General features: G+C 30.1%; 3 protein-coding genes across 5 annotated transcripts; 2 read left to right on the top strand and 1 right to left on the bottom strand.

Annotated features, from left to right (window-relative positions):
* Positions 1-36014: 36014 nt before the first annotated feature.
* Positions 36015-37867, top strand: LOC654880 (uncharacterized protein). 2 transcript variants are annotated; one of them, XM_961293.4, is made up of 4 exons: positions 36015-36198; positions 36384-36473; positions 37018-37300; positions 37355-37867. In XM_961293.4, exons 1-4 carry the CDS (start codon positions 36133-36135, stop codon positions 37747-37749), a joined length of 834 nt encoding a protein of 277 aa, XP_966386.1. In that variant the 5' UTR covers positions 36015-36132; the 3' UTR covers positions 37750-37867. The 2 variants fall into 2 exon arrangements, with proteins under 2 accessions (XP_966386.1, XP_064214346.1); XM_064358276.1 differs by having other exon boundaries at positions 36038-36198; positions 36358-36473.
* On the bottom strand, positions 37737-41322 carry POLDIP2 (Polymerase (DNA-directed), delta interacting protein 2). Its single transcript, XM_961378.4, has 6 exons — positions 41089-41322; positions 40746-40998; positions 40516-40693; positions 39272-39435; positions 39016-39221; positions 37737-37999 (listed from the first exon to the last, which is right to left on the bottom strand). Exons 1-6 carry the CDS (start codon positions 41169-41171, stop codon positions 37885-37887), a joined length of 999 nt encoding a protein of 332 aa, XP_966471.1. The 5' UTR covers positions 41172-41322; the 3' UTR covers positions 37737-37884.
* A 199-nt stretch (positions 41323-41521) lies between these two features.
* On the top strand, positions 41522-50769 carry LOC655000 (uncharacterized protein). Of its 2 annotated transcripts, none has more exons than XM_961469.4 (2): positions 41522-41676; positions 45419-50769. In XM_961469.4, the coding sequence occupies exon 2, from the start codon at positions 45425-45427 to the stop codon at positions 46448-46450; it is 1026 nt and encodes a 341-aa protein (XP_966562.1). In that variant the 5' UTR covers positions 41522-41676; positions 45419-45424; the 3' UTR covers positions 46451-50769. The 2 variants fall into 2 exon arrangements, with proteins under 2 accessions (XP_966562.1, XP_064214345.1); XM_064358275.1 differs by lacking the exon at positions 41522-41676 and adding an exon at positions 45241-45353.
* The last annotated feature ends 21320 nt before the right edge of the window (positions 50770-72089 follow it).

The raw sequence follows: 72089 nt of genomic DNA, 5'->3' as shown, positions 1-72089 counted from the left end.
ATGTTATTATGTTCATAGTATACAAATAGGTCAGTCTGCTAAAAAATTTATTACTGTAGTTAAAAGTTTATAGGGACTAAACCAAAAGTAACGCCCAACGTCTATGTTTTTGTTTTAAACCATTTTTTGTTTTCATTTTTTCTTAAATGTTATTTTTTACACCATTGTAAAATATATAAAATGGAGTTCATTTTTAATTTTTTAACGACGGCTAACTGATATTTTTGTTTGTTTTTTATTACAAAATTAATTAAAATAATAATTATCGACAGTATACACAAAAGAACCGATTGTATATTTTTTTTGTCTTATTTTACAAGAAACAATTGCTTTTTTATATATTTTTAAATCAGAAAACTTAATATAAAACCTATACGCAATAGTATATGTTGTATAGTATATATTAGTATATATTACTGTATGAGTTTTATAAGACGTTCTATTGTGGCAAGAATGGTTTTGGAGCACGACGAAGAAGTGCTCCAATACAATGAGTGTCACTAAATGTTATTTTTTACACCATTGTAAAATATATAAAATGGAGTTCATTTTTAATTTTTTAATGACGGCTAACTAATATTTTTGTCTGTTTTTGATTACAAAATTAATTAAAATAATAATTATCGACAGTACACACAAAAGAACCGATCGTATATTTTTTTGCCTTATTTTACAAAAAATAATTGCTTTTTTATATATTTTTTAAATCATAAAACTTAATATAAAACTTATACGCAATAGTATATGTTGTATAGTATATATTAGTATATATTACTATATAAATTTTATAAGACGTTCTATTGTGGCACGTATGGTTTTGGAGCACGACGAAGAAGTGCTCCAATACAATGAGTGTCACTAAATGTTATTTTTTACACCATTGGAAAATATATAAAATGGAGTTCATTTTTAATTTTTTAATGATGCCTAACTGATATTTTTGTTTGTTTTTGATTAAAAAATTAATTAAAATAATAATATTCGACAGTACACACAAAAGAACCGATTGTATATTTTTTGCCTTATTTTACAAGAAACAATTGCTTTTTTATATATTTTTAAATCAGAAAACTTAATATAAAACCTATACGCAATAGTATGTATTGTATAGTATATATTAGTATATATGACTATATGAGTTTTATATGACGTACTATTGTGGAACGAATGGTTTTGGAGCACGACGAAGAAGTGCTCCAATAGAATGAATGCCACAATTACTTTATTAAATGTTATTTTTTACACCATTGTAAAATATATAAACTGGAGTTTATTTTTAATTTTTTAATGACGACTAACTAATATTTTTGTTTGTTTTTGATTACAAAATAAATTAAAATAATAATTATCGACAGTACACACAAAAGAACCGATTGTATATTTTTTGCCTTATTTTACAAAAAGCAATTGCTTTTTTTATATTTTTTAAATCAGAAAACTTAATAAAAAACCTATACGCATATAGAATCAATAGAATGAGTGCCACAATTAAGTTTTACAAACCGATTGTAATATACTATTTTTTCTTCTTTCTATTTTTGTTGTTTGTTTGTGTTTAGTTTAACTTATCAAAATCTGTTCAAACTATTTCCTCTTAATTTTGTTAATTATTCAGGATTCATCAATAAACGACTTGACGACTTGACAGATCACACACTAAACTACAGTGATGGAATAGAATAAACAGTTTGTAAAACCAAAGTAGAAAAAAATAAACCAAACACTATTACTTTTTATAAAAAAGCAAGAAGAGAAAGAGAAAGCTTTTGGTCTTAAAACTCAGAACTAAAAATCAGTTTTTTTTCAACTTATTATTGTATTGTACTGTATTTTTTTATACTTTTAATACTTTTGAATTTTTTATACTTATCAGTAATATAAAAAAGTGTACAATCAAAAAACGTAAACGTCATTAAAAAAAGAACTTTGTTAATGTACCAATAAATTAAATGTAGCATTTAATAGTATATTACATAACAAGTGTGGAAAGTGAGTAATATCGTGCGAGTGAGAATCTTGCCGCACGAGGCGCCAGCCGAGTGCGGAAAGCTCACGAGCAAACGATAGACACTTTCCAGCCTCGCTATTTGTACACTATTTTTCCTACGACTCTAAACAAAAGCCATTTATTGAAAAAAGATTTTTTACATGAATCCTTTTTTCACCACTCTATTTTTGTGTGAGAACGTCTTTGAACGTTTTTAAAAGTTTCAAAAAAAAGATAACACTGAATTAGTGAGTATTTGTGAAAATATTTCTTAACAGAGCAAAAAGTGTTTGTGTCTGAAAATCCGTTCTGTTCGCAACATGATATCGCGTCGTGGTGTCCACCAGGAGCCACCATTACCATCACGAAAGTCGAGAAAATGGAGAATTGAAGAAAATTAAGTGCCCCGGGAGGATAGTGTATGCATGCTCGGATATTACGTAATCACACCGCCGGAGTCAACAACAGTACGAAACCGGAAAACCGCCGCACCATGCAAAGATTTTAATATCCTGGATGACAGTCGCAACGAAAACACACAAAAACAAACAAACCTCCTACGGCAATCGTAATGGAAACGACAAACACTGAAACGTCGAAGCTTCAATCTCGGAAATTTATCACGGAATAAAAGCTCGCCCTTACTTTATTCATTACGAGACAATGCCCTATTCACAAACACAATAAATACAAAAAATTGTTGGCCGTAGAGTGGCTAATTCGTTTCAATCAACTTGGAGCACATCACCGGAGGAATGATGCTGCTGATCAAACCCACTACATCTCTCACCACTTCTGCAGCTTTTTGTTCCGAACAATGCCAGATAGCACTCGAGGCCTCGTTCTTTGTGCAGCTTTTCTGAAACGGATCCTTACGACAAATCGACGATGGCTTCCATTATCTATCATATGTTTAAGTTACTCTACCAAAAAACTTAGCATTGGGACCTGACCCCGTCTTTTCCAGGGACTGGAAGTCCATTATTAACCTTTAAATGTTTTTTTTAATTCTTTCTTTGAAACCCCAAAATTATTTTCAAGTAGTTATTCAGGGCGGTTTATAAAATCAGGTACAATACAAATTTGTTTTTTTTAATGAAACACCCTAAATTTTTTGCTGTTTTGGGTGTATCTTTTAACACAGTACTGATGTTTGGGCGATTTTGCTTTGTTTTTAAAATACTTCCTATCTTTTAAAATAACTTCCTATCTTGTTAATCGTGAACACTTTGTTAGATACAGGAACTGTTTATCTTCTAGCTTCGTACCAACTTCCGGAGTGCCGCAAGGCTCAAATTTAGGTCTTTTACTTTTTCTATTATTTATAATAGACGAGATTAATAATGACAATGTTTTATTCTTAGGAGACTTTAACACTCCTTTATTCAGTGGATTTTCAAAAAACAATTTTAGTATTTCTCTCAAACACTTCGCTTCTTTTCATAATTTTAATCAATTTAATAACATACGTAATAATAGGAATAATATATTGGATCTCATCTTTTCCAACATGGACTGTGCCGTTAGCAAGTCCTCTTTCTCGTTTGTTCCTGAAGATCCTTTCCATCCGAGTTTGGAGTTTACCCTCGATATTGTAGCAAAAACTCCTGATAAGTTCTATATGAATAGGGACCACGTCGCATTTAATTTTAAAAAAGCAAATTTTGATTGTCTATACACTACTTTACAGGTAGTTGATTGGTCCGAACTGGAGAAGTTTAGCGATGTGAATGAGGCATGTCGAGTTTTTTATGAAACCCTCTACAATTGTTTTGAGTTATCTGTTCCAAAACTATTTTGTCGTAAAAACTACCGCACATTTCCTACTTGGTTCAACACTGACATTATCAATTGTCTACGTCGTAAATCTAACATTTTAAAGAAATATCGTCGAACTAAAAATATGCATTTCTATGAGGAGTTTAAGAAACTTTGATCTCTTTCAAAATCCCTAATAACTACTGCCTATTCTCAATACATCGGCCACATGGAAAATACTATCTCCAAAGATCCAAAGAAATTCTGGTCTTTTGTTCAAGCTAAAAAGCGTAACTCTAGAATTCCGGGTGTGTTGTATCATAATGATAATGCAATATCAAATCCCAATGATATAGTAAATAGTTTCGCTAAATTCTTCAAAAGTGTTTTTTCTGACATGACATTGACTTCTGATAGTCCCCCGATGATGACAAATCTAAATAGTTTTATTACTGTAAACGAGATTAATGAGCATGAAATAATCCGGGTATTAAAGCGATCTAAAGACACACTTACTGCTGGTTGTGATGGTATCCCCAGCTTTTTATTAAGAGATTGTGCACATATTTTTTCTAAACCACTCGTATACATCTTTAATTTAATATTGCAAACTTCGACGTTTCCTAACATATGGAAAATAGCACACGTTTGTCCGGTCTTCAAAACGGGTGATGTAACACAAATTCAAAACTACAGGCCAATTTCAATATTGTGTAATTTCTCGAAAGTTTTTGAGTCAATTATTTACGACCGCATCTACTCTTCTGTAAAAAGATTTATATCACCTTCGCAGCATGGATTTGTTGAAAAAAGATCAACTGTTACAAATCTAGCCTGTTTTACTCAGTTCATATCTGACGCTTTGGACAGAAAAGGTCAGGTTGATGTCATTTATATGGACTTCAAAAAAGCATTTGATCAAATTGATCATCATCTGTTATTGTTAAAACTTGATCAGTATGGTTTCTCCGGTTCTTTGCTATCCCTAATAAAATCATATCTTGCTAATCGAGAGCAAAGGGTTAAATATCGTAACTACATTTCGGATAGTTACGTTGCAACTTCAGGTGTGCCGCAAGGTTCCAATCTTGGACCCTTATTATTTTTGCTTTTCATTAATGATATATGTGATTCTTTATCAACATGCGCTAAACTTCTCTTTGCCGATGATCTTAAAATTTACTCAGAAATAAAATCTATAGAGGACTGCCTCACTTTACAGAACAATATTAACGCAGTAGTGAAATGGTGTAATGAAAATCGCCTTTATCTAAACCCATCCAAATGTAACGTTATGTCTTACACTAAAAAGCGCGAATTCCTTGAATTTGTATATGATATTTCGTCCGTAACACTGCATCGTACCTTTATTATTAAAGATTTGGGAGTTATTTTCGATACTGAACTCGCTTTCAGTGAGCATATTAGGGATGTTGCGGCTAGAGCGATTAAGTCATATGGATTCATCTATAGAAATTGTCGAGATTTTAAGAACTTATCAGTTATGAAGACCCTATTCTTCTCGTTAGTTAGAAGCAAACTGGAATACGGCGCACTTATTTGGCACCCGATTTATAAAATCCATATAGATCAACTCGAAAACATACAGCGACGATTCCTAAAATTCCTAGTTTTTTTAATAGATGGAAATTATCCTATAAGGGGCTATGACCAGAACTTGCTTTTGAATAGATTCGGTCTCCAATCTTTACAGTTTCGCCGTATTTGTATTATAATTAAATTTCTGTATAATTTAATTAATAATAACATCGACTGTTCTTGGCTATTAAATATGTTAAATTTTGCTGTTCCACGTTTAAACTCCAGACAAGCCACGACATTTTATCCAATAGCGAGAAGGACCAATGTAGCTGATAAGTCTCCTATCGTATTAATGACTACCCTATTTAATAATGTATGTAAAGACTGTGACATTAACTGTGATTCTTGGCGGAAGATTGTATCGTCTTTATCGTTAGTGTAGTATTAGTGTAGTTCTAAGTTTTTGTGTATATTTACTGTAAATGGGTTTCCTGTTGTAAATAAAGGCTTATTATTATTATTATTATTATAAACGATATTACTGCAGCAGTAACTTGTAACAGTCTTCTATTTGCTGATGACCTTAAGCTTTATAATATCATAAAAACCGATAATGATTGTCAAGTCTTGCAGAATAACATCAACAATCTCCTCCAGTGGTGCGAAGCTAATAGGCTACCTAAATATATCTAAATGCTTTATTATGTCTTACACAAATAGGAAAATTCCGGTCATGTATAGTTATAATGTTAGTGGTCACATTTTACAAAGAACAGACACATTTAAAGATCTAGGAGTTACCTTTGATAACAAACTTTTATTTGTGAATCATATTACAAATATTATTAATAGCGCGTATAAAACTTTAGGATTTATTTATCGCAACTGTAGAGAGTTTACTAATTTAAGAGCCTTAAAAGTCTTATTTTTTGCCCTTGTACGCTCCAAGTTAGAATATTGTGCAATTATTTGGTCACCTACATATGCCACACACATAAATAGTGTTGAATCAGTCCAAAGAAAATTTTTGAAACTGCTATGGTATATTTCTTTTAAAAATTACCCCGATAGGGGATGTGACCAACTAGTGCTTTTAAGGACATTTAATATTAATTCTCTAGAAGTTAGGAGAATTATCTCAAGTATTGCATTTTTACATAAATTACTAAACAACAAGATTGACTGTATTGCTCTTGTTAATAAGATAATTTTTCTGGTTCCTAGAATTAACTCACGGCATCCCATGACTTTTTACAGTTGCAGTTGTAATACGAATGTTCTATTAAAATCACCTTTATATGTAATGTGTAGTAATTTTAACAAAATTAGCAGTAGTTGTGATATTCATTTTCATTCATTTAATTACATTAAAAATCATATAATTAGTTACTTTAGTGGCTAGGTAAAATTTAATTTTAGTTCTTGTTTCTTAATTTATTATTATAGTATTATTATTAGTTTGTTTTAGTTTATTTAAATTATTAGTTTTTGCTTGCAGCACGATCATTAAGTTTAAGTTTATTTTCTGTATTTGGGTGTTTTTTTTGACAAAAACACTCTTTTTCAAATCATCTGTTACATAAAAACTAAAAATTGTAGGAAAGTAGAACTTACATCACTTTAAAGAAAAAAGTTCAAACTTAAAGAATATAATTTTGTTAGCGACTGCAATCAAGAAGATGCATTTTTTTATTTTCGCTTCTATGGTAGCGTGTGCGTCATCTGACATTTCTGTCACTACGTTTACATAGCAGGGGCATAGCGGTGACAAACTATCAAATATTTTTTGAGGTTACAAAGTGTTTAAATTATGAGTTGTTACAAAAAATACAGATTCACAAAACAAGAACTAATAAACGCAGAATCAAAAACCTAACGAAACGCAAATCACAAAACACAATAAACGAACAGAAAATACTTGCGATTAACACCGATAACACTTTCGACAACCATGCGATGACGTCTATAATTTACTGTCAATGTCAGTTTGACAAATTCGTGACACTTGACGGTGTTGTCGAAGTGCACATGTAAATTAATGTTCAAGGATACCACCCTTAGATAGCCCTTAGCTGTTTAAATTTGCATTGTTTTTGATAATTTTTTATAGCTTTGTGTTGGTAATGAAAAAATGAAATTGATGACGCACACGCAAATCGAGCTGACCGCCACTATAAATAGTTATTTTTATATTAAGTGCGCAAAGCAAAGGCTTAAGAGTTTATTGAGCTTGAAAATTTTGTGTTTTTTATCGAGACCTTATTGACTGAACCGAAAATAACCCACAAAATTCATATTTTTGTTATGGGTTACTTTTAAAAAAATCCTCAAACAGGTCGACTTAATTTTTTTAAACGCTACATTCTGATCCCATTGGTACATTAACGGCGTTATTTTTTAAAATGAGAACCGATAGTGTTCTTGTTTACGGTTTTTGATTGTACACTCTTTATATTCCTGGTAAGTATAAGAAAATTAAGTAAAAGATATACCTATTAAAAAATAAAATAAAATAATAAAAAAAATAAAATAATTAAAAAAAATGATTATTTTAGATCAAGAGCTTATTTTTCTCTTCTTGCTTTTTTATAAGAAATAATACTGTTTTGTAATTTTTTTGTGAATAGTCTTTATACAGCGTGTTCGGTAATTGGACTGCCATCACTTAAGAAGTGGTAAAGGTAACCACCAGGATCCAAAAGTTAGTATTAAATTTTTTCCATCTTGCTTCTTGTTCGAACAATAGTCTTTCAAATTTACCCAATCAGACTTGAGGCAAGGATTGTTTTCTAATTTAAAAAATATATAAAAAACAATTGCTACTTGTAAAATGAGACAAGAAAAAATATAAGACCCGTTTTTTTGTGTGTACTGTCGATAATTATTACTTTAATTAATTTTGTAATCAAAAACAAACAAAAATATCGGTTAGCCGTCATTAACAAATAAAAAATCACGTCATTTCTCAGAACACCATGATATATATTTTACTATGGTGTAAAAAATAACATTTAAGAAAAATCGACCTGTTCAAGAATTTTTTTTAAACTTTTAATTACAGTAAAAAATACTTTTAGCAGACCCTATGGTATACTATAAACATAATAAAAAAATCAAATAAAGTAAATAGAGCAGGTATCTTTACAATTGTCTAAAATTTTTGTTTTCTATAAAAATAAAAAATAAGAATTAATTTAATTAAAGCAAAATGTCACAAAGTAGGTAATGCCGCAATTAAAATCGAAATAAAAAAAAATTAGAAGCGCTAGAGAAGTTCTCATATTTCTGGAATGTTTTAGGAAACAGTTTGGGTTTTCAGTGACACGATGATTTACATTTTTTTTTTTTGATTAATTTAAGCTAAGAACATTTAATTACAACTAAATCATCATTTTGATAAAACATGCAATGAGTTCCTATGCAATTAGTTTAATAGTAATAGAATGATTATAATTCCAGTGGGTTATCAGGAAAGAATGAATAGAAATAATTTAAATAAGTTTTTAGAAAATGTTGCATTATTTTCCACTTTTTTAATTTTTGTTTAAACAAAGTAAGTGCCATACAATATTTTATGTATGTATATTACTTTTATTTATTTGGATTTTGATTAAGAAAGTCACTGTTCTCTGACACTTCACTAGTCAATTAATTTGCAAAAAAATTATAAAAAATGTCAATATTTGAGTTTAAAAATTAAAATCTGAATTAATCCGATAACGTAATTTTATACAAACTTAATAAAAGCTCTCCTAAATTATAAGCTATAAAAATAATCAACATAAAAAATAAAGTTGGCTCACAAGCACTTACCTATAGAAAGACAAATTAAGGTATGAACAAAATTGTAAGATATGAATAATATGATTAAAAAAAGCAAAAAAAATAGTGTTTATGTTAGAACACACTATAGTCTGGAAACTATTTTGGCAAAATTACAAACAAAAATTATTGAATCCGCAATTTCCAAAATTTTTCCAAAATTTTTTCATGGCCTACTACAAAGACAAAGCAAAATGTTACGTTTCTTTTAGAAATTTAAACATAATGTATTACACAAATAGACACATCAAATTAAAAAAGAATAAACTTTTCAAAAATATCACAGCCGCTTATGATTCCTATTTAAAAAAAAACTCAACTTTATATTATTACAGCTAAAAGAATGATTAGGGAAAACCGCTGATAACATTATTAAATTCTGTGTAAAAAAGTGCCTCTATAATGTCTTTGTTTCAAATGTGTATCATTAATAACAAGGAAGATATGATTTTTTTAAAATCTCGCTAAAATGTCAACTTTTGTTTATAACAAAATTATTTTCTCAAAAAACGGTCTCGAAAGTGTGTCACTCATTTTTCTCTAAATCTCTTAGTTTCGGAGATCCCCTATACGGACAACACCCTGTACAAGTTTAAAATAAAAGCAAAAAATACTCTATATACTTGATTGACAATAATTTTAGGTAATACAGGAAGTTAGTATTTACGATTAAAGTAAAGAAAAAAAATGTTTTCACATTTAAGGGTCAGTAACGAAAAAATGGGAGAAAATAATGCTGAGTCTGGTCCCAGTTAATCCTAGGTGCAATCAATTACGCCCCAATGTATAGCAGGATACGGCACTAATCCGGGATACTTCATTACGACAAGAGGGAGCCGATTCGGCTCAATTTCCTTAAAGCCCTCGAGATTTCGCTTAAGGGGTTGCTTTCACTTCCATTCCATTTGTTACAGCGTTTTTGCCTAGTCCGGCCCTGCAGAAAGGCGTATCTATTCCCCCGTTCCGAACACACAGATGTATAACATGGCAGGGGATAAACGTAAGTAAAAAGGGTGCCAAAGCACCGCATTCATGGCCAACTCCGATGGGAGTTGCCAGTTGTAATGCTAATTAAAATGTTCATTATTGTCGGGGGTAAAGTGCTCCGTTTGATGATTGTTCTCTCGCTCTCTTTCTCTGTGTGATTTTTTTATGAAGCTGGGGCGCAAGAGAGACGGATTTGTTTTCACAACGTGCAAATGCAACGCTTTTTTGTTCGTACCGTAGCGGAAGAAGAGAAAACATGTATGGGTGCTCGAGGCCAAATATAGTATACGAACTTTTCGCCCGATTATTATTATCGCAAATCGGAATTAATTAGTTCGGTTAAGTGGCTTGTTGGGGCTGGTTTCCGTCTCTTTGTGTTTTTTCGCCAACAATTAAGTGGGAAACAAACCGGGGGCTGGGATACGACGGTAGTTGACTTGGAGAAACAATGCAGAGTTATTGGCAAAGCCAATTAATAGCACAGAACAGGTATTGAGGGATAAAGCCAAATTCAATTCAACCAAGCAACATCACATTTCGACCAAATCTGTTCCGTGTAAAAGTTGGGAAAGTTTATCGAAATGTTCCTAATAATAGTAATAATTCACTCCTAAAAACTACAACATGGTCCCTTTAGACCCTTTTGAAATTATTCAAAAACATTGTGAATTCTAAGAACTTTTGGAGAATACTATTCTAAATATTTTGTTAATTATTATAAAGACACAGTGGGAAAATGTCCATTTTCAAAATTAGTCTACTTTATTTTAGAAGTTTTGTAAAGAAACAATGTTAAAAAATAATGTAAAAAAATGTAAATGAAACTGTAGAAGAATTTTGAAAAAACGCAAACTGGAACCTAAAAAATAATTCATAGAATGTGAAAAAATGTTAAAAAAATTTAAATATTCTTAAGTAGAGTCGAGAAATCATTGAAAAGAATTGTCTACAGAAGAATTATTATAAAAGAATCTAGTAATAGATTTACAAAGTAATCTAAAAAAGTACAGAAACAATGCTATACCTAACTATAGAAAATAATTTGGAAAAATAGTAAACGAAACTATAAAAAAAATTTTTGTTGGTAACATTTTAAGTCTTCTTTTTAACATCTGAATCCTGAATTATAAACACTATTTTAATACACGTTTCCGGTAGCAACGTGTTTTCACCATTTTAAAATACGCTTCTTACAGCAACGTGTTTTAAATTAATGTTTTTACTATTTTAAAATACGTTCCCAATAGCAACGTGTTTTAAATTAAAATGTTCATATAAAACAAATTGAATAACACTTATGCGAAAAGGGGTGTCTATGAATGCAACTCGCGTATGCTCGTTGCATAACGACAGTCCTCAAACTTTAAGCTTGTGTTTTCGCACTCGTAGAATAAAAAAAACTGAAGAATGTTGAAAAAAATGTAGAACTGCTAGTAAATTATTTTTTCTTGATATAGAAATAATTGTAAAGAAGTTGGTACCTTGATGAAGTTATAAAAAATCTAGAGGTAAATTTATAAAATAATAAAATTATATATTGATAAGTTAGAATTTTTTTGTTAGTAACATTTTAATCCTTCTTTTTAATATCAAAATCCTGGATTATAAACACTATTTTAAAACACGTTTCCCCGTAGCAACGTGTTTTCACTATTTGAAAACACGCTTCCCATAGCAACGTGTTTTAAATTAAAATGTTCCAACAAAAAAAATTTGAATAACACTCATACGAAAATGCTTAAAGTTCTCGGGTGTCTAGGTATGCAACTCGCATACGCTCGCTGCATAACGACAGCCCTCGAATTTTAAGATTGTGTTTTCGTTCTCGTATTATTAATAACTATTTGAATGCAGTTTACAAAATAATCCCAAAACAATCTAAAATCTAAAATGATTTATAAAAAGTCAAGATTTTAGCCTTATACAGACGGCTTTAGAAAGGAATCAGAAGAATCTAAGAAAAATCTAGAATACAGAAACAATGCAAAAAATAATCTGAAACAATTCTAAACAAAACTGTTTGCTTTTTCACACGCTTGTTTCTAACATCGATTTTTCTTTCAACCTGAAAAATTTTAATGTTTTTGCCAAGCTTTTTTGACAATAAAATGCATCAGACCTATTTTTTGTTTTAAGACAGAAGATTCGTAATTTCGTGCCTTTAAAATACGAAGATTTGGATTTGAAAAAAATTACGTAAATAATTAAAATAAAGCCGATGGTAAGATTTATCCCTATTACAAAAAATTATCAAAGATGTGTTCAAGGGTTTCTCCTGTCAAAGCAGGTTGTTAATATAAAGACTTAAATAAAATTTTGAACAGAAACAAGGTTTTTTTTGTAGAAAATTTTTAGTTGAAGAATAATAAACGAAACTATAAAAAAAATTAAAAAAATTAGAAAAAATGTGGAAGTGTAAATAAATTACCTTTTGTCGATCTAGAAAGTAAATTTAAAAAAAGACCTTGATAAGAAGTTATGAAAAAATCTGGATGTGAATTTATGAAATAATAAAATTATATAAATAAAATTATATACAAAAACAAAGCTAAAAAATAATCTAGAAGAATTCTAAACAAAATTATATTTTTTTATTTTGAATACAGTTTACAAAAAAATCTATACGAAAAAATAATCTACAAAAAGTCAAAATTTCAGCCCTACAGACGGCTTTAAAAAAGAATCAGTACAGAAAAAATGCCAAAAATAATCTGAAACAATTCTGTTTGCATTTTCACATGCTTATGCTTCTAAGATCAATTTTTATTTCAACGTGAAAAATTTTGATGTTTTGGCAACACTGAATAAATTATTTCGTCAGAGAGAAGATCCGTAATTTCTTGCCTTTAAAATAATTTCTGAAAAAAATTTGGATTTGAAAAAAATTACGCAAATAACTACAATAAATCCGTTTGAAAGAATTATCTCTATTACAAAAAATTACCAAAGGTTTGTTCAAAGAATTCTCCTGTCAAAGTAAAGACTAAAATAAAATTTTGAACAGAAACAATATTCATTTTGTATAAAAAATCTTTATTTGTTTATGAGTTTCTAACCGATTATTTCTCTTAAGGTTTTCATCGCAGCAAAGTTTAAAAAAATTGACTGACTTCAAATAAACGAATTTATAATTTTTCAAGCAATTTCTATTAAAACGTAAAATAAGTTGTCCATGCCTTCAAATAAGTTAATAATTTGTCGTCGAATCTATTGAAGAAATAAAGATTATAAAAGCCGTGCACTTTCATAGCGTTCATTGTGATGCAAATGGCGTATTATTGACAAAAAATATTGTAAACATAACATAAATTACAGAGTAATTTCCATTTTTTTAGATTATGACAAAAAAAGATTTCTTCTCAATGCTTTTTTTTGGAATAGCTTATTTGCTAGTAATTAATTAATTACATACTAAAATATAAAGACTATTCCTTTCTGCTGACACTGTTTTAAATCTATCTTCTTAAGTCTTCAGCAAAAGAAAAACTTCCGTACTTTTTTAGTTATTTTAACAATTATTATGTATTTATTTTTTACTTATTTCTTGGTCAAAGTCAGGCAGCAAAAAGCTAACGTTAGATAAAAACACGAACAATTTTTTTTTGTTCAAAACAAAACTGAGAAAAAATTTTCTTCTTAAAAATAATAAATCTGATTTTTCTTGCCATTCAAAAAAATCAAGTTAGCTTTGTATACCCAAAACAAATAGGGGTAGAATTTGATAAACATCTGGGAAGATAGAATTTAAATACTTTTAAGCATATACCAAATTTTAATAAGTTTTCATAGAATTTTTATAATGTTTAACTGTACCGATACTTTTTAGCAACCCTGTATATTTATAAATTATTAATATTTCAGTTTAAAAAACCAAGTTATTTTCTAAAATTTGAAAAAATTGTGTGCATACAACTAGAACCATCTAGTCTTCAGAAGTATGTAAGTTAAAAATAATTACCTTTTTTGACTTTTGTAAAATTTGTTTTTTAACTTTGAATTATAGGGAATGGAATTATTTCCATTTCTATTTGACATGACGTTATATTCAATATTCTAGTGATAATAAAGAGTATATTCTAGCTATTCTAATTCTATTCTATCAAACACCCGGAGCCAATTACAATGTAACAAAACGCTTGGTCGATTCCGCTCCAGCACACCACAATCACAAAAAATCTTATCGATAGAACAATGGCCAAGAGTTCCGATAATAAAAATATGACATGGGGTGAACTGACGTATCCGGTCTTGTGTGAAATAAGCCATTCAGTAGCCCATCGATTGAAAAACCTAACGCTTGAGCTGTCAGAATGTCAGAAAAATATAATTCAAGACATCATGTGGAATTATTATTAATAATAATAAATACAGTAAGCTTGAAACAAGACTTGAGGCACAATCATCACGTATTAAGTTTCACCGGAAACCGCACAAAGATGGCGGCGTGCTTTGAAGGCGGCCATTTTCAGGTTAATTCGGCTTTTATTAAAGCGCGGTATGCTCTGTGACATTTATACCGCGGATTGCTTTTGTCGTTGCTGTGAATAACGGCCAATTCAGCAGTTTCCTCTAATTAAGCGACCGGATTATTTGCGATAGGCATCACACGGGCACTTACCTACCGGTACAGGACGAAAACGCCGGGCTTGCTGATTTAAATCACGGAAAAAGCACATTTTTTGTGCAAAACATTTTTTTTTCTATTTTGCACAACATTTACCAACACGAAGTAGAAGAAAAAAATAAAAAAAATCTGGACACCAGACTTAACTATTGCAGCAAAATTGATTCACAACTTTATAAAAAAAACTTAAATAAAAGTGATTTATCATTTTTTGTCTTGTAGAAAAATAATAGCCTTGACATAACACTTATTAAAAATAATAAGTTTTTTAATATAATTATTAACATTAAGAGATTTCTATAGAAGTTGTACCAAGAAGAGAATACTTTTCATTATTGTAAAAGGGGTTGACTTCAAGTTTGGTCACAATAAAAAAAATTTTAAAAAAAAGCTTATAAAAGATGCCCTAAAAAATAAAAAATAATGTTCTTCTATCATACGAGAATATTTTTGCTTAGAAATTAGGATTTTAAAATTTATAGAAGCTTTGGGAACAATGTTCAATTAAAGAAAGTAATTCTGTAATACCGTATTGTTATAACTTATGACTGTTCTAAAAACTTTTATAAATTTTAAAATCTTAATTTGTAAAGAAAAATATTTTCCTCTGATAGAAAAACATTATTTTTTACTTTTTGGTGCATCTTTTTTCTAAAAAAAACATTTTTTCTTTTTTTTATTTACTGTTTTTTTGTCTTTACTTATTCTAACCGTTTTTTTTCTCTGTGATTTATTTTCACCGTATTATTGTAACGTCATTATTAGCGACATGTGTTTGTAACAAAACGTAATGAAAATGATTAGGTATTAATATCTTTCCCATTGACCAACATATCTTTAATGTTGGTATAAATTACGGTATGTGCACATCGAAAACCTATTTGTAAACATAACCTAAAACTTCAGAACCCCATTTAACCCCTTTAGGGGGTACTTTACCACACAGAATTGCATTGTCACGCAGATTAAGTAAGTATGCAAAATTTCAATTCATTGGGACAATGGGAACTCTTTCAAATTTGGCTCCAAAAATATGAAACAGACAGACAGACCACAAAGCAAGTTTAATAAAAAAAATATGAAAGGTTAATACACGTTAAAATAAGGAGTAATTTGAAGAAGTCCGGACTTGTAAAAAATTTTTAAGTCGACGTTTAGAGTTTATTTGTGCTTAAAGGGCGGTTTTTCTTGCAAGGTTCATCAGATTCTAAATTAAAATTTAATAACGAACAACTTTTGTATATCCATGTATGTCTCTTAGAAAAAATGTTTTGAGTCATGTCATGAATAAGAGTTAAGACTCAAAACGTCAATTTAAAATTTAAAAAATTACTAGTCCGGACTTCTTCAATTCACTCCCTATTTTAAACTCCACAATGGAGTGTTATACTAAAAAATGAAAATTTTTATACGGATAGCCAACAACAAAATAGGCGACGCATATTTTTTTATTTTAACCAAAGCTCAACCGTTTTGGAGAAAAATAATTGAAAAAGTGAAAATTCCTGGCCTGACGTCAGTAATGTTCCTTTTTGAATCAGCCAGTCACAGAACTTGTGATAGAAAACAGGGCCAACAAAGATAGCTTGAAAAACGTACGTTTTTTTCTTAATTTCTGCCTCTGTTGTTTTACATACGACTTCAGATGTGCTGCAAGAGCAGTCATTTTACCAAAACACAAACTCCTGCAAAATATTAGCACACAACATAGTCACAATCGACAACGCACGGTTTTGACATTTGTATTTGACGTTTACCAACCCAAACGTAGGTCGTAGCGTTAATTGTATACTGACGAATCATCAGTCGAGACATTGCTTACGTCACAGCGCAAATTTTCTATTCGGAAGTAAAATTACCGTTGGGGGCGCCACTGAGCTAGGTCGAAAACAGTAACCATAAATGGCGGGAAAATGTTTATTCTGATATTTTGAGCGTTGTACGAATTTTGGGGCTTCACAATTATTGCATTGCCTATGCGGAATGACTATTGTATCTTTGGTAGAAGAAACGAATGTTGACAAATTAGAGATGACAAGGAAAACACGAATAACGAATGACTGTTTGGTTCACTTTCTTTATTGGAAAATTATTACAAAGACATTGAAAAGCCTACCTTTTGGCATAATTTACGTTTAAATGTATCAGCAGTTGTTAATCTTTATAGTAGTTTTGTAGATTTACCGCAGCATTTCATGATTATTTCAGTGGAAAATTCTAACCTAAAATTCATAACACTTCACTAATTTATTGGTTTCTTGAGCCAAACTTTGTGTTCGCTGTGATCCATTACTTATAATCTTTAATTAGACAACTGTTTGATAACACTTTGTAATCAAAATTTAAATATTTTTCACTTTTTATCCACTTTCAAGTTCCAACAATAAACACTTTATACCACGAAAAACTACAGAACCAAAGTCAACGCTAGTATTTACCACCACGTACTTTTAAAGTAATTCTTTCTATTGTAAGTAATTAACACTATACACGCAAAATTGTTGAACAATTCATTAAATGTCAGTTAAATGTGGCATTACGAAAATTTCTTTACTGTTTTCGACATAGTTCAAAAGTCTTCACCAGAGGGCGTCTAGTTAATTTTATTTCCGAATTATTACTAAAAAAGTACAGATTTAAAAAAACTCAGACCGATATTACTAGACATCATATTGTGTATACTTTCAGAATCTGCAATTTCCAAAAACTTTTACTTTCGAGTATAACACTCCATTATCACGGACGAATAATTAATCAACATTAAATTTATACTGAAACCGAAATCTATCTGCTAAAACAGCTCCAAATTTTTATTATATTGAACACATACTTTTACAATAATAACGAACTGATAATCTGGCGCATCCACCAAAATTTATCAACTATTTTACAAGTGCATGTTTTGTAATTTAATGTAATGTAAGTTAATTTTTATTTATATTACATTCAAGTAATTCACTAAGCAGTAATTACTAATGAGTCGATCGCTTTAGACAAATCTGGGAAGCATCTTATTGGAATATTTTTCTTTTTAAGTTATATGTTGTTAAAGTTAAATAATGCTATTTCTGTTAATTCATTTTTACAATAACCACACTGGCAGATAAAATATATCATATTTAATAAAAAATCAAGTAAATTATAAATTATAAGTCATCGCTTTCTCAACTATTCTGGAAAACATTGGAAGAGCAGCAAACTTATGGGGTAAAAATTTTCAAGAAAATATGTATTTTTTACACAATTTCTTAATTGATGTTATTTTTAAATTTTAAATATTTAATTCGTGGTAAAGTTTGTCTACTTATCCACTTCAACAAAACTGAAACTATTTTTAAAAATACTAATTATTCAATTTTCAAAATTGTGATTTTTGTATCCAGAAAGCTTAAGAATTGGTAACATAGTAAAAAAACGTTACAACTGTAACTACTTCACAGCAATTAAAATAAAGATACGGCAAAAACACACAAGTACCTACTGACAATGTTGCCAATGTTACCAACCTGTTTTGTATTGTCAAATTTATTTAAAATAGCAAAAATAGCAATGGATTTTTTTTATTAAATTTTTTTGAGGTTTCTTAAAAAGTTTCCTATATAACGTACATCAGAGAGCTTATGCGTTATTTTGTAAACAGCCTGTAGATATGTTATGACTTGTAAATAAATAGAACTATAGACTAGAAATTTGAATACATACAGGGTGACCCAGGGGTGCGTAATCGGTCTATAAGTTTTTTATTATTTGAAATATTGCTATGCCGTTTTTACTGTCTGATAGATAGACTTAAAGACCACAAACTAAACATATTTTTATTGTGCACAGAGTGTTGTATACAGGGTGGTTAACCAAAGTTACATTTTTTAAATAGAACATCTTATATATATATCTTTGCACAATTGGATTCTACGCACAAAAATAATGTAACTTTATATAAGCTATTCTGAGTCTCTCTCTTTTGGCTTCAGGATTATTCAACTTTTTATTAGAAAAAAGGAATACAATTTTTAAAAAATCACTGGCAAGTCTCTTGTGAATACTTTCAGAAAAATTTGCAACAGAAAACTCAGAACATTCTGTAGAGTATCATATAGTTTTAACAATAGTCGACTTTTACTTGAAACACTTAGGTAATGTACACGTTGTGCCAAAACGCAAAAAGTTGAATAACTAATTTTTTTTAAAATAAAACACCATGTATTTCTTTACACGAATCGATAGCATTTTTCATAAACTTTCGAATGATATGCGGTTTGTTTAGCAAATTTGAAATATTTCTTAGTATTCAAAAGTTTTTTTTTCTTTTTTTTATTTATTTTATTATTAATTTTTGATGAGCAAAATTTATTTATCTATCAAGTAATAATTGGATTACTAATGTAATTAGTCACATTAGTACATATCAAAAATAAATTACCATTTGACTTATCAGATTCTAGGTAACCAATTTTCTTGTAATAAAATATTTTTTTTTAATTTCAAAAAAATATTTTAAATTTGCTATTCAAATCTCATAGCGTTAGAAAGCTTATCAAAAATGCTATCGATACATAAAAAATACAGTGAGGGCCATTTGAAAAAATGAGTTATTCAACGTTTTGCGTTTTGGCACACTCTGTATATTATCTACGTGCTTTAACTAAAAGTCGTCTATTTGCTAAAACTACAAGGTATTCTAAGTTTTTTGTTGCAAGTTTGCCGGAAAATATTTACAGGCGACTTTGCAGTAATTTTTCAAAATTTGGTGGTTTTTACGAACAGTGGAATAAGTCCAAAACGAAAAAAGATAGACCCATTTATAATCTGACAAGTACGGTTCAATAAGTTTTGCTTTTATTTATTTTATCCAACAAATCATTGAAAAGGACAAACACTATCTATCTCAGCTGCTTAAATTGTAATTTCTCTGATCCATCATTAAAATTCGAATTAAAATCAGAGAAATTAAAACACAATCGAGTGAGTTTTCAGGACGCGTGTGTGCTTTTCAGCACACATTTTCCCTGAAAGGTTTCTGAATTGAATTTGAACAAGGCAAAGGGAGAGGAGATTGCCTTCGGAAAATGTGTTTCCTGCAGGGAACTGAACGGTAATGGATCAGCGATGCACTGAAAATTACATTCCTTTTCAGGACCGAAATAGTTTTGCACCATCAAAATCCCATTTTTTCATCAACAATAGCGAATAAAACTGAAAGGCAACCCAATTCCCATTTATTTATAATTACTTTGCATTTATTGCATGAAACGCTGCTAAATCCGCAGCCTCCCCTGTTTTGTATTGCACCGTTCGTTAATTTTCATTATTTAAATGACGCATTAGTCATTCGTTTCGTTTTTAATCGTTTTTCCATCCCGATGCGCCCGTTTAATCCGATGCGCAGCCCATAATAAATCAATTTATCGGAAAAAGTTTGTATGGAAATTGCACATTTCCTCTTTCTTTTTGTACTTGGTATGGATATGGAGAATCGCCCTCAAGGTGGTGTTTTCGGCGAGATTAAGCCTCGACGTTTAATAATCGAAATTCCTTGTCCAATTAAGCTCAACATGTCGACTCCTTCCGTTAATTAAACGCCGGCTTTTATCGGGGTTGCGATACGAGGGTGAGTTATCGGCAATTCGTGTGAGGGGCACATGATATGGATGACATCCAGGCACAAAGCGGGCGCCCTAACAAAGGACGATCGCGATGGCGTCCAATATGGCGGCTGCTGCGGACAGCTAGGGCGTCACGGAGCGACGCGACAGGGACGGACTTTATAACATTAAGCAAAATTATCCCACAGAAAATAATGGCTTTTATTTTATTTTTTTGCACTTTTAGACCTAGGTTATAATTGATAACTTATTAAAACTCAATATAATTTTTTATTTTTTTAAATTTCAAAATTGTTTTGTATCCGACATGTTTCTGACACATCCTAAAAACCTTCCTAATTTAAAATAAGATGTTTTTTCAATTCTTTAATTGGTAGATACCTTTATAGACGAAACTGAAAAATGTTAGTTTTGAGTTTTGACCTAGTTAACAAACTCAAAGACGTGTTTATAAAAACTGAAAAAAGAGGAATAACTTTTTTTCGACCAAATTTTTAATTTTGCCATTCTACCAGCTAAACTTTTTTTTGTTTATTTTTATCAGTTTCCATTTATTTTGTTTTTTAGGTATATTTTGAAAAGTTCTTGCAAAATAAATCAATATTGACCTTAAAAGGAAAAGACAACAGCAATTTCGGTAATTTTTCATCAAATATTAGCTAAATTTTTCGTTTTTAACTCAAAAATATGTACAAAATTTCTTTTTGTCTGAATTGGTAAAATTTCGAACTTTCTTTTCGGAAAAGGAAAAATTATTATTAATTTTACTAAATTAGGAATTAGGAATTAGGAAACAGGGAATATAACTTCAAACACATATTCACTTATACAGAGTGACCCAAAAGTGTGTAATCGGTCAATAACTTTTTTGGTAATTGAAATATTGCTGTACTGTTTTTACAGTCTGTGACAAAACCAAAAAAGTTGAATAACAATAACTCATTTTTTTCCAAATGGAACACCCTGTATTATTTTTAAGTATCGATAGCATTTTTGATCAGCTTTTTAACGGTATAGAGTTTGCACAGCAAATTTGAAGTATTTTTCGAAATATTTCAAAAAAATGATCTTACTACAAGAAAATTGGTTACCTAGAATCTGATAAGTCAAATGATAATTTATTTTTTGATACGTACTAATGTGATTACTTACATTAGTAATCTAATTATTACTTAATACATAAATAAATTTTGCTCATCAAGAAGTAATAATAAAATAAATAAAAAAGAAAAAAATGTTTTGAACACTAAGAAACTACAAACCGCATATCATTCGAAAGCTTATAAAACCTTAGCGTGTAAAAAATACATGGTGTTCCATTTGAAAAAAATAAGTTAGTCAACTTTTTGCGATTTTGCACACCCTGTACATTATCTGCGTGTTTCAAGTAAAAGTCGACAATTGCTAAAACTACAGGTTATTCAAAGTTTTTTGGTTGCAAATTTTTCGGAAAATATTCACAGGCGACTTCGCAGATTTTTGAAAAATTGTTTTTTTTTATAACAAAAAATTGAATAATTTCGAAACGAAAAGAGATAGACTTATAATAGTTTATATAAAGTAACATTATTTTTTGCATAAAAACCAATTACGCGAAAATATATAGAGTTCCGTTTAAAAAGATGTAACTGGTTCACCATCCTGTGTACAACACCCCGTGTACAATAAAAATATTTTTAGTTTGTAGACTTTAAGTCTATTTATCGGACAGTAAAAACGGCATAACAATATTTCGAATAATAAAAATTGACTAACATGTAAATTAAAAAGTAACATACTTTTAAACTAAACTTTATAGTTTTACGGTTTATTTATAAAAAGAAACTTTGTAAAATTGTAACAAACCAAATAAAACTTTAGTATTATCTTGCAAAAGTTTAACCATAGAGTGTTATCGAAATTCAATGTGACAGGAGCTGGCCGCGCCTTTTTCAATCTGGGTGACTGTACTATTATTCAAGTACCGAAAATCTTTCCATAAGCTCATTGTATTTTGTTACCGGTTTCATATTTCATATTCATTTCCTAAATTTTTCAGTTTTTGTGGTTTTATTAGTCTTGTTATTTCAGTTTTCCAGTTTACTAATCTTTTTACTACATCTTTTGTTTTAATTTGTCACTTTTTCGGTCTTGTAGTGCAGGTACTGATTTTTTATTTATAATGTAATGTTTCAAATTATTTAATGGTTTTTTCAATTTTTCAGTAGCTTAGTTAGAATTTCAATTTCTCTAATTTTTAGTTTTTTTGTTTTAGCTTTTTAGTTTCTCATCTTTAACATTGCCTTGTTAAAATCTTTAATTTTTCTACTTTGCTTTTGGAAATACTCTAACTGTACAGGGTTGCTCAAAAAAATGTTGCCAAAATTTGGGATTTCATAGAGATAGAAAATTGTAACACCTTCTAATTTACATAAAAGATTTTTATATTTAATTAATTTACCTCAAAAATAAGATAAAAATATTAAATTTACAACTGTGGTGGCAGCATGTCTTTCCGTTCAGCAAGATCGGCAAAGACAACCAGGGATTCGAAATTATATTTAATTTGGAAAAATTGCAGAATGCCGTTTTGAATCATTGTTGTAAATGTATTGTTTATATCTTTTTTATTATGTTTTGAAGGCAAATTAATTAAATATTAAAATCTTTTATGTAAATTAGAAGGTGATTTGGACAAAGATGATTCCAGAAGCAAAAATTTTCGACTAGGAGTTTATAACATCTGTTTGAAGCACACTGTATGTATTAAATATTTTTTTTAATTCTAAAGATTCACGGCCAAACTTATTTTACTACTAAAGTATTGGAAACTTAATTTATACTTAAACCGTTGAAGATAGAAATATAGCGTAGCGGACTTTTTTTCTTACACTTTTTTTGTATCTTTAACCGTATTTGCAGCGTTCGCAAAAATATAAGATGTAACGCAAATTGATAATTCTAAGCGATAATTTTTTACGCACCGCTGCATTTTTATCAAAACGCTGAAAATACAGTGAGAGATACAAAAAAAGTGTAAGAAACAAAGTTGTAGAGAATTAAATTTCCTATAAAAAAGTCCTCGACACCATATTTCTACTTCTGCAGTTTAGGTATAATTAACATTACCTTACTTAACCTCTGGTAAAATAAATGAAATCCGTCGCTTAAGCGTCTTTGAACGTCTTTAGGGCCTAAACCGTTGATGATAAAATTTTAGTCTTATAAACTTTTTTAAAGCAAATTTAATTCTCTACAAATTCCTTTCTAACATTTTTCTTGCATCTTTAGCCGTATTCGCACCATCTTGAAAAATACGAGACGAAGCGCAAATTTTAAATAATTAATTTTTTTCCATATTTCTTATAAAAATTTGGGTCGTTAGTTTTTTTCAGTCTGTTAAGAGTGCAAAAGCTTAACATTTCTGCATTTTTGTCAAATAATTGGTGAATTGATTAGGTTTAAATTAATTTAAACCAGTTTGGTGCCGAGACGACATAACGCTCGAAGCGCCCTCATTTTTTACACTGCCGTACTTCAGAAACTCCTGCGGTCTTGTATCTTGTTTCGTCTCCTAAGTTATAGTCCACCATAGTTTTTTACAAACGTATTTCGTTTTGTTTGTTTCTGTGATGAAATTTATTGCAATAAAAAGTATATTTTTATTTTTCCAGCAGTAGAAATTAATAAAAAATGTTCCTAAATCACCAAATTTTAAAACGTAACGTCTATTTTTTACAACAATTTTTTTACCAGAAAATAGTGAAAAATTAAATGTTAGAATTTTTTTTTAAATATCTGTATGAAAAAAAAAACCCTTGACCAATTGGATGTCAATTTTAAAGGATTTATGACCAACTAAAAATGTAATAAATTAAATAAATTAAATTATATCAATTTATTTATTTACAAATATTATTTAATAAAATTTATACAATAGTTGATTGTAGTTCAAAAAAATTCAAATGAAATTCTTTCAAGTTCCAGAATAATTCTAAACTAATTATCGTGCATTCGACTTAAAATTTTCATAATTTCAAAATAATTCCTGTTTTTCAATTAGACGTTGTTTTAACTAAAACATTCCACCTCGAAACTAATTCTCCTCAATCCCTTAATCCGCCCAAATCACCTTAATTAAAACTAAACAAACAAATATACTAGGAAACAATTGTCAATTTCCGTAATTCCGGCTCGATTAAGGTCAGTTTTCCTCGAAGCATCCCCCTTACGAAGCACTCGATCCATTCCATCCCCTTGATGCGCAAATTTTCCCCCCGAATGTACATAATGGAGGAGGGTGAGTGTACAAGCCGGCGTATGTACACTGCGGGGTGGGAAGTCTGACACGGCCAGCTTCGATCCTTGCCGTGGGTGCCGCACGTTACCATGACTACAGGCCGGAGTATTCGCACCCCTAAACTCCGGTCGGGGTTTTTTAATTTTGATTTTTCTTGCGTAAGCGTACATTTCAAATTACGCCCGGATAACGATAAGCTTGAATTATAAATAAAATAATGACAGATGATGGGGTGGAGTGGAGGATGATTTTTTTACCTATATACACATTTTTAATTGGAGGACTGTTTGCAACAGGAACAAGTTTCGGAAAGAATGTGGTAACTTTAATTGAATTTGTTCAAGAAAACACATATTTCAATTAAGATCAAATAACTAAATGGGTTTCAGAATGAAACGGGTTTTGATTTTTTTGGGCGTTTTTTTCGTAATTTTAATCAACAACACAAGACACAGTCATAAAAATTCTTCTCGCATATTAAAAAGAACTGTCAAAATTTAGTTAGTTAAACAAAATTTTTGGCGTTTTTTTCCAAGGCACTCTTTGCAAAAACGCTTTTTGTTAATTTTTTTTTTTAATTAAAAAAATAATAAAATTTTAAATAGCATGTAAGATTTAATCATATCCTGTGACACATCGGTGTAAGCAGAAACAAAAAACTTTTCAAAATTTAAGTATCAAATATGGCGTCTATAAGAAAAACCATGGTTGGGTATTGCAACAGAAAAACTCAGAATATCCTATAGTTTCATAATAGTCGACTTTTACTTAGAACATGCAGATAATGTACAGGGTGTGCCAAAACGCAAAAAGTTGAATAACTCATTTTTTCAAATGAAACACTATGTATTTCTTTAGACGTATTGATAGCATTTTTTATAAGCTTTCTAATGATATGCGGTTTGTATAGCAAATTTGAAATATTTCTTAAAATGTTTAATTTTTTTTTAATAAATTACCATTTGACTTATCAGATTCTGGGATAACAAATTTTCTTGTAATAAAAACATTTTTTTGAAAAATTTCAAAAAATATTTTTAATTTTTTATGCAAACCCCATACCGTTAAAAAGTTTATCAAAAATGCTATCAATACATAAAAACATAAAAATTTGTTATTCAACTTTTTGCGTTTTGGCACACTCTGTATATTACCTGCGTGTTTCAAATAAAACTCGTCTATTAGCTAAATTTACAAGATATTGCAATATTTTTTCTTACAAATTTACGAGAAATATTCATAGGCGACTTTGTAGTGAGTTTTTAAAAATTTGTCTTTTTTATAACGAAAAGTTGAATAATTCTAAAACGAAAAGAGTTAGACTCATAATAGTTTATATAAAGTTGCATTATTTTTTTACGTAAATTCCAATTATGCAAAAATATATAGAATGTTCCATTTAAAAAAAAATATAACTTTGGTCCACCACCCTGTATACAACACCTTGTGCTTAATAAAAATATTTTTATTTTGTAGATTTTAAGTTGATCTATTGGATAATAAAAACAGCATAGCAATATTTCAATTACTAAAAAAGTTATAGACCGATTACACACCCCTGGGTCACCCTGTATATTTTAGACTTTGTTCAACTTTCTTATTATAAACTAAAATCTTTATTTTACTTATTTTTTTGATTAATTTTTTATAGTTTTTTATACATACACTATCGGACAAAAGTAAGGCAACATTTTGAAAAATATAGAAATTAATGTCTACCTGATGTAAATAAATTATGATCGGGCAAACTATGGTATTATTAAAAGAATCAAAGGAAGCTACTGTCATTAATGTCAAGTAATTATTTATTAAGGTTGAAAAAAACCGCTTTGTTGACTTGTAGTGTAAAAAAGGATTACTTTAAGACGACAAAAGTAAGGCAACATTTAGATTTTTTTCAAAAAATGTTGTTATAATGAAAAATTTGTTAGGCCAATATTAACAGTTCGTCTTGCGCAACAAGAGCCATGCCAACGGGTACACCAATTGGTAAAGAGTTGAAAGAAAGAGTGATAGATGCTTTCTTAAACAATGAAAAACAAGCGGATATTGCAAGAAGATTTCAACTGCCTAGATACAGCGTGTCTAAAATAATTATTCGCTACAACGAAAGAGGACATTTAAACAATAATCCAAAATCGGGAAGACCACGAAAAACCACTATAAACATGGACAGACGCATTAAAAGAATTTCGGAAAACGATCCATGGAAATCTGCATCTAAAATTATAGCGGAAATACCGGAAGTAGGAGTTAGTACACGAACAATTCAAAGAAGACTGGTTGCAGCAAAGCTTTTTAGTAGACGTCCTGCTAAAAAACCTTTGATTTCCGAAAGAAATAGACACGCCAGACTTCAATTTGCAAGAGAACATTTGAATTGGACAAAGCAAGATTGGAGGAAAGTTCTGTTTAGTGACGAAACTTGATACAAATTATTTAATTCGGATGGAATGAAACGTGTGAGACGGCCAATCAATACACGATTCAACCCCAAGTATGTTACACCCACTGTTAAACATGGTCATGGTAGCGTTTTTCTGTGGGGGTGTTTTTCGTGGAATGGTGTGGGTCCGTTCAGCCTTATTGAGGGTAATATGAATCGGTTCATCTATAGGGACATACTCCAAGATGTAATGCTGCCGTATGTAGAATGGGAAATGCCTCTTCGTTTTATCTTTCAGCAAGATAACGACCCCAAACACACTTCTGCATTGGTCAGTGAGTGGTTCCAAAATAATAATATTCATGTTTTGCAATGGCCTGCCCAATCACCAGACCTCAACCCAATTGAGAACTTATGGGAAGAGGTAGAGCGACGAATTCGGATAGAAAAATTTCCCAACAAGCAATCTTTGATAGATAAAATCAAGGAAGTGTGGTCAAATCTGGATGAAAATGTTATTCAAAAATATTTCTTCAATGCCCAGACGGTGCCAAAAAATTATACTTAATAACGGCTATGCCATAAATTATTGAATTTTTCGTTCAATTTATTTAAACTTTAGTGTTGGGTAGTGTTATGTAAATGTTGAATCAAATAAAATTTGAGTTGAAAATATTTTCTGACAATGTTGCCTTACTTTTGTCGCATTAATATCGGGCTTTTTTATATTTCAAGCTAGTAGTATCTCATAATAATTACCCATAGGCTATCCATTTTCAACACGAATAAGAATATCTTTGAACGTTTATTATAAAATTAAATTGAAGGTAAATACCAACTCTTAAAATTTAAAATACCAATATTTGTATATTTTTCAACATGTTGCCTTACTTTTGTCCGATAGTGTATATTTGTATATTCTGTTCATTTTTTACTAAAAATTGTTTTAAAAGTTAGAGAATTAAAAAAAAATCAAAAATCAAAAAATTAAACAAAAAATTATTAAAATCTAGATGTCAATAAAATACTGACGTTAAAAACATTGCAAGTAAACTCTTTACTTAAAATAAATAATCCAATTAGTATTTATACAGAGTGTTTTTGTTAGGCTTATATTACAAAGTTTTTAACATATAGAAGTTAAACTTAGTAATTTAAATGTAATATAACTCTAGCTATATTAAATATAGCTGGAGCTGTAAAATTTTGTATATGATCTAAACTGACCGTTCTGACTTTAACTAAATAACTTTGCAATTTTAAATGGTAACCACTTATTTTTATTGCATTTTAAAACTCATCAAAATGTATCTGTTGTTAGTACCTATTTTTTACAGTTTTTGAGACATGGAATTTTTTTTATGCAAATTTTCATTTGCACAAGTTCTTTCAAAATATCACAGCTCTGAACTCTTTACTATAATTGAATAATTCTTCTTGTATTCGATGACCAAAAGTTTAAAAGAATATCATTCAAAAAACATCTATTGACAATTGTTGACTATTTTCCAAGGCCTACTTGATTAGCGTTGAAAATTACAAAATAAAATTCGTTTTTTGTGATTATTTCAAAAACTGTATAAGATAACATACTGATACAAGTCTATAGATATCAACTTTCAATTTCCCATAAAAAAATAGAGTCGTTCCATTAAAAAAACTAGGTTATAAACGTTTTTTGATTAAAAATATTTTTTTTAAATTGGCGCCAGTTAAAATCAAAACGATCGATTTGGATAGTATTACAAAATTTTAAAGCTCTAGCTATTTCAGAAGTTAAAAAGTGTCTAATGTAGACCATAAAAAAATCACTCTGTATATGTGGCGAGTAGTAAAAGATAAAAAATCAAATGATAATTTTAAAGAATAATTATTACTTTATAAAATTTGTACCTAGCACATTATTATTATGAGTCGGTACTAATTTAATAAAAAAACATATGTAAGATTATAAACATTTAAATAAAAGTTTATTTTTTATTTTATTGGATTTAGAATTAATATCTGCTATAGTATAAGCTTCGTCAAAGGTTAGTTTTTTTGATCCAAATATTAAAAAAAGACAATAAAAAAATTTTTGAAAAAAATTAAACTATTAGCTGTTTCAAAATTATGTAATGTAACATTTTCTCTCAAAATTAGCTGATATCAATTATTCATGTTCCTCAAAAGATTAATAGTTAATGTAATTTGTAGTTTCAAATCTTATTAAAAAATGCGACGTTGGCGTTTTTATAGTTATGAAACAGCTTTTACATTATTTAGTGTTGCCGGCTTAATTTCAGTTCCAGACCACTTTGATTCCGAGTACTAATAAACCATAATAGAATAGTTTGAAAGTCCAATTTGTGCAGTTTTTAATCACAGTTTCTACGAATGTAGGTAGTAGAGCCATAATAAAGTAAATAAAATTTCTGAAGTGTCTGTCTCCTTCTTGGCTTTATTACGTAAGTTTTGAGCTCTTTTCAGGTCGTAGGCGGGCGCCCCCTTCCACCAACCACCCTTTCGGAAGCCGCGTTCTGTTTATCAAGAAGTTTAATCCTTGCAGAATTTTTTAATCACAGCTCGAAGGATCGTTAGGAAGCAATTGAATGTTATTCGGGGATCGAAGCAGGCGACACGGGGTCGGAGGGATGACGACGCGAAGGGTGCCGACGTCACCTAGCAACGTCGACGCCCTCCGGAGGGCTCCAAAACGTTGCTAAGCAACGGTCAGGTGTCGCAAGGTCCAATCAACACGCCGCATCTCAAGATCGATGTTTACCCAGCGTCCGAACAGGAACCGGGAGCGGCGTCGCGACGCCGCCGACGGCAACACGTCACCAAACAATTGCACTCATTGACAATTTGTTTTTTTAGTGAAAATTGATATTTTTTTGTTAAAATTGCTCAAAATTTCGTAAAATTTTTAATTCTAAAATTCTACGTACGATACCATGCGATCGAAAATGTACTGAATTATAGCAAGCCTGTAATTTGTAAACACCATTTCGGAATAATTTGGATTAAGCAAGGAATCGGTTTTTAAAAACCCTGACTTATAAATATTTGATATGTGGTTAAAATTCCACAAGCATTGCTCTATTTCAGTTTATTTTTGGTCTCATGTTATAAATTTTAAATTCATAGTGTGTGTTTTACTTTTGTAACAAACGATGTGAATTTTCAATAATTGATAAGATAATACAATATGTGATCAAGACATTGTTTTCCAAATTAAATATTTCAGATTCAACTTATTTGTATTTTATAAAACCCTTCCTGTTGATTCTTTGTCATTCCTTTATTTCCTAAGCTTACAGCATGTCGCTAAAATTAATAGTACCTATGTTTTATTTATTGATTATTTAATTTAAAAAATTATTCTACTCACCAATAACATCAAAAAAAAATTTTTTTACTATTGGACTGTTTACATATTGAAATGTATAGTCGAACAAAGTGAAAATGACGCCTTAAGCCAGTTTATAGAAAGTGAAATTAAAATTTCATTCATTTTTAAACCAATTGGAATTAAGTACCCATTTATTTTGCACTGTCAAATGTCAAGTTAAAAAAAAAAATTTTTTTGGATGAAAAATTTAACAATAACGAAAAGTCAGTAATTTTATCTTTAATCAATGTTTGAAAATTATAATTTCCACAAAATACTTAATTGACAAATCTAACACGAACTGATTCAAATCTAATTTGTTTCGATGACAAACCTAAAAAAACGTTTGAGTTGTTACTACATAAGCTCAAGTAAATCGGAACTATTAAATAATAATTATTTCTGAATAATTCCATTCTAAAAAAATTAGAAAGTAAAAATAGGTAAGTTTTTAATTTTTATAAATCATCTAAAATATTATTGTTTTACCTGTGATAAAACCAAGTTTAAAATAAAGAAAGCTTATTGTACAAAAATTATGACACTTAATTTAATTTTGAAAAACAGTTTAGCATAAAAAATACATTAATAATAGTAATATTAATAATTTGTCGGTTGTCAACTTCATTTTATTAATGCATAATTGTCTTTAAGAAATGGTTTTTGGAAAATTGTTTGCTGTTTAAGAAACTAAACAATTTCAATTAATTTAAAAGTATTACAATTAGCAAAAAATAAATCTTGTAACAGAACTAAAAAAAATTAAATATTATCGAAGATTTTTTTTCTGATTTAATTGAATAAACAATGTTGGTTCGTTTTTAATGTCAATTACAAAACTAAGTGGCAACTTAAAGGCACTTTCAAATTATTTTATTATAATTTTTTTTTTGACAGAAAATTAAAATATGGTTTATTTTATGTTGGTAGCCCTTTTTCAAAATTTTCTGTGATAAAAAATAAGAGAGATAATCGCTTAGAAAGAAAGAAATTGTGACGTCACAACTACCTCTCATCACAAAATCCTCTTGTCATTGAACTCTTTCAATCACAAAATAATGACAGATATTTGAACCTTTACTACAAATCTTCCATAAAATCAACAATTTTGTCTTGAACTTCCCGAAAACATATGAGGAACTTTGTTAAGTTTTAACTCTGTCAGTGTCACTTAAAAATCAAAAACAATTTGATCATAAAATTTGACCAAATCTCGAGAGGCGGTTATGACGTCATAATTCTAACTTTAAATCGAAATAACTCGACTTAGAAAGCAGATACAAAAAAGTTGTTTTCACTTCTGTAATAAGCCAATTAAGACAAAATTGTTTTTAAGTTTCCAATGCCTTTAATTTAAATTAGTTTAATTCTCTATTAAATTTTTATTTCGCTTTCTGTAAACCGGCTCGATTTTTTGCTATATAAATAAGTTAAGCACAGTTTTGTAAACCATCAGTGGAAATATAAAAAAAATTTTAGGCAATTATTATTAAATAAAAAATACTTCATTGCTTAAATTTTTCGTACTTAATATTTTATTGGACTGCTTACTGTACAAACAGTAAAAATTTTTATTTCAAACAAACAATTTTAATAATTAAGAACTCAAATTTCAAAAATTGAAATTTTAACTTTTGTCTTTGAAATGAAACAAAAAATTTTGCTAGTTTGTGCTACTCATAAAATTCTAACTTCAAAAGTCGAAATTCTTGTTATAAATGTGGTAATTTTTGACTTGTTGATAAAACAATGACTTATTATGTTTTGAATTTATTATTTAAAGAATAGTCTGTATTAAAAAAAATAAACATTTGCCACAATGTTAAAAATTTGCAAAAATTTTGATACTAGAATTCGAAATTCGGATTCTCTTATTAAACATTTTAACTTTTTAAACATTTTTTGCATGTATCTAAAATTTCTTTCATTTCATCATGAAGTATTTATAATTATTAACAAGTAAATATGACGCATTTTGAATATATCTTTTGTAGAATGTTTTTTTGTTCTTTGTTGAAATCGTTACACAAATGAATGGAGTAAAAAAATAGTCTTTCGTAAAAGGTAAATTGCATATTGTTATAAACAGAACATACAAATGAACACGTGAAATTATAACTAAAAATTATTAATATTTTAACTGAAATTAAATCTCCCAACAGCCAACATCTGATTAATGAAAATGCCACAAACTTATGATATGAGTTATGATTATGACAAGTAGTGTCAGCGCATTTCAGAGTATGCATAGACCAACTAATGTTTAACTTACTTAGAATTAGAAATTTTCTGATATTCTGTAATAACGTAATCACAACTTATAAATTTGGTGAAACTAGTAACAACTGCTGTTTTAAGATGGAATCCAGCGACTCTCAACTGCAAATATACGAGATTCTGCTCTAAGATATGAACCAAAAACGCAAATTTAAGATGTTTAACAAATACATTTGTAGTACAAATATGGACAAGTTCGTTGAAACACTCCTCTAAAAATTTGGTACTAAGATCGAGTTAGTGGTTGTAGGAGTACTACAACTAACTATTTAACTATTTAACTATATAACTATTTAACTAAAACAGGAGCCGGTTACATTACTGGTTGGTAGTTATACTGATTGTACTGATTGCGTTATTTTTTTTTAATTTAAAATTACGAAATAAAAATAAGTATTGAAAAACCCTACTTTACGTATAATAATGGGTTAAAATTAATTAATTACAAGACAAAGCAAAGAAAAGAAAAACTATTTTATAGTATTTCCCCAAAAGATTTGTTGGAAAGCTGGAGAAAAAATATAAAAAACGATAAGGAAGAGTTAAAAGAATGAATAAAAAAGCAATATAAAACAGTGACTAAATAACGAAGAGAAGTATGTTAAAAAAATTAAAAAAGTCTAGAAAGGTATTCAGAAATTAAAACACAAAGCAAAAAAATGTTTAATAGCATTTGCCTTAAAATTGGAGAACACACATAAAAAATATAAGAAAGAAAAAATTAAAAATAAAAAAGCGACATAAAACCCTGATTTAATAACGAAAAGAAGTTTAATAAGAAAAAGTTAAAAAAGTCTAAAAAGAAGTAAAATATTAAAACAGAAAGCAAGAAAAAGAAAATAATATGTTATGATACGAGTTTTATAAGACGCATTTTGTTGCACGCACGAATTTAGAGCACGACGAGCGCAGCGAGGAGTGCCATAACAGAGTAAGTGCGAGAAAATGTCTTATAAACGAGATATCATACAGTATTTTTCCTACTTCGCACTTTTTGTACCATAAAAATTAATTTCGAAATTTAGGGAATTTTGTGGCAGTTGACAACATTTGCGCGCAGACAGTGAAATGAAATTATTAATTTGGACCGTCATTAGTTTATTCGTATTCTAAAAGTGTCCACGATGTTTCGCAATGTATCCCTTAACACATACGAGCTTTTGTGGCAAATACGCGGCAAATTTGTGGCAAATAATTGGCCGAAGGGTAATGAGATCTCAAATTACTTACTTGCACTGGCTTTTGAAGTTATGTTTGTACTTACATTTCTCGAAAAGTGTCCGAAAGGGCCACATATCAGGGCTGGTACAAAAGTTTTTAAAGATTCGTATTTGATTAATTTGATTAAATTATGCACTTGAAACAGGTGCCGATTGACACTGACAGTTCTCTCAGTTCACTGTCAAAAAACTAGCTGTCAACATTATCCAAATAAATTACCCTGGTTTTTAGTATAATTATTATAGCACTCCGTTGGATGACCTTAGTACAAAACCGAAGTCGAAAAATAACTATTTATGTATCTTTGTAATTTTTGGTTGTATTTAACCACCCACCCTTTGACCCTTTTTGAGGCATATTTTATTACATTATCATCTGCAAATTACCCCGCAATCCCATTCCCTTCTTTAATAACCTCAAGCGGCATCGACCGTTGCCATTAATTTGCCAAATTAGATTGTGAAACAAACAGAAAATAAAAGGACAAGAAAATAATTTCATTGCTTAATAACAAGCGGAGCATTAAAAACACAAAGAAAATTTACAGTCACAATCGGCCAAATCAAGCCCTGACCAAAACGCCAAAACAACAAATCAAAAACAGCAACAAACGACTGGAAAATGCGACTAATGACAAATTATCTCTTTTACACGCGTTTTACCACTGTTGAGTTCAAAACTGGACACGTGACGCCATCTCGGCATGCACAACTCAAACTTAAAATAATGTATGCGCCAGAAATTATATTAATTAATAGTCATTTATGCAATATAATATAACATAACAATTTTGATTTCTTTTTAAATAACAAATTTACCATAGTAATAGTCTTCGACTATTCTTAAGTTTTTTACAAAAAGTTTTTATCCAATTTGCTTTTACAATAACTTTTTATAGTTATTTATTTAATGAATTTGCGTGTAAATCGAACTTTTTATTTCACGAGTGGAAAAGAGTGGTTTATCAATTTATCATCCAAGGTGAAATAAATGAATCGATTTACCAGAAAACGAGTTGAATACAACATTTTATTCTTCATATTTCACTCAACAAAGCTTAAAATTGCTTTGAATCTGTTAAAAATCATCTGAAGTTTGCCAAACAGTTGTGAAAACTGTCTCACACAGAAGAGAAACGGATATTTTGGCAGTGTATCGAAAAATAAAATGTTTTAATTTGACGTCCGATGAGCTTTCCACCAATATTTTGCATTTTTTAATTTTCTTTTTGTTTGATTTTAATTCAATTTTTTTAAATTGTTACTCTGATTTTTTTTTATTTTAAATTTTGTAGCGCCATCTGGGCATAATATGTCTAGGCATAAAAACTAAAAAATTGTCAGTACCATCTATACGTAATACAATGAAACAGTAAAACTACAATGACCTGTAAATTTTTGGTTAAATTTGCAATTCTGTGAATTTAGCCTTTTTCTTAAAAACATCAACAAGTTCTTACGTATTATCACAGAAGCACAAACAAGTATTTTGAGTTTGAAATGTTCAAATTTTCAGTAAAAATTACATACAATATTGTTTTAAATGTATTAATTTGCGCTTTTATTTATTAAAATTTGTTATTTACCGTACTTTATTGGTTGTTTATCTGAAATTATATTTTGCGAGTTTTTGTTTACACACTTCCTGTTATCGAATCAAGTTGAGAATTTTCGAACACACTTAATGTTCATTAGATAATTTTTGTTCGATAATTCACAAATGAAACCAACTTTATTCGACAGAGCACGAAAAATGCTTCGGGACTGTAGAGTTTTTAAAAGGGCGAAACTATTCATTTATCTCCATCCAAAACAAAGATATTTATGATTTTCTAAACCGCATTCTGTTCGATTTTAATTCTGTTTTTTGAATTGTATTTTATTGTAAAAATTGTAACTTTGTTAACCTGGTAATTATTAAAAAATTATTACGCTCATTACTATGACATTATTATCTAAATAGCGAATTTTATTCAATTTTTGAAATTGTTTTTATCATTTTATTTTTTAATGAGCAGCGCTATCTAGGTGTCAAGTGCGTAAGGACAGTTTTATAGAAATCTTTCAGAAAAAAGCGGTAGTATTATCTATAAGTGATAATCCAAAGTAGTCGATTACAGTAACCTGTAAACTTTCTATTTAGTGCGACTAACTTCGCTCATAAGAACTGTCAACTTCAGGGTGTAACGTCGCCATTTTGAATAAGTTTTTATCGTGTTTGTTGCATTATTTACATCAAAAAACTGATTAAATCGTTACAAAACCATCAACAGCATGAACTCTCTCCTCAGTTACGGAAGTGACGACGATTGCGACGACTCTTCGGACGAAAAGCCAACGGTAATTGTTACTTTTTGGGTGACACCCATTTTGTTCGAATAATTACGCAAAAATCTGTAAAAATTGAGGCAAATTCCATTAAAATGCGCAGTAGTAATGGAATCTGCACATGATACGTGACGTTTATTACATTTATTAACGAATTATTTGCCAAACTAGTCGATCATCAACGACCTTATTAACAGGACTGCCGTGGGAGCTCCAAGGACAAACAGGGCCCTTCTGGCCGCCAAACCGACACCAACTACGAAGAAGTCCAAATGGATCTGAGCGAGGTAAAGTACCCTTCAGGAACTGAATTTTTCCCGTTTCAAAAACATTTCAATTCAAACTGAGTGATTGCCAACTGCCTTGTTTATTTATGCGAAATAAACAACAAAAGGCCCAATCAAGGCGCCTTTGGTTGCTTATTTAACAAATGAAGTGGTTGACAGTTGACTTGATTCGGTCAAAAGTCGTTTCTTTTCTTTTTGTTTTTTCATTTAACTTTATAAGTAACCAAATACAATTTGAGTAAACGTATGATATTAACTCACTCTGTTAATATATTGTAAAGACGTAAGTGGTATCGAGAGCATTTCAACGTCGAGACCGTACTGAAACCACGCCAACTTCACGTGGGGTGAGTATCCAGGGGTTGGCACCCCTGACTTACATTCAACGCAGGTAACTGTATAACTTAAGTACTAGTCATTTTTTAATCAAAAAACGGACGGTTTTCGTGAGCATGTCACTAGAACCGGTCTTTGAAATGGTTAAGGTGTCAAACTTAATCAAACGGATGAGAAATACGCAAGGTAAGACCGAAATTTTTGACAGGAATCGAACGACTCCAAACCAGAAACAAAAGAACGGAGATCACGTGACCGCTACACTCGCAAAGACCGTCGCAGTCGCGACAGAGACAGTAAATACAGTAGGCGGGATCGCGACAGAGACAGAGACAGGGAACGCGAGCGAGAGAAAGAGAGAAAATCGCGCCGCTCGTTGAGCAGAGAGAGACGGAGAAGCCGGTCTCCGAGACGCGAGCGGTCGCGGTCACGCGACCGCCCCCGGAAGTACACGAAGCGGTACGAGCGCAAGAACCAATCAGACAAGGCGGGTAAGTCACATGACTCAATTCTATTCCAGGTGTTTCATTGATTGGTGGTTACAGAGGTGCTGAAGTTGGACGAAGATAAACGGAATAATCCGAGTGATGGCGATCGTTTTTTCATGCCGGGAATCACCGGTCGCTTTCGCGACCAAATCGAACGCAGGAAACAGCTGTGGCAGAAGAAAGATACAAATCCTACAGACAATAAAAACGGACAGAGTAAAAAAGTCTGGGAGACAACGACTTTTGCTCAAGACACTGACGGTAAAGTCGCTAGTAAATTTAAAAGGTTGATGGGGATCAAAGGTGCGACGGATGGCGCCGGTTCCACAACCGATGTTCTGAAGAAACAGGAAGAAATGTTCAGTTCGATGGAACAACAATACGAAGTTGCGCGAACAGCAACACACACAATGCGAGGAGTGGGCCTAGGGTTTGGCAGTTTTCAGCGATAATTCTCATTTATTTACAATGTGATTTAGTTTTATAAATTGTATTGTTTTCGCAGATGTAGTAGGCCACAAAACATCATGTTATTCACTTTATAATAAACACTCATTTTCGTTTACGAAATCATTTTATATTTGACACTATAGAGCTCCAGGGGGCGCTGCTGGTGTTATGTCCGGCTTGCTCTCGAGCGAAAATGGCGGGATTCGACAATCGAAAGTGTACCCATCCTCACGCTCCATCCTGAAAGTCCCCCTAAAAAACATTCTATAAGAAAAATACAATTTAATGTTACTTGAATTTTGTTAACTTTCATACAATGCTTGAGCTGATGATGGCATGTTTTATGCCGAAGCGTCCACAAATGTACAAACTGTTTTTAGTAAAGACGCCAGAATTACATTGAATATCAACATATTAGTTGTTACAAAACTATAAACACACCAACGTAGCATTTTCTTTCAAAACTATGTTATAAATTATTTATGTACTTCAAAAAAATAATAGCTAATGTAATGTATGTAACCTTTCAATGAGAGATCTAAAATAACTATTTTATAGTAAAAAGCAAGCTTATTCAAATATGTTTATTTTCAACAGTAATACTTCTATCATCGTATCTATTGATCAGTTTTTAAATAGTACAATGCGTTGCTGATGATTTTAAAATACAAAAAGACAGAATTAGACAAATTAGCACAACAAAAGCAATTAATCGGACAGAATAAAGTAAATGCTTCTACTCTTAATAGTCAAATATAGACAGAGATTGTATTTTACTAAAAAAAAAGAGATATAAAATATAAAAGAGTTTAGTTCTGTAAAAGCTCTTGCTGCAATATTACCACATGTCTATCTTTTCGAATATTAGGCTTAAGAAATAGCTGGTAAATACCATAGCGTGTTAAGTAGCATTTTTTTCTTATCGATTTTTTTTTTTAATATATTACCACTTAGTATTTTTAATAGTTTACTTATGAAATTACTCTCATATTTATCTGTCACTTATTAGTATCCAATATGTATTAGAAATTTTTTTATGAAACCTTATGCAACAAAAACGTTGTGTATTGATTTATATGCATTAACGATATTATAATATACGTTAAAAAGATAGCGCCTACTAGTTTTTTTTTAGTAAGAGATATTGTAGTGCGGAAGGGAGTCAGTTTTTATTTGGTTACAGATTTAGAAGTTTTAGGACAAAGTTGTGTAATTTTGAATATAAAATATACTTCTTATATAAAAAAAATTGAAAACTATGAACTTACCACATGTGGCCGCTAGGCGCTTGGAGACTGACGTGACTACTGTATTGAAAGGCTGGTAATGTCCTAGTAAGCGCTGGTTCCTGGCCTACTACACCACGCCCACGTACTGTTTCCAAAGTACCAGACAAGGAAAAAATACGCCAGTGACGTTCACGCAACTGGACACTGAGAGAACCTAAATTTTCTAATCTTATACAATACCTCCACTAAAAAACAATAACTATGACGACAAAATAGATATGATTAGGGGTTTTACCCAATAGACTGAGGTGGAGTGGGATTCCCTAAAACCCATATAAAATGGAATCACAGTCACTCTAATATTTTCAGTTGTTTCTTTATGGACATCGGACAGTTCTAGCCAAGGGTGGTTCTTGTTTTGCCAGGCTCGGAGAGTCTCCTGAGCCACAAACGGCGGATCTGGAATTATATAAACCTGTAAGTGTATTGTTGGTTGCCTACGACTGGGCATGTTTTGACCAAATTTTGGACATATAAAGGTTCAGAGATGAAAAAATACAGGCCGATAGGGCATTAAATTCTCAATAGTAAGTCATAAACATGATGCAAAATTTGATCGTAAACTGTATTTAAAAAAATTCAAACTTTTCCCAATTTGCACTCTGTCCCATATTTTTCAAAACGCTGGGAATACGGTTACAGATGCAAGAAAAATGTTAGGAAGAAACTTGTAGAGAATTAAATTTCCTACAAAAAAGTCCGAGAGACCATATCCCTATCTTCAACCATTCAGGCCCCAAAGTCGTTCAAAGACGCTCAAGCGGCCGATTTGCTTCATTTTGCCGGTGGTCAAGTAACGGAGATTTAATTTATACCTAAACCGTTGAAGATAAAAATATGGTGTCCCGGACTTTTTTATAGAAAATTTAATTCTCTACAACTTTGTTCCTTACACTTTTTTTGTATTTCCAACCGTATTCGCAGCGTTCGCTGGTTACTTGGTCGCCGGTAAAATGAAACAAATCTGTCGCTATTAACGTCTTTGGACCCTAAACCGTTGACGATAAAGATATGGTCTCGCGGACTTATTTAAAGAGAATTTAATTCTCTACAAATTTCTTCCTAACATTTTTCTTGTATCTTTAAACGTATTCGCAGCGTCTTGAAAAATACGGGACGAAGGGCAAATTTTAAGTTTTTTTTTTCTCAAATTTCTTATGAAAATTTTAGCTGTCAGTTGTCATTTTTTTCCAAGTAATTAGTGTCTTTTGTAAGATTTAAAATATTTAAAACGCCCTGACGCTGAGACGGTATAACGCTCGAAGCGCCCTCATATTTACTCTGCTGTACTAATTTTTTGGGTGCGATTTTGTAACTCGTTTCGTCTCCTAAGTTATAGTCCTCCGTAGACCAAATTAAATGAAAACAAAGAAGAGGAAAGTATAAAACAAATTTTTACAGAATAATTACGAAAATAATCTGCTAAAATCGTTAAAAAATAATTGCATTGTGCATTTATCGCAAGTCCACTAAGGTCACCTTTATCGGGATCATAAGCCAGGAATTTATCAAACAGCTCATGATGCAGCGGCGATTTTTCCGCACTAGTGTATGGAATAATATCTTCATGCGCCACGTAATCCAGTCCAGGGATGGCATACAAGCTCCTGGACGAGTCCTGATTACCTAAGAAGGTCACAGCTTCGGTTTGAGCTCTCTGCAAGCAACCCCTTAGCCCCTTGCCAAACAAACCACAATTATTTCATTACAATATAAGGACAGTCTCTCTGATCGATCAAAACTTGATAAAAGGTGTGCGTGCGCCCCCGCACCTCCTTGCCAACCCCCGGGTTGGGCTCCACGTCCCCCGACCGGTGCTGGGGCAAATCGCGGTCGTACACACGGGCCAGCCACGGGAACAGCACCACCCCACGGTACCCAAACACCCGGTGGAGGATCAACTGGCCCGTCTCGTACTTCCCGGTGATTTTTGGGGCGTCCAAACGCCCGACCTCCGCCAACCTGCAACAAAACCAAACGCCACATAACCTCACTTTCCACACTCGCCTTTTTTGCGAGTATTTCACCGAATTTCTTCAACTCGACACCCACCTGGCATACGAGCGGTTGTGGACGGTCAAACACACCGGAATTTTCACCAAATTAGTGTTCAAAACGGCCCGCAACACTTCCATTTTTCATATTTTGCGCACTTTGGTCATTTATTTAAACATGGCTGTTGGGGCCCCCTGATACAAAACCACAACGCACCGGTAAATTCAACGCAAATTTTGTTCGCCACAACCAAAAATAAAAATAATATTTTGGTCAGTTTTGCAAAGACCGCATTTTTACGTAATCGAAAGAGAGGGCGCTCCGGTCGCGCCGATTTTTCCAATTTGTTAATCAAAAATTGTAGATTTGGATGCGTACGATTGGCGTTTTGGTTGTTTTTCGTTAATTTTTGCTATAAAAATCATTGGGGGAGTTTTTAGTTCGTTATTTGTTGTTGGGTGCGTATAGATCCGGCTTGTGTGACTTGTCACTTGTCAGTGTCACTTTGACAAGTCCAATTGTCAAAGTTGTTTTTGCTGCATTTTTGGTGCAGTGCCCGAAAACCGGGTTAAAAATGCTTCAATAATCAAAAGCGAACACCTCCCACGTAACAATGCATAAATAACACCTCACAAGACTGATTAAGTAAGTACTGTACATTGGCACCCGGAGCCCCCTTAATGCGGCTTATTCTATCAAACTGTTTCATTATTATCTAACCGATAATACGTACTCTTATATTTTTTATGATTTTAAGTAATCTGACTATACACTCAATATTTTTTTATTTTAAACTGGTCATTTATTTTATAAATCTAGAAAACAATGTTTTATAAATTTATTGTTTTACAACTGTGTATTTGAATTTTGCCTGTGATACATAATTTTGTCAATCACGTAAAATATAACATTACTTTCTTAAGTTAATGTTTTTTAAGGGCAAGCTTTTTCAGTCAATAAAAATGTTGCATTACAGATTAGAGACAATCGATTTTTATTAAAGGTCCAGGTGTATTTTTAGATTGTAAGCTCACTTTCTTCTATAACATTGATTATTTAGTTATTAAAATAAAGAGTCGAAAATTCTTAGGATGTATTAAAAGACTTTGATTCTGACTTTCAAAATATCAGATCTAGTATATTAGTTTTGTACTATACTACAGGGTGAGTCACTAGAGGGATATATCTGATTTTTTTAATATGCAACCAATAATACCGATTGCAGCTGACCAAATCGGTAATCGTTAAAAAATTTCAAAAGGAATCAACAATTACACTGTTTTTGGTATTATCAAGTTTGTTTTGATATGTTGTTAAATTTTATTGTGGACTACTATTAATAAAAAAATAAAAAAACAATATTGATTTAATTAATGTTCCAACATATACTAGATTTTTATGTCTCCTTTATTTTTTAAGATATCTAATAAAAAATCACCCTAATTTTATTTAAGTAGTTTTTTTTAAAACGTACCTTTTTTACACTTTTTTCTATAATCTTACGTCGTCACTGACTTTTTTCGAAGGCATTTTTCTGTATTGTGTACTTTTCAGGTTTTCTCCATTATTACTCTTCGTAAATTGTCTATAATGTGATTTGAAACTACTAAAAACTTCTTAAAACTCATTAACCAAAAACATTTAAGAACTTACGAATTAAAACAACTATGACGAAAACTAAAAATTGGATCAGTTGATTAAAAAAAAATTGCAAGCCGTCTATTTACTAGGTATTTTGTTAATCAAAATAAAGATTTATTGCCCATTTAACACATACATAAATATGCCACTGCATGTTATGGATTTTACTCCTTAAATTTTTGAGAGAGATTACAGCACAAATTCTGACCAATTCTGAGCTCACTGTGCTATAAAAAAATACAGCAGAAAGATTCAAAAAGCAAAAAAAACATCCCTTAAAATAAATGGATTGCAAAATTTGTTTATTATGTTATTGTATTATTTATTTACTTGCTCTTATTCATTTTTATTGACTGTTTGTTTTTGTGTCCTGCGTGTTACCTAACTATGTGCGTAATTTGTTTTGTTTTTAATTTTTGGAAGATCGGATATAAGCATTTTTTGTTAGTAAGTACATGTAATTATTGTTATAACTAAAAATAATACCATATTATTATTATTATGTTTTATTTTTTCAGTAACCTGTTATAAAATAAAAGTAATTAATTACAAGAAAATCCTGTAATTTTTGGTATTATATTACCCAACTTTGTCAAATCACTGGTCGGTATTTGAGTGTGTGAGTAGTAAAATAGGACGTCGGTACCTAAAGGTTAAATAATTTTTTTTATTAGTAATCTATTTTGCTTATTTAAAGCACGCAACTTTCAAAACGCGCGTTTTTTAAAGTGTCCAAGGCGACATCAATAACCCAAGAAACGTGAAGATAAATGGCAATGTTTTAATAATTTTTTGTTATAATGACAATCAATTTTATGACAACGAAAGGTATACTGATCTGACATTACATTATTATTATGTTAGTATTATTAATCAAAGTGTGCCAATAAAAAAATAACGTGAAGTATTCGTGGATAACTGGTCTTTAAAATACTTGCTTTATTTCGAGCACTCCGACTACGCCGTTTTGCTCAAAAAAGCGCGCGTGTTTTAAACACCACAATATCCATTTATACTTTAATACAGGGTGTATCAGAAATACGTGTCTTAATTTTAACAGGTAACAGAGCTTAATAAATAAAACATCTTTACTATTTGTAAAAAATTCGCAAATTTACTTAAAATTTGGAATAAGATAATATACTGAAACGTGTACCCGCCTATGGGTACAAAAATAATAGAGCCGAACTATTTTAGTTGTGATAGAAACGGTCAATTTAAACAATTTAAAACATTAATGAAAATTGTTGCTGTAAATACAAACTAATTATTAAACACTGACCGGCTCGTTTGCACAAAAGAAAGGAGGAAAACAGTGAAAATTATAAATAAGAATTTTGCAAAATGTTATATAGAAAAGTTGTTGTATTTTATGAGTTTTATTACGTTTTAAAATTAACACACATATTTCTGATACACCCTGTATATTATTTTGTCACACGTAGGATAGGTGGGGATTTTTGGTATTTTATTTGTAATAGTAATAGTGTACCTAAGATCTTTACCAATTTTCAGATCTATGCGAATTATTGCAACTTTAGCACTATACAGTGTGTCCGTTTTTCGAGCTCCACTATGGGGATCGCAGTTATTATAAGAGATACAACATTGGTTAAATTAAGGCAAAGTTGGGCATTTTTATGCTGAACAATTATCTGAAAGAAAATTTGATGTGTTATTTTTACTTTTTGAATTATCGGAAAAAACGGTAATATTCGTTTTTATTTTTTCAAGCCAAAACCAAAAGAACTTGACACTTTTAACTAGGACGTTCTTCAGGCACTTTTTTATAAGAAATCTAAATTTGTCATCGTGTTTTCCAAGGTGTTCTTGATGTCGGAGTTACAACATATTACTTTGGTTTTTCTTATGGAAGCCATATTCACTTTTTGTATTTTTGAAAAGTGTTTTCATTTCTGATTACAACTATGCATTACATGATATAATCGAATCTTACATGCTGATCATAACAGAGAAAAAAGCATTTTTACAAAGAGTGCTTTGGAAAAACGCCAACAATTTTGTTCTTAACAAACTAGATTTTAGAGGTTTAATTGAATTTTGTTTCTGGGAGGTCCACGTTTCCGCCAAGCTTACTTACTTAAAAACTAAACGACATGATAAACTATAATTTGATTCTTCACAAAACAAAGCAAGACAGTAGTTATGAAAATTGTCATATTTAATAGAATTCGCAAAATTTAGTTTGTTAAACAACATTTTTGACGTTTTTTACTATTTGCAAAAAAACGCTTTTTTCTTAATTTTAATCAGCATGTAAGTTTCGATCATATCATGTGATACATCATTGTAATTACTAATCAGGAAAAAAGACTTGCAAATGTCAAATATGGCTTCCATAGCAAAAACCAAAGTTGAGTGTAACTCTGATATCAAGAATGCCTTGGAAAAGGCAATGACAGAATTATTATTATTATTATTATTATCATTATTATTTCTTGTAAAAAATGGCTGAAGAGTGTAAATACTTAAAAACCTCAAGTTTTTTTAGTTTTCGCTTAAAAAATAAAAACAAAAATGACAAAAATTTTTTTAGTTTTTCTCCATAATTCAAAAACTAAAAATAACACATTCAGATAATTGTTCAGCATAAAAATGCGCAATTTTGCCTAAATTTGTCCCGTGGTGGAGCTCAAAAAACGGCCAGCCTGTATATTATTGTCTGTTTTGACCGTACCATTAATTGTAATATTATTAAAATATTGTAAAATTATTATAATTCCAGTCCAAAATGCCGGAAAACCTCGAACTCCAACAACTGGTCGACGACGAGACCGAGCCCGGCGTCAAGATCCACCCTCGCAGCAAGCTGTGCAAGTGCCCCTATTTGGGCCTGATTTTGGCCACTTTAAGCTCTCTGTTCTTCTCACTTTGCTCTGTGATTGTGAAATGGATGACGGACGTGGACCCCATGGCCCTCGCCGCCTATCGCTACCTCGGGGTGCTGCTCCCCGCCATCCCCATAGTGATCTACCGGCAGGAGCCCCTTTTCCCGCAAGGCAAGCGCATAATGCTCCTGTTGCGGTCTTTCACAGGCACCGCCGCCCTGATGCTGAGCTTCTACGCCTTCAGGCACATGCCGTTGGCCGACGCCTCCGTGATCGTCTTCTCCGTGCCTGTCTTCACCGGGATCTTCGCCCGCATGTTCCTCAAGGAACCGTGCGGCCTCTTTAGCGTGTTCTCCGTTGTTTTGACTCTGATCGGTGTGGTGCTGATTACGCGACCGCCAAGTTTGTTCGGTGATACGGTGAATTCGCTGGGGGAGTCGGGGCAAAAGACCGAGATCTGGGGGGCTGTGGCCGCCTTTTCGGCTACGCTGTTCGGGGCCAACGCCTACGTGCTGCTGCGGGCGCTCAAAGGCATCCACTTCTCGGTGATTATGACGAATTTTGGCTCGTTTGCGCTTTGTCAATGTCTCTTGGTGACGTTTCTGATTGGGGCCCTGTGTGTGCCCCCATGCGGTCTCGACCGGTATTTGATCGTAGCCTTGGCGTTTTTCAGCTTTTTGGGGCAGATTTTGCTCACGCTAGCGCTCCAGTTGGAGCAGGCGGGGCCTGTGGCTATTGCGCGAAGTAGTGATATTGTGTTTGCGTTTATTTGGCAAGTTTTATTTTTCAATGAGATACCGAATCGGTTCTCGATAGGCGGCGCTGTTCTGGTGATGAGTTCGGTCGTTTTGACCGGAATGCGAAAGTGGATACTTGCCTTGCCGCCGGAGGCGAATCTCAGAAGGAATCTTTCGTTTCTAGTCAAGTAGTTTTCGCGCCAAAAATTTTTTTTGTGATATTTTTAACAGTATTATTTTCGATATGAGACGGCACGGTTTTCTCTCAATGAATTCATATTGCCTTCTATCAACTCGAAATGGAAAAAGTGTGCCGTTTGTTTATTTATTTCTCGATCATTCTGTATATATTAGCACAAGCTTTCGCCAAAAGCCACTAACACAATTTTGATGTCGTAGCAGCTCAAATATCTTCCCAGAACGTAATGTACCGGGGGTTTACAAGAATTCCACCACGTTTTGTATTTTTTTTGCAAATTTTATATCCTAACGTCTAAGATTTTCAGTGTTCGGTTCTTTAAGTCATTAAAACAGGTGAACAAAAGTATGGAACCAACTTTATTTTGTTTAAACTACATAGTTTTGAAAACAAGTAAGTTAATGAACGATAAAGTATTGTAGAAATGTGATAATTTTTTTAGAATTAAATTCATATTTTGTTGTTTTTTTCTTCTCATTTTTTTAAATAGCAGATAAAAACTGAATTTTTGTCGAAAAAAATTTCCAAGGTAAGTAGGTACACATTTATTGTTTTTTATATATTTTTTTCTATTATGTTATTTTTTGATAACTTACAACACTACATTCTACTGTGATATTTCTAGTTTTTTATTTGCACATTGATTTAGACAATACACATTTTTATCTTTATTGAAAGTATGAAAAAAATCAAAAAAATAATGCAAAAAAATCAAGAGAAGAAGAAAGTATAATAAAAAAGTTATAAAAAAAGTTCTTGAAAGGATTGCACATCTTCCTTTGTTTTATAAGAAGTGTTAGTTTTCTGTTATTTTTTTATGTTTTGTTAACATATTAAATGTTTTCAAACTAATTTTACAAGAAATTATAAAAAAGTAATTACAGCTTATAAAATTACTCAAAATTAGGAACAAAAAGATAACGCCTTTTATGTTTAATTGTCAATATTTTTTTTATTTTGTTTTCTTTCTTATTACTAGAAAGATACAAAGATGTGTACTATCCACAACAGCAAAAAAAATTAGTAGCTTAAAAAATGATAATGACGTTACCCATATTCACTTTTTGTATTTTTCAAAAGTCTTTTTATTTCTGATTACAACTATGTATCATATGATATGATCGAAGCTTACATGCTGATCAAAATGGAGAAAAAAGCATTTTTACAAAGAGTGCTTTGGAAAAATGCCTACAATTTTATTCTTAAACAAACTAGATTTTAGAGGTTTAATTGAATTTTTATCTTTATTGCAAGTATGAAAAAAATCAAAAAAATAAAGCAAAAAATCAAGAGAAGAAGAAAGTAAAATAAAAAAGTTATAAAAAAAGTTCTTGAAAGGATTGCACATCTTGCTTTGTTTTATAAAAAGTGTTAGTTTTCTGTTATTTTTTATGTTTTGTTAACCTATTAAATGTTTTCAAACTAATTTTACAAGAAATTATAAAAAGTAATTACAGCTTATAAAATTACTCAAAATTAAGAACAAAAAGATAACGCCTTTTATGTTTAATTGTCAATATTTTTTTTATTTTGTTTTCTTTCTTATTACTAGAAATGTACAAAGATGTGTACTATCCACAACAGCAAAAAAAATTAGTAGCTTAAAAAATGATAATGACGTTACCCATATTCACTTTTTGTATTTTTCAAAAGTCTTTTTATTTCTGATTACAACTATGTATCATATGATATGATCGAAGCTTACATGCTGATCAAAATGGAGAAAAAAGCATTTTTACAAAGAGTGCTTTGGAAAAATGCCTACAATTTTATTCTTAAACAAACTAGATTTTAGAGGTTTAATTGAATTTTAATCTTTATTGCAAGTATGAAAAAAATCAAAAAAATAAAGCAAAAAAATCAAGAGAAGAAGAAAGTATAATAAAAAAGTTATAAAAAAGTTCTTGAAAGGATTGCACATCTTCCTTTGTTTTATAAGAAGTGTTAGTTTTCTGTTATTTTTTTATGTTTTGTTAACATATTAAATGTTTTTAAACTAATTTTACAAGAAATTATAAAAAAGTAATTACAGCTTATAAAATTACTCAAAATTAAGAACAAAAAGATAACGCCTTTTATGTTTAATTGTCAATATTTTTTTAATTTTGTTTTCTTTCTTATTACTAGAGAGATACAAAGAAGTGTATTATCCACAACAGCAAAAAAAATTAGTAGGTTAAAAAATGATAGTGACGTTACAACTCAAAAAAATGACTAAGACAAAGATATTAATTTTATGCGTTACTTTTGGTTCAGTTTGTATATTCTTACATTTTTATTACGTCTTTATACTTACATTTTGTGACACTCTTGGGTTTGATAATTAGGTTCTTATTTTTTTCTACTTCTTGCCTAATTTCCATATTGTTACTCTTTTATGATTATTTTTACCTCCTTTTGTTTTACTTAACTTGTATTTAATTTGTAATTTGTTAATTTCCGTACGTTACAATTTCTTTATTTAACTTTTATCGTTAGTTTTTCATTTTCCTGAATTATTTTTTATACTTTTATAGACTTGTTATCCCCATACGTTCACGTCCATTTTTTTAACAATCTTAAATTCTTATTTCTTTATGTTAAAGGTTTTTTCTGCAATAATTTTACGTAATTAGTTGTTGTGAGATTTTACGTTCGTATCAGCCTGATTTTCACGTTTCTTTAAACATTTTTATATTATTTGCTTCTGGATTGTTTTTTATTTGTTCACACTATTATGTTTTATTATTTAATTACCTTATTTGACTTTACTACGTGACTTCTGCATACATAAAAAATTACACCTTTTCCAATTGTGGTTCCGAAAGTATCAAATGTATCTCTGAAATACCATTTACTATTATGATTATTATTATGACGAATGGAAAAGGTGAGGTTAAAAGTTGTGGGTTTTTAAAGTTTGTTATTAGTTTTCTGTTCAAAAAAATGATAACAGAAATGGTGCGATCACTCGTCATTTATTTTAAACACTGAAAAGAACTGACATTCACACGCATCTCTTTTTCTTTTTGTCGGCAGATGGCGTCTTGTTTTTGGCATGTTTAGTGTGTTTTTTTATTTTTATTTTTATTAAATGATAATTTATTATGTTTAATTGTAAAAGTTTTTTTATTTTATTAATTTTTTTTTCTTTCATATTACCAGAATGATAAAAAGATGTGTACCTACTATCCACAACTGCAAAAAAAGTTTAGTTGTTTGAAAAAATTAACAATGACGTTACAACTCAAAAACAAATGATATTATTTATAAACGTCACTATAATGTTAAACCGTAGCATTTAAATAAATAAAACCGACCTGTTTGGAGATTTATTGACAAATGACTAAGACAAAGATATGAATTTTGTGCGTTACTTTTGGTTCAGTCTGTATATTGTTACATTTTTATTACGTCTTCATATTTACATTTTGTGATACTCTTCTCATTTTTTTTCAACTTCTTGTCTAATTTTCCTATTTTTACTCTCTTATGATTATTTTTACATTTTTTTTGTTACTTAATTTGTAATTTGTTAATTTCCATACGTTACAATTTTTTTATTGAACTTTTATATTTAGTTTTTTTTACTTTTCTGAATTATTTTTTATACTTTTATAGACTTGTTATCCCCATACGTTCACGTCCATTTTTTTTAGCAATCTTAAGTTCATATTCCTTTATGTTAAAGGTTTTTTTGCTATATTTTTTTTATTTTTATCTAATTAGTTGTGAGATTTTACGTTCGTATCAGCCTGATTTTCACGTTTATTTAAACATTTTTATATTATTTACTTTTGGATTGTTTTTTATTTGTTCACACTATTATGTTTTATTATTTTTTACCTTATTTTATTTTATTATGTTACTTCAACGTAAATAACTACACCTTTTCCAATTGTGGTTCAGAAAATATCAAATGAATTTCAAATGAAAAGTTGTGGGATTTTAAAGCTTCTTCGTTATTAGGTTTATGTTCAAAAAAACAGAAATGGTGCGATCACTCGTCATTTATTGTAAACACTGAAAAGAACTGACATTCGCACGCATCTCTTTTTCTATTCGTCGGCAGATGGCGCCGTGTTGTTTTTTTGCATATTTAAGACATTTTTTATTTTTATTAATTGTTAATTTATTCCACTAAAAATCCAGTCGTATGTTTTGATTTTTAATTTTTTTAAGCCCCCGGTACTGTTAGATATTTTTTACAATTGTGATAACGTTTGTTTTTGGATGTTGACAGTCTTTGACTGTGCGCTGGACCAATTTGATATTGGACGTACAATTGTTAATTAATTAATTTCCGATGAGTTAATAAAACTGTATGAAGTAATTTGGTGTTTTAATTCCCGCACATATGCCAAATTTTGGGGTGATTGGTGTGTTTCCGGTCATTTGAAGCCGCTGAAAAAATCATCTTCAGCCCCGAAATAAATTACTTTCGTCTAGAAATCAAATGAAATTTTCATCATAGATAAATGAAAGTCTGGAATTAGATGGTGTTGGCCGATTGGAAGGTCTTTGTCGGTGTATTTTGTTAGTATTTTCATTCATCTCAGGGGTCATTAATTTGGTGAGGAATTTCAGGTAGCAGCTCGAGATTAATTGTGTCGGGGGGAGGGCAGGCCAGATGATGGTCTAATGAGAACGCGACCAATATCGAAAATAACAATAATAATAATTCAAAACCTGATATTTACAAACAAAAATACAAATTTCTAACCAAATTTAGTTATTGTTGAAATTGAAAAACAAGCTGTTTAGTTTAGCTTTACATTGTATTTATATTTCAGTTTCAGTGTTGACGAAACATTATTGTTTTAATATGTTTTTAGCAACATGAACATATAAAAATAAAATAAATAAATAATAAAATAATAAAAAGTAACAAAATTTAACGACGATAAAACCAAGTTCCTCAAAAAGGTTTTAAGTGAAAAGACGAGTTGCAACGTTTCGTTTACATAATCAACATCATCAGGCTAAAAAACGTATTAGCTGTTTCAAAACTATAAAAACTCGCATTTTATCTCAAAATTAGCTGTTATAAATTATTCATGCACTTCAAAAAAAAACAATAGCTAATGTAATTTATATATACAGTGTAACCTAAAATAATACAAACTTACTTACAATTATTACTAAATAACCAAATCACTGAAATTACAATTACATATAATTAACGTTAAAAAGGTTATAATTAAAATCCTAGTTACAATACTATTTAAACAACAAGAGAAAGCATGTTAAAAATATAACGACCATAATTTTCTGATGTTATTAGTGTTATTCTTGTTACTTTTTCTTAATAAGAAATCGTAATTTTTACTAAGTTTATCAGATATTTTTATTTTTTTGGATATGAATTATTCTTCATTTCGGCAGTAAGTCTTTTTTTTGTAATGTGATTCTTCATCAAGAATTTCTACACCATCAAAGTCAAATTCGTGCAAATTTGTCAATGAATTTCCAGTGTTCTCTTTTTCTCGAAAACTAATTGGAGTAATAATAATTGCTAGATTTATTTTTCTTGAAAAAGAAACATGCACACTTGATGTTGCATACCTGACCAACTGACGCTCTGGAGTTTTGTATTCCTGAAAAATAAAAATATGTACAGTCACGATAAAAAAAATGACATCCCTAAAATCGCAGCCACAAATCTTATTGATACGATACAGTTACTGTACGTTTGACTAGTTTATAAACTAGCTGGGCAGTTTGTAAACTAAGCTGTTTGTTGTAATTTATGACTTAAAGATTTTAGTCGGACTTTTGCTATCCGGCCCGGTTGGTAGGGGTGGCATTCTTTTCGATCGTGACTGTACATCCACGTTTATGGTGTCTTGTAAATACATAATAAAGATGTCTATTTATTTCAAGATATACTTAAATAATGTCAAAGAAATAAATTTCTAAGTTTAAATTAAAAAAAAAACATGAAATTTATATAGGAAGGGCAAGAATTTTTGGAGACAGAGCTTCGTCATGTCTGGCTCTCTGCTGGCTACGGCCATGTTAGTTTGTCTAAGATAAATTTGACCACACATTTTTCAACTAATTCGATAAATTACGTTACTTTTTTAATTTAGAAGTTTTTAATTTTAATTTGCTAGATTTAATGTTTTTTTAAAGTTATAGTAGACAAACTTTAGGGAATCAGAATTGTTACTATTTAAGAAACTGAGTTGGTCATTGTTATCATTATACATATAAGATTTTGTTGATTAAATTAGGTGGATTTTTGCAATATACAGGGTGACCCAGCGGTGTGTAATCGGTCTATAACTTTTTTGCTATTTGAAATATTACCATTCTGTTTTTATTATGCGATCGATCGACTTAAAGTCCACAAATTAAAAATGTTTTTATTATGCACAGGGTGTTGTATACAGGATGGTGAACCAAAGTTATATTTTTTTAAATGGAACACCCTATATATTTTTTCATAATTAGATTCTACGCAAAAAATAATGTAACTTTATATGAACTATTATGGGTCTTATCTCTTTTCGTTTCGGAATTATTCAACTTTTCGTTATAAAAAAGACCAATTTTTGAAAAATCACTGCAAAGTCGCCTATGAATATTTTCCAATAAATTGGCAACAAAAAAATTCAGAATACCTTGTAGTTATAGTAAATCGACAACTTTTAATTAAAGCACGCAGATAATATACAGGGTGTGCCAAAACGCAAAAAGTTGAATAACTCATTTTTTTAATGGAACACCCTGTATTTTATTAAATGTATCGAAAGCATTTTTAATAAGCTTTCTAACGGTATGGAGTTTCTATAGCAAATTTAAAATATTTTTCGAGATTTTTCAAAAAAATTTGATATGTACTTATGTGATTAATTACACAAGTAATCTAATTATTATCTAATACATAAATGAATTTCACTTATCAAGAATTTATAATAAAATAAATAAAAAAAATATTTTTTTATTTATTTTATCACTTTAAGAAATATTGTAAATTTCTTATAAAACCGCATATCAATAGAAAGTGTATCAAAAATGCTATCGATACATTTAATAAAATACATGGTGTTCCATTTGAAAGAAAAATTCAACTTTTTGCGTTTTGGCACACCCTGTACATTATATCCGTGTTTCAAGTAAAAGTTGACTATTTCCTAAAACTACAAGTTATTCTGAGTTTTTCTGTTGCAAATTTACCGGAAAATATTCATAGGCGACTTTGCAGCGATTTTTCAAAAATTGGTCTTTTCTATAACGAAAAGTTGAATAATTCCGAAACGAAAAGAGATAGACACATAATAGTTTATATGAAGTTACATTATTTTTTTGCGTAGAATCTAATCATGCAAAAATATATAGGGTGTTCCATTTAAAAAATTATAACTTTGGTTCACCACCCTGTATACAACACCCTGTGAACAATACAAATATTTTCAGTTTGTGGACTTTAAGTCGCTCTATCGGATAATAAAAACATAATCGCAATATTTTAAATAATAAAAAAGTTATAGACCGATTATGCACCCCTGGGTCACCCTGTAGTATTTGATACGTAAAGAAGATGTTTGTTTATGCTAATTAGTTTTAATAGTATTTTTAGGAAATAACTTTAAAACAACTAGATATCGAATTACATTCTTATTTTCAAGTCCAATTGTAAATTTTAAAGTTGGAGAAAAAGTTTTAAATACAGGGTGTTACGAAAAGATGGGGACAAAACCACATGTTCTGATGCTATTGTTTTTGATTTTTCTTGTTTATAAAGTATTCAGCAATCAACATTTTAAGAAATTTAAGGACATATTTTTGTTATACGTTATCCGAGTGGTGTAATACTTTTTTATTCGAAAGATCCATTTTTTTTAACTTATATCGCCCTTGATTTTGGAGTAAAAAAATAATTTATGTCGACGTGTTAAAATTCAGACTTTCGCCCATTTATTATTATTGGTTATATTTTTTTTTGGCTTTAGTTTTGTCATGTACGTATATGCTAGACAACAATAATGTAATTGGTTATAAAGTTAAACCAAAAATGGCATTTTTTCACAAAACTGTGAAAAAAAATCGTTGTATTTCTACCCAACACAACTAATTAAATTCTACACTGTCATTATAACAAAAAATAATAATTACAATTATAATAAGTGAAGTAATAACTAATTAATTAAATCCATTTTTAAAACCAAGAACAATAATTGACGAATATCCGAAATGTTGACACTTCTACATTACATATTTTTTTTATTCCAAAACAAAGGCCGATTCGAAATTTTTATAAGATACGAAAAATATTTAGAAACAAAGGGTCTTTCGAATAATAAAAAGAATTACACAACTCAGATAACGAATAGCAAAAATATGTTACAAAATGTGTTCAATTGTTGATAGGTAACAAAAAGACAAAAGAAATAGTACCAAAACAAGTGGTTTCGACGACAAATTACTTGTACCAAATTTCATCAAAATCGATTTCATTTAGAAGTTACTAATAAAAAACGAGTTTTTTGACTTTTAAACTTTTAAACGGTGCAACTTGGTATTCGGAAATAAAATTAACTAGACGCCCTCTGGTGATGACTTTTGAACTATGTTGAAAACAGTAAAGAAATTTTCGTAATGCCACATTTAACTGACATTTAATGAATTGTTCAACAATTTTGCGTGTATAGTGTTAATTACTTACAATAGAAAGAATTACTTCAAAAGTACGTGGTGGTAAATTCTAGCGTTGACTTTGGTTCTGTAGTTTTTCGTGGTATAAAGTGTTTATTGTTGGAACTTGAAAGTGGATAAAATGTGAAAAATATTTAAATTTTGATTACAAAGTGTTATCAAACAGTTGTCTAATTAAAGATTATAAGTCATGGATCACAGCGAACACAAAGTTTGGCTCAAGAAACCAATAAATTAGTGAAGTGTTATGAATTTTAGGTTAGAATTTTCCACTGAAAAAATCATGAAATGCTGCGGTAAATCTACAAAACTACAATAAAGATTAACAACTGCTGATACATTTAAACGTAAATTATGCCAAATGGTAGGCTTTTCAATGTCTTTGTAGTAATTTTCCAATAAAGAAAGTGAACCAAACAGTCATTCGTTATTCGTGTTTTCCTCGTCATCTCTCATTTGTCAACATAAGTTTCTTGCATCAAAGATGCAATAATCATTCCGCATAGGCAATGTAATAATTGTGAAGCCCCAAAATTCGTACAACGCTCAAAATATCCGAATAAACATTTTCCCGCCATTTATGGTTACTGTTTTCGACCTAGCTCAGTGGCGCCCCCAACGGTAATTATACTTCCGAATCGAGGTAAATTGGCCTAAATCGGTCTATTTTAAGCTAAGGAATCTATGGTTCACTGTTGTCTCCATCTTTTCGTTACACCCTGTAATATGATAAATATTAGCTGTTTCAAGACTATAAAAACGCCAACGTCGCATTTTACTAAATATTTTTTTTTAAATAAGATTGATAAAGTTGTAAAATAGTTAATAAAGATTTGATCTCTCATAGAAACTATTATTTTCTTGAAGTGCATGAATAACTCATAACAGTTATTTTTGAGAGAAAATGCGACTTGGCGTTTTTATAGTTTTGAAACAGCTAATACATAAATGTACTTAGAAAAAATTGTTGAAAAATTTTGGTTGTTTGTCCACCTGTCTGTGCTTCCCACTGTGCCGCTTAATTTTAATGTAAACTCGTCGCTTTCGAATGCGGGTGGTCTACTTTTCGAGATGATGCTGCAGATATTTCGGTTAATAGAGTGCAATTGCCGTCCCTAATGCACGCCACTGAGTGGTGAAACTGTTTTTGACGATGGCTTCCTCATGAATTTGGTCACAATTTGATTTATTCGTAGTAAAAGTATCGAGTGATGTTTCACTTTCAAATCGCTTGGTTTAGAGAAATGATCCGAAAAAATGATGGTCTTTATCAACCAAGAAATTAGAATATTTGACGGAAATCGTGTGGGAAATAGAAATCGCGTTTTAGTGGTTATTAATCGATTTGGTAATAATAAAGTGCTGAGTTGGGAACAAATAGACCTCGTTTTTGTGGATGAGGAATCAAACTGTACATTTTTATTCCACCAATAAATATCAAAACTCCTAGATTTTGATCAATTCACTCACCTGTCCACATCTCTTTGCATTTTTTTGTGGTGGTACACCTGCCGTTTGTGCATTTCGCCGCCTACATCGATTAGTTTGACCCCTACCAAGCCACGGAAATAAATTCGTTTTCACGGCCCACAAAAAGCCAAAAATGCCGCCAATGGCGTTCCGCTTTGGTGTTGCGAACAAGCAATTGGCTCGACACAGGTCAAAGGTAAAGTTAAATTGCAAGGACCACCCAAAACCGGGGTTTGAAGCGCGTTTTTTCGAGGGTTGTTGGAAAAAATCGAATGCAAATGGTATGTGCAGTTAGCAATGCTCGAGAGCAACTCGCAGTCATTATGTGTGGTAGCTCGGACAAGCGAGACTAAATTAATTACGGGTTAATTACCGTGCACAAACCCACCCGTATAGTAAATTAATCACGAATGGCACTGAGTAGATACTCGCATTTCGAAGGAATTTCGTGAAAAACACCATGAAATCGATTGCGACGTGATCGGCTTTGTCGAGACGTTTGTTTTCGGGAATGTGTTGTGGGAAAGTTATTCGATAGAATAATGTCTCTATTTATTCAAATTTATCCAACTGTTTTTCTACTATTCCGAAAACTACATGGATGGTTTCAAGCAATCGCTTTATGGGCCTGTCGTAAATTCTCCCTTTCATCATTTTATTGCCCACAGATTAGTGCCCAGAAATTGTAAATCATGACAGTGCTTTGGCCATAAAGTGATCTATTTATCCCTTGAGTTGGGATTTTGGACAAAACGCGAGGAGAAAACGACATTAACTAACAAAATTTTGGTTTTAATTAGCAAAGCTGGTCGTTATTATTATTATCATTATTATCCATCTGTTCAGGTGAAGTAAAAATTAAGTGAATAAAAAAAATAAAAATAGGAAAAATAACTGGGAAAAAACTCCTCTACTGTAGAGAGCGTTAAGAATAGAATAGGTTTTATTATAGATTTTGGAACATTTTTAAATCGACTCTTTATAAGTGGATGTTTTCTCTCAAATACCGCAAATTTGAAAAAAACTGAACTTTTTTTGGCGAACTATCGACTGACATCGAGTTATAGCGACATATCTATGCAGGCTGATTCTTTTAGGGCCTTTATTAGAAACTTTTTAACTTCAATCGCAAAAGACTGAATTTTAGCTCATTATTTTCATTTTTAATCAAGTAAACTTTCGAAAAATACGATAAAATTGTGCTATTATTTAAAAGAAATGTTCGTTTTGTTCACCATTTTCATTCAAGAAGTTTAAAATTCGATGCCAAAGTTACTGTATATGAGTAATTCACTAAGTTATAATAAACCATAATTAAATATTATTGTTTTACTGGTTATTTGATAATGAACCAGCTAAAAACTAAATAAAATATTGAAGTTTGACAATTGTTGACCATTTTGCAAGGTCTACTTGATTAACTAGAAAATTGCGAAGTAAAATCTGTTTTTTGTGATTTTTTTCAAAAACTAAGAAACAGGTATAGGACGTGTTGATAAAAGTCACTGTAAACATCGATGTTATTTCGATTGCTCCATTAGAAAAACTGAGTTATAGCAGTTTTTTGATAACTATTTTAAAAAAATCATATTAGCCATGAATTCTGACAGTTGACAATTTTGAAAATTTTAGACTCTTCAAACCTTCAGTTATCGAATGCAAAAAAAAATATTCATTTAGCGCAAAGGGTTCAAAGGCTGTGATGTCTTAGATAAACCGTTGCAAATGAAAATTTTAACAAAATAATTGACATATGTCAAAAACTAAACTGATAAGTACCAACAACTTGGGTTAACTTCACTCAGCTTGAGAAGATGAATTCAAAAATGCAATAAAAATGTGTGGTTACTATTTAGAATTTCAAATTTGGCGCCAATTTTTTGTAGTTCCCGAGGCTCAGCCATTTTGAAAATAATTTGTTTAAACTCGGAATGGTCGATGTGGATCGTATAGAAAATTTTAAAGCTCTAGCTTTATTAGAAGTTGAAAAGTTTCTAATGTAACTTCTAAAAGAATCACCTTGTATTTTACCAGTTTTTGAATACATAAGTAATTTTCTCAAAAAATATAAGTCACACGGCAACGATCTTTCTTTAAACGATAGATGATTAAGAGAGTTTTCCAATGATATATACTTGATAAAACTAACACTGATGATTTTGTAGTTATTTCCCGTTGAACATTGGAGTACCCAATCACAACCACCGTCTAAAAAAAAACGGAAAAATTCAACATTTAAAAATCGAACCTATTGACATTTTCTTGCACTTTTAAAAACTCGACAACATTCTGAAAAACTATGCTGCAGCGAATTTTGCTGTAGGATTTTTAATTTTCGACATGAAATTTTTTAGTGAAACACTAATAATCAGAAAATTTCCAATTTTATTATTTTTTCAATTACAGCAAAACTATTCAAAAAAAAAGAAACTATTTCGATGTAAACCTATGAAAAATGATCCAGGGAATCGATTGGCTTCGAGTAAAACGCTCCCAACAGTTTTTTAGTTACATTTGTTTTTTTTTATTTTACCTACTTATTAGTATTTTCTTGTATGAGCGGTTTTTTCGAAAACTATTAGTTCTAACTTCTAAGATAATGGTCTTTTTTAGTAGACGATAGATAATTAAAAGAGCTTTTCTAAGATAATAAACTTAAAGTTACGTCTAACAGTTTTGGTGTTATTTCCTAATAAACAATCCAGGTACTTCACCAAAATCTTGGCAAAAATCGAAAAAAAATTAAAACTGAACTTATTGCCGTTTTCTTGATCGTTTAACAACTCGAGAGGGTGCTAAAGGCGTAGAAAAGTGCAGAAAACTTTGCTACAGCGAGTAGGACTGTTAGTTTCCGAGTTATGAATTTTTTTAATGAAAATCCAAAATTTAGCTTTTTTTATTTTCTCAATTATGACAAAACTATTCGAAAAATTAAAACTGTTTTGATGCAAGCTTATGTAAAATGATCCGAGGAGTCGATTGGCGCCGAGTAAATTGCAAAATTCCCAATAGTTTTTTAGTTACAAGTTTTTTTAATTTACTTTTTTTGTTATATAATATTTTGGATCTATCTTTTTTTGTTTGGAAATTATTCAATTTTTCCTTATAAAAAGACCAATTTTTGAAAAATCACTGCAAAGTCGCCTATGAATATTTTCCGGCAAATTTGTAAAAAAAATAATATTTTGTGGTCTTAGCAAATAGACGACTTTTAGTTAAAGCAAGCAGATAATATACAGAGCGTACCAAAATGCAAAAAGTTGAATAAATCTTTTTTTAATGCAACACCCTATATTTTTCTGTGTCGATAGAATTTTTGCTAAGATTTCTAATGGTATGGGGTTTGGGTAGCAACTTTAAATTGTTTTTCGAGATTTTTCAAAAAAAATTATTACAAGAAATTTTTTTTGCCTAGAATATGATAGTCAAATGGTAATTAATTTCTTGCTTATAAAATTAGAATTATAAATAAAATAAATAAAAAATAAAATTTTATTTTTTTGAATACTTTAAAAAAATTTCAAATTTGCCTTACAAACTGCATATCATTAGAAAGCTTATGAAAAATGCAATCGAGCAATCGGTACGTGTAAAGAAATACCTGATGTTCTATTTCAAAAAATGAGATTCAACTTTTTGCGTTTTGGCACACCCTGTACATTATTTGCATGTAAAAGTCGATTATTTCCTAAAACTACAAGGTATTCTGAGTTTTTCTGTTGATAATTTTTCGGAAAATATTCATAGGCGACTTCGCAGTGGTTTTTAAAAAATTGGTCTTTTCTATAACGAAAAGTTGAATAATTCCCAAACGAAAAGAGATAGATCCATAATAGTTTATATAAAGTTACATTGCTTTTTTGCGTTGAATTCAATTATGCAAAAATATATGAGGTGTTCTATAGAAAAAATAAACTTTTGTTCACCACTCTGTATATAACAGAGTACAATAAAAATATTTTTGGTTTGTAGACTTTAAGTCAATCTATCGAATGGTAAAAACGGCAAGGCAATATTTCAAATAGTAAAAAAATTATAGACCCCAGGGTCACCATGTTTGAGCTATTTTTTCGAAAACTACTAGTTTCAGGATAATAGTCTTTTTTTAAGTTAAAAGCTAATTAAAAGGGTTTAAAATTAGGTAAAAGAAGAACACCAGAAGTTATTCTCTTTAGTATTTTTTTATTAGGATCATATGCTTTTATTCGTTTTCCACACTTTTTTACAATTTAACAGGAGATTTGTAAATAGTTTTTGCTTACAAGAAGTTCAGTAAGGTGCTTTATTTGCCAAAAATATCTTATTTAACAACCCAAAGTGGTTCTGCTTCTCTAGGTTGGAAATAAACACATTAATCAAAGAAATTGACCTAATATTAAAATGACACCATGATTCTGCCTATTCTGAGCTTTCATTTGCTTAAATCATCATCACAACAATGTAATGCCACGTCACATTGTCAATTATTTAAATGTGGATCAGTGGCACTTGATAAAAATCGAGACCCGATCATTAGTAACTCGGAAAAAGTTATTTGAAATCGAATTGGTCACGGAAGGACAAGAGGGACTAGAAAAAAACCACTTGAATAAGACGGAAATGAATTGCATAAAAAAATAACTTTCCAGGAAGAAATTGATTGTTAGCAAGCACGATTTTTTCCACTCTTCAAATGATCTGAATGAGTTGAAAAAAATCGAATATTTTAAACAATAGTGGCTCGTTTCGACACTGCCATCAAGGCCGCCACAGATGCAATATTATGAAGATAGACTAATTCCTTTACGCTTCAATTTAAAAGTGCTACTGGGTACGATGGAAGCCAAAAAAATATCAAATTAAAATATAGCTATATCATGTTCATTGTGTGCAGCGGCCCCCATTGGCCCCCAGCGGCACATGCAAGTCATCTCTGCGCTGTGAGCAGCCCCCCAGCCGCCGCTCGAGTGAAATAGCGGTCGGCGTTGCCTTTCAAAAAAATAAATTGGATTTTTTCTAAGCCGGTTGACCACACGCCTCAATTGGCCGTAAAATTCTCGCCGTTAAGGGCCAGAGTCGCTTCGCACGTTCGAGCTACTTCATTTTTCATTGAGTCAACTTTAGAATGAAGAATAATAATAATAAAAAAAAACAAAACGCGCGGGTCGTTTTACACAGAAGCCGCCTTTTGAAATTTTTCGAGCGTCAGGCGGGATTTCATCGGATGTAATTTTGTTCTTCGTAATTGGGTGGCTTTTAATTTTCGACTTTGGCTAGATTTTCGTTCGTTCGGTCGGTGGCTGGAAAGCCAGCGTGGGAAGTGTTTCTGCAATGACTTGACTTCTGCTTTTTTCAAAGAATTATTTATTGAGATATCGAGACGTGAGGATTGCGCCGACTGATTGATTTGTTGGGTAACACCTGCTAGAATAAATTACTATTTGTACAAGGATTTAATGAGAAAAGCGTCAAAATTAATTATGAAATCCCGACACTTTGTTATTATTATTTATTCTTCAATGATAAATTAAATGATTAATTGGTTTTACCATGTACAGAAAAACTGACCAACAACTTCTAATCTACAGGTGACCCAAATGAGGCGGGTATTTTCAAAGAAAGCGCCCTCAAAAATTCCAAAACGCGTTTTCTTTTAATAATAATAATGTTTATTAACGGCCACGCCAAGTACAAGTGATATAGAAAATACAAAGATAAATACAAACACAGATAGGTATAATACAGTTAATATAAAATAAAGTGTTAATTATTAAAAGAGCTAAGTTCACTATGTTCAATAACAGTTTTTAAATCTTTTAGAAATCTATTTTTAGGTAAACCTATAAAATCTAATTTACCAGAAAATACGTTGCATGTTTTAGACAGCCTAGAAGATACAGAATTTTTCCCATAATTGGTACGGTGGTAAGGCACTACAAGCATTCTAGGCTCTCTAACGTTACAAACGGGTATATTTATTGAAAATAGCAATAGGATTACAATTTACATTACCAGACAATATACGATATACGAACGACGCGTCATAAAATATTCTACGAGAAGATAGTAAGGATAGTCCTAAATAACTTAAAATGTTTATATAATTATTTTTGTCATAAAATATGTTAAATTTGTAACATACAAATTTAATAAATTTTTTCTGAACATTTTCAATTCGACTAATATGAACATTATAACAAGGTTGCCAAATAATTGTGCAGTATTCCAAAATTGGACGAACATAACAATTATATAATAACATTACAACACGCAAACTTGAAAAATCAGAGCACTGTTTTATTATAAATCCTAATGTTTTGTTTGCTTTCGACAAAATGTGGTTAACGTGATAGTCAAAACTTAACTGGCTGTCTACAATAACTCCTAAATCGCGAATATGAGTGACACATTCAAGTTGATTGCCTGATATAAAGTACGATGGTAGATTGTAATATAATTTTCTAGAAAATCTTAGTGATTTACATTTATTTATGTTCAGTTCTAAAAAAATTTTTTTACACCACATACAAAAACTATTTAAATCACGTTGTAATATATCACAGTCGTTTGGATTTATAATAACTTTAAAAATCTTTACATCGTCGGCAAAAAGAAGGATTTCAGAGCTTTCGATCGCTGTTTTGACATCATTTATATATAGAGAAAAAAGAATAGGGCCTAGATGTGACCCCTGAGGCACACCTGTGGATGGATGAATTGCGCGAGACTTAACACCATTTATAGTTACATACTGTACACGATTAGATAAAAAAAAATAAATCCAACTAAGGACTGGATCCCCAAAACCTAAATTATCTAATTTTGATATTAATAACTCAATGGAAATGCGATCAAAAGCTTTTGACATATCAGTATATATACAATCAATTTGGAATCCATTTTCAAGATTTGACGTTATATATTCAGTAAACAGAAAAAGATTGGTCATCGTAGAGCGACCCTTGAAAAAACCATGTTGTTCTTCAATAACAGATTGTTTTACAGAAAATGATATAATGTCAGCCATAATGGAGTCAAAAACTTTTGATATATACGATGGGGTACATATCGGTCTATAGTTGGAAATATTTACACGACTACCATTTTTAAAGACAGGTCTGATATATGAGATTTTCCAAATATCCGGAAATTGAGACTTATTCCACATTAAAATTTATTGCTTAAGAAAACTTCTTAAACTTTTTTAATATTAGTTTAAAAAGTAACTGACAAATTGAACTGAATTAATATAGACGTAATAATTAACTATACAGGGTGTCCGTTTTTCGTGCTCCATCATAGGGATCTCAGTTATAAGAGGTACGATGACATCAGGACATTTTTAGTTTTTGAATTATTGAGAAAAAACTGAAATTTGTAATTTTTTTTTGTTTTTTTAAGCGAAAACCAGAAGAACTTGACGTTTTTAAGTAGGACATTCTGCAGGCACTTTTTTACAAGAAATCTAAACCTATTATCGCCTTTTTCAAGGCGTTCTTGATGTCAGAGTTACAACATTCAACTTTGTTTTTTTATGGAAGCAAAATTCGATTTTTCTGTTTTTGAAAAGTGTTTTTATTCCTGATTACAAAATTTAGAAAAAAGCGTTATTGCAGAGTGCGTTGGAAAAAACGCCAAAAATTTTGTTTAACAAACCTTGTCCTGTTTTGTTTCACGAAAAAGTTTTTAATGAGGTAAGTTTGACGGAAATATGAACATTGCAGATCCAAATTAAATTAAACTTCTAAAATCTAGTTTGTTTAAAAACAAAATTGTTGGCGTTTTTTCCAAAGCACTCTTTGGAAATATGCTTTTTTCTTCATTTTGATTAGCTATAAGATTCGATCATATCATGTGATACAACGTTGTAATCAGAAAAAAAAACACTTTTCAACATTACAAAAAGCGAATATGGCGTCCATAAGAACAACCAAAGTTGAGTGTTGTAACTCTGACATCAAGAACGCCTTGGAAAATACGATTACAGATTTCGATTCCTTGTAAAAGAAACTTGAAATTAAAAACGTTTAATTTTGTTGGTTTTCGCTTAAAAAATAAAAATGAACATTACAATTTTCTGTTTTATCCAATAATTAAAAAACTAAAAACAATACATCAAATTTTCTGTCAATAATTGTTCAGCATAAAATTGTGCAACTTTTCCTAATTTAAACGACGTTGTATATCTTATAATAACTGAGCTCGAAAAATGGACACCCTGTATAGGATTGTCAAGCAGATTACGTAAGTATGTAAAATTTCAATTCATTTGGACAACAGGAACCCTTTCAAATTCGGCTCGGAAAAAATGAAACAGACAAACAGACAACAAAGCAAGCTAAAAATAAAACTTCTTTCATAAAAAGCATATTATGACCAGAGACTCTTAAGAAAACGTAGAAAACGTAGAACAGAAAAATTTAATGTCAAGAAATCGAAAAAAGCAAAAAATTTAATCCAAGAAATACTACTAAACTATAGAATATCAAAGGATTTTTGGCAAGGAAACTCTTCATTTCACTTTTTATTAAAGACTCTATTTTGAACAACATTTTTACGAGAACTTATTATACCCTTCTGATATTCGCTTAAAAAGAATAGACGGTGATTATGAAGAAAAATTACTAACTATCGAAAAAACTGGGAAAAAATTGAGAATAAGGTTAACTTCACTCAGCGAAGATATAATTGTAAAAAAAAACAATAAGAATTATCGTGAAGTAATAAATAAAAATTTTATAGTAAAAAAAGGATTTTTGCCAAGATTTCACTCTAGTTTCACTCATTAAGACATTATTTTGACAAAAAAATTTCTAAGAAAACTTCCTATATTTATTCCCAATTTTTCTTTTTATTTGGGCCAAGCATTCCTAAGAAATTTTCTATACTGTTCTAATGCCCAATTTATCATTAGCAACAAATATTAATATCTAATAAAAGAAAAACTTGCTTAAAAATCTGTAAATATACAAAAAGTATTTTTAACAAGATATATCTTTTAAAAAAATCTCTCGAGATGATTATTAAGTAATGCCACCAGATTTCTAAAAAACACGTAAACTCATTAAAAAATTGCTGAACTGAAATGAAGAATTTTTGTCAGTCCTAACTTCACAAAAAAAGCTTTGCTTTGACAAAATGTCTACTTCTTCTACTCATCTGAAAAATGCAAAATTTTGTTAAAAAGTGAAAAAAAAAAGGTATAACAATGTCTTATACCTTCATTGATGAAAAATCTTCTTCTAACAAAGAATTCCTAAGAAAACGTATACTTTTCTATTTCTAATGCCAGTTGTAATTTCAAGAAATGCCACAACATATAAAAAAATTCAAATAGTTATTAATTATTCTAGGGCGAAAATACAACCTTAAAGTTTAAGCGTTTAAGTTTAAAAACTTTAAGCGTTTTCCTCTGAGTGTTATTCAATTTTTTTTGTTGAAACATTTTAATTTAAAACACGTTGTTATGGGAAGCGTGTTTTAAAATGGTTTTTAAAGTCTACGATTTAGGTATTAAAAAGAAGGCTTAAAATGTTACCAACAAAAAACTCATTAAAGATTTTTGCTGAACCGCTGAGAATACAATAAGTAATATATATAATAAAAATATATAATATAATTGTATAATATAATATTTTATATAATATTTTTATATATTTTTAAATATTTTTTAAATAAATAATATATAGTTTTACATAATAAAAACATATATAATAAATATAGTATACATATGATAAAAATGAATTTTAGCCTGTTTTATTCAAAAAATAACTAGCAAAAAATAACTCTAATTAAATGTATTAGTAGTACACAGGAACGATTATTATTATTATAGTAACGATGTGTTCATTAAATTTAACCAACACTGATGAAACCAACCCTAAGAGAATTTTTTATACTCTTCTAATATTCATGATATTCAATAAGGAATATAAGGTAATTATGAAGAAAAAAAAACACTCGAGGAATTCAAAATACATCTTTGACAAGGTTAGCATTAACCTTACCTATTAAAGATAAAACCTTTACAAAAAATCCTAAAGAGGATTAATTATTGAGAAGTGTCACCAAATATCAAAAAAACTAAATTTTTTTTAAAGATCAGCCCTAATTCTATTTATTAAAAACGTATTATTTTAACTAAAAATCCTCAAAAAAACTTCTTATTCGGAAATAAAATTAACTAGACGCCCTCTGGTGATGACTTTTGAACTATGTCGAAAACAGTAACGAAATTTTCGTAATTCCACATTTAATTGACATTTAATGAATTGATTAACAATTTTGCGTGTATAGTGTTAATTGCTTACATTAGAGAGAATCACTTTAAAAGTACGTGGTGGTAAATACTAGCGTTCACTTTGGTTCTGTGTTTTTTTGTGGTATAAAGTGTTTATTGTTGGAATTTGAAAGTGGATAAAAAGTGAAAAAGATTTTAATTTTCATTACAAAGTGTTATCAAACAGTTGTCTGATTAAAGACTATAAGTAATGGATCACAGCGAACATAAGGTTGGGCTCAAGAAACCAATAAATTAGTGAAGTTTGTGAATTTTTGGTTAGAATTTTTCCACTGATAAAATCATGAAATACTTCGATAAATCAACAAAACTACAATTAAGATTAACAACTGCTAATACACTTAAACGTAAATTATGCCAAAAGGTAGGCTTTTCAATGTCTTTGTAATAATTTTCCAATAAAGAAAGTGAACCAAACAGTCATTCGTTATTCGTGTTTTCCTCGTCATCTCTAATTTGTCAACATTCGTTTCTTCCATCAAAGATACAATAGTCATTCCGCATAGGCAATACAATAATTGTGAAGGCTCAAAATTCGTACAACGCTCAAAATATCCGAATAAACAATTTCCCGCCATTTATGGTTACTGTTTTCGACCTAGCTCAGTGGCGCCCCCAACGGTAACTTTACCTCCGAATACTCTTCTGGTATTAGTTTATAATTATAAGACATTTACGGAAAGTATGACGAAAAAACAATAAATATCATGAAATGCAAAAACTCATTAAAATCTCTTGCTAAACTGTAATGAAAAAAGAAGTTTTGACAAGTCTAGCAAATATTCCTAAGAAAACTTTCTATAATAGCTAGCCTCTATCATTCGTCGACGACATAGCTCTGATTGAAAAATCCCTTAAAGAATTATTAAGACATGCCACCAAAAACAAAAAAAAGGGAAAAATATTAAAAAAGTTTTGCTAAATTGGATTGAAAAAGAATTTTGGACAAAGTTAGCCCTAACTTCTTCATTAAATACTTTACCCTGACCAAAAATTCTTAAGAAAATTTCTAATATTACTTCTAATACTCTACTAATGCTAATAGTAATTTCACGAAATGTTAAAAAGTAACGTGTAAATATTCTTTATTTTTTATAAACTGCTGTGGATGGGTTAGAGCCATTACGTCATTACTTTTTTAAAGTAGGTACATTTCTCGCGTCGTTCAGTGTATTAATTGCGAAAAAAATGTGAAAATTTTGGGGGTTGTGCGAGTTTGTGTTAGAAAAATAGCGGGTCTCCGTTGCACAAGCGATCAATCAACGTCCTGAAAATCCATAAAGGCGTTTGTAATTTACCCGTTATGGTCGACTGAGATGTCTACTCAATGGCTTGTTTGTCATTTGTTTTCAATTTCCGGTGAATGAACTAATTGTCGGAGTCCTTCCGTTTTTTAGTTTTTATTTTGGTGTTGTGTTCTTTTTTTCTCTGGATTTTTTCTCTCGCCGATGATTTGCAAAAATCGATATGCAATTGTGTGATGACGGATGTTACGTAACGCTTTTGGTAAAAGTCTACAAGTGCTTAGAATGGAATTGTTGTTGTGTTGCTATAATAGTCAAGGATCCGCGATTGCGACACATTATTCTGATCAATGGGAGCTTTCAGTCGGGGAAATTGAGACATGCTTGCGAAAAGGTGGCTTTTAATTAAAAAAATTCATAATTAATAAATTGACAAAGAGGGAAAAAAGGGAACGGTGTGTGCCGGCTTTGTTCTTACAAGAGTTGTGGTCACCACTTTTACAAAATAGCGGTTCTGTAATACGATTTTTGTAAGATTCGAAAAAATTTATTATATTAATACCTAGTTATTACATGACATTGTAACAAGCGAAACAAAAAAGAACAGAGACTGATCAAACGGAACGTTTTTTAACTTTTACTCAAGAAGAGTTTTTTATAATTTCTGTTGATTATATTAATAAATAAATGAATAAAATTTACCTTTCTTGAATTAATAACTAAAACGTTACGATTTTTTTGGAAAAAAAAATTGAAAAAATAAGACAGCGACTAAGCGAGAGGAAATGTTTCAAAACATGATTTGCCTAGAAAAAAATCACAACAGTTCTTGTTTTTTCCATATTTTGTTATTTTTGGTAAACAATATGCGGTCAAATTGTGTTTTTTTAAGGAGAAGTCAAATGATCTAGTTAATTTAAGGCATTGTTAGGAAAAAAAAAGTAGAACGAAAAAAGTAAGAATGTTTAAAAAAATTGATTTGCCTAAAAATACACAAAAATTTTCCCTATTTTGTTATTTTTGAAAACTATACTAAAAAATTGTTGTTTTTTGGAACAATGTGCATGTAAAATGTTCCGAGAAGCCAAAACCCTCTAGTTAACGATAAGCATTTTTAAGGAAAAAATGATAGAAAAATAGAATGTTCTAAAAAATATATATGCCTAGAAAAAAAAAACAAAAAATTACGACTTTTTCCAAGATATTGACAAAAATTTCTTTCTTTTTTCCTTATTTTGTCATTTTTGGTAAAAACTTTGCGACAAAATTATGGTTTTTCTTTTGAACATTGTACTTGTAAAATGTTCAGAGAAGTCAAATTATCTAGTTAATTTAAACCATCGAAAAAATACAAAAAATAAAGCAACAAAAAGCAAGAAGAAATGTTCCAAAAAATAAATTTGTCTAGAGAAAAACATAAAATCACCACATTTTCTAAGATATTGACAATCATTTCTTTATTTTTTCCTAACTTTCGCATATTTGGTAAAAACTATCCGAAAAAATTGTGTTTTTTTTTGGAGTGCATGTAAAATGTTACGAGAAGTCAAATGATCTAGATAACTGAGCATTTTCAGGAATAAAATAGAAAATCTAAAACTCAAAAAGCAAGGGAAAACGTTCCCAAAAATAAATTTGTTTACAAAAACACAAAAACAGGACATTTTTCTAAGATGCTGAAAAACATTCTTTAATTTTTTCCTTATTTTGTCATTTTTGGAAAAAAACTAGAATAAAATTGTTGTTTTTTTTTAAACAACAATGTGCATGTAAGATGTTCCGAGGAGCCAAAACGATCTAGTTAACTTTAAGCATTTTTAGGGAAAAAAATAATAGAAACAATGGAACAGAAAAGAGTAACAAGAACGTTTTAAAAAATAAATATGCTTAAAAAACACAAAATTACGATCTTTTCTAAAATATTAATAAAAATTTATTTCTTTTTATCTTGTTTTATCATTTCTGATAAAAACTATGCGACAAAATTGCGTTTTTTTGAGCAATGTGCATATAAAATGTTCCGAGAAGTCAAATAATCTAGTTAATTTTAAGCATTTTTAAGAAAAAAAAAGAAAAAATGGGACAAAAAAGTAAAAAAAATAAATGTGACTAAGAAAAATACAAAATCTCGACAGTTTCTTTCTTTTTTCCTTATTTTGTCATTTTTGGAGAAAACTATACTATAAAATTGTTGTTTTTTTTAATAATGTGCATGTAAAATATTCCGAGAAACTAAAACGATCTACTTAACTTTAAGCATTTTTAGGGAAGAATTAATAAAAAAATGGGACATAAAATAGTAAGAAAAAATAAATATGCATAGAAAAAAAATTCGACTTTTTCTAAGGTACTGACAATAATTTTTTTCTTTTTTCTTTATTTTATCATTATTGATAATTTGAAGCATTTTTAGGAAAAAAAGACATGGGACGAAAAAAATTTGAAAAAAAAACACAAAATTACATTTTCATTATTTTTTCTTATTTTGTCATTTTTTTTTGGAAAAAACTATTCAATAAAATTGTTTTTTTTTGAACTACGTGTATGTAAAATGTTCCGAGACGCCAAAACGATCTAGTTAACTAAGTTAACTTTAAGCATTTTTAGGAAAAAATTAATAGACAAAATAGGACAGAAAAGAGCAAGAAGAATGTTTTAAAAAATAAATTTGCCTAGAAAAAAAAAAACAAAAAGTAATGACCTTTTCTAAGATATTTACAAAAATTTCTTTCTTTTTCCTTATTTTGTCATTTTTAGTAAAAACTATGCGACAAAATTGTGGTTTTTCTTTTGAGCAATGTGCATGTAAAATGTTCAGAGAAGTCAAATTATCTAGTTAACTTTAAGCATTAAAAAATTGAAAAAATAAGGCAACAAAAAGCAAGAAGAAATGTTCCAAAAAATAAATTTGTCTAGAAAAAAATACAAAATCACGTGATTTTCTAAGATATTGACAAAAATTTCTTTATTTTTTACTAACTCTGGCACTTTTGGTAAAAACTATGCGAAAAACCTGTTTTTTTTGGAGTGCTTGTAAAATGTTCCGAGAAATCAAATGATCTATTTTTCTTGACTTGTGTATGAAATGTATATTTTTGCTACTAATAAACATACTCTTATTATTATTTTTATTATTATCTAGATAAGTAAGATTTTTAGGAATCAAGTAGAAAATAAAGGACTGCAAAAAGCAAGGGGAAATGTTTCAAAAAATGAATTTGTCTACAAAAAACCACAAAATCAGGACAGTTTCTAAGATGCTGACAAACATTTCTTTATTTTGTCATTTTTGCTAAAAACTAAGCGATAAAATTGTTTTTTGAGCAATATTCATGTAAAATGTTTCGAGATGTCAAATGATCTAGATAACTAAACTTTTTTTGAAAAAAATAGGAAATATAAGACTACAAAAAGCAAGGGGAAACGTTCCAAAAAATAAATTTGTCAACAAAAAAAAAACACAAAATTAGGACATTTTCTAAAATGCTGACAAACATTTCTTTATTTTTTCCTTATTTTGTCATTTTTGTAAAAACTATGCGATAAAATTGTTTTTTGAGCAATATTCATGTAAAATGTCCCGAGAAGTCAAATGATCTAGATAACTAAGCTTAAAAAATAGAAACTATAAGACTGTAAAAAGCAAGGGAAAATGTTCTAAAAAATAAATTTGTCTACAAAAAAAACACAAAAAACTCAAAATGAGGACATTTTCTAAGATACTGACAAACATTTGTTTATTTTTCCCTTATTTTGTCATTTTTGCTAAAAACTATGCGATAAAATTGTTGTTTTTGAGCAATATTCATGCAAAATGTTTCGAAAAGTTAAATGACCTATGAAAAAAATATTAAAATAACAAGACAGAAAAAAGCAAGGAAATATGTTCCAAAAAACAAATTTGTCTAGAAAAAACACAGAATCCTGACATTTTCTAAGATAATGCCAAACATTTCTTTCTTTTTTTTCTTATTTTGTCATTTTTCTAAAAACTATGCG

The sequence above is a fragment of the Tribolium castaneum genome, chromosome 8, assembly GCF_031307605.1.
Source record: "Tribolium castaneum strain GA2 chromosome 8, icTriCast1.1, whole genome shotgun sequence".
NCBI lineage: Eukaryota > Metazoa > Arthropoda > Insecta > Coleoptera > Tenebrionidae > Tribolium > Tribolium castaneum.
Note: the sequence above shows the minus strand (reverse complement) of the source record. Positions and strands in the feature narration are given on the sequence as shown.

Coding starts and splice junctions, on each gene's coding strand:
- LOC654880 (XM_961293.4), top strand. CDS start 36,133: ATGAACTCTCTCCTCAGTTACGGAAGTGACGACGATTGCGACGACTCT. Junction 36,199..36,383: donor CTTCGGACGAAAAGCCAACG/GTAATTGTTACT, acceptor CCTTATTAACAG/GACTGCCGTGGGAGCTCCAA. Junction 36,474..37,017: donor TCCAAATGGATCTGAGCGAG/GTAAAGTACCCT, acceptor AATTTTTGACAG/GAATCGAACGACTCCAAACC.
- LOC655000 (XM_961469.4), top strand. CDS start 45,425: ATGCCGGAAAACCTCGAACTCCAACAACTGGTCGACGACGAGACCGAG.
- POLDIP2 (XM_961378.4), bottom strand. CDS start 41,171: ATGGAAGTGTTGCGGGCCGTTTTGAACACTAATTTGGTGAAAATTCCG. Junction 40,999..41,088: donor CACAACCGCTCGTATGCCAG/GTGGGTGTCGAG, acceptor GTTTTGTTGCAG/GTTGGCGGAGGTCGGGCGTT. Junction 39,436..40,515: donor GGCTTATGATCCCGATAAAG/GTGACCTTAGTG, acceptor ATATAATTCCAG/ATCCGCCGTTTGTGGCTCAG.